Genomic DNA, 72,089 nt, shown 5'->3' with positions numbered 1-72,089 from the left:
ACCGAGCTGGTTGTTCTGTGTGACGTTTTGGGTCGCTGCCACGACCTCCGTCCCCACTCCAGTGGGCTGCTCAGGGACCTGGCTGGTTCCTGCAGCTGAGGCTTCGACCTCCTCCAAGTTGATCCATTCCTGGGCCCTGTTAAGGAATTCATTCACCGAGCTAACTCCCTTTCTTTGTATATCTTTCCAGAGTTCCCCTCCGACGAGGATTCCAGTCCTCATGGCCATGAGCTTGGAGCTGTCATCCGCGTCTCTGGCCCGAGCAGCGACGTTTGCGAACCTGCTCAGGTAAGCCTTCAGAGTTTCGCCGGGCTGCTGCCTCACATTAGCCAGCGAGTCGGCCTGAACGCGGGCAGCCTGGGAGGCTCGGAATACCCTTTTGAAGTCAGCCGAGAAATTTTTTCAGGAGCTGATTGACTGTCTTTTGCCTTGCTTGAACCACTGCCTGGCTGGTCCAGTCAGTGTGGAAGGAAAGATTAAACACCTCAGCTCGGGGCCAATGTTGTGGGCCATCATCAGGGTGTTGAACATCCCCAGATGATCAGACGGATCTCCGTCTCCATTGAACTTAGATAGGTGCGGCATACGAAAACCAGGTGGGTAAGCCATTGTTGCTATGCTGGGGGTGAAGAGCTCCATCTCATCCCCTGAATCATATTCATCTTTTTCTTTCTCCGACAGGAGCTTCCTCATCAGCTCCTCCATCTGGGCCAGGCGCTCGAGGGTTTGGTCCTGATGTCCTTGGTTATTCCGGGGCTGTTCAACAGCTCCGGATCCATTGTACATATTTGGTGGGTTATTGCCCCTCCTATCTTGAGATAGGTTATTTGGGGCATTCCCGCCGTTACGTACTTCGGGCAGGGCTCCCCCTGAGCGAGCATGACTATCACCTCCTACTTGCTCCCCTCTATGGGAGTTAAGGCGATCTCGCAGGTCGCCTCCTTGAGTGGCTTGAGGACTTTGTGCCGAGCTCAAACGCTGGCGCAAGTCTCCGCCAGAGAGATCACTCTGGCGACTCCCGGTCCAGTAGCTCCTGTTAGAGAGACTTGAAGTCCGCCTTTGGTGGTGAGGATCTGGGCTTTCCCTCAGCGCCCTGCTACGTCGGGAAGGTCTGGCTGATGGCGGGTTTCTCCTGCTACTTCCATAGGCTGGAATATCTCAGACGGGTCGAGGAGGAGATGGATATCTTATTGGAGACGGAGGATGCCTGACCGGAGAGGCGATCCTAGTTTCGTCAGGACGGATCAAATTAGGTGGGGGCCTTTCGGCCTTGCCAACCTGCAGGTCCCGCGCCTGGCGGTCTGGACGAGGCGCAGGACGGTTGTTGGGGACGGGCTGACGCTGCGAGCCCCCCCGGACCTCCTTCTGGAATTTCCTCGAGCTCTCCTGGGCACGCTCGAGGCTAGTTGGGAGCTAGGAGTTGAAGTTCTGACCGAACGGCTGTACTGCTGTTGTTCGGCTCTAGGCATTTCTCCGAAGTTTACCTCTCGACGGTGCGACGAAGGAGTGGAGTTGGCTGTCAGAAGTCTGTCCGAGCGGCTATGCCTGAACCAGTTACACCAGTGAGACTTAGGAGCCTCGCCTTGCCTCTCTCCGACGTTAACGTCGGTTGTGAGAGGGGGTAGTCGGGCCAGCACATCCTTGATCTGCTGATTAGCTATTGCTAGCTGGCTCCTCAGCTGAGCATTCTCCATTTCCACCACAGTGTAATAACATGGGTTTGGATTAGGTGGCCGGGGCCCCGAACTTCCAGTGTCACCTTCGCCCGCCGGCTGTTTTCCTGGTCGACGTTGGACTTCAGGAATTTGTTCGTCGGGGATGGTGACATGATGAGCCTCATGCCCATCATGTTGCTCCGTCTTGTTACCGTGCCTTGATCGAGTACTCACCATAGTTGGATGTTTGCGGCAGCACCAATCGAACTTGCTCTCAATGAAAGCACCAAACTGTTGACGCGATTCTTCACCAACAGGTAATTAAGAAAATAAGAGAAAGGGATTAATGCTTATGTTGAACCGAAATAGATGAATGATCTTGGAAAGGGAATGGTGACACAAAATACATTTTTTAAGTGGTTCAAAGGTTAAAATCCTTCTACTCCACTAGTCAGTATTATTGCTATATACTGGGTATTCTTTTACAGGGTATTTCTTACAATATAGAATCCAACCCTTTGTAACTCCCAGGGTCTCCATATTTATAGGAGAAGGCACCTGAGAGTTGGTAAGAAGGTCATCCCGTGACCTTGTTACCTATCATGTCAACTCTGTGACATTCATGATTAATTCCTAAACCTGACACATAAGTGTGGTCAAATCAATAGGTAAGGGGATAATGGGCCGCACGGCCCAAACCAGCCGTGGGTGTCTGAATACGCACATTCCTGCTGCGTGTCCGAGAAGTCAGGGGTATATCAAACACGTGATGTCTGATATATGCACGTTTACCTTGCGTGATTGACTTTATAAAAGGTCACAGCCTCCAACTCCAGCTCGTACAACGAGCTGGATGCTTCCCTCGACCTGTGGCCTTCAGAGTCCAGGCTCAGTCCTTAAGAAGTCTTGGCGAACCCTTAGGTTACCTCGAGCTAAGGCGGTAGGACCTTACGATGGCAGCTCCGGTCTTGGGGATGTTCACGTGGTAGTCGTGATTAGGCCGTGTCTCAGCTCGTTAATCAGCCGGTGGGAAAATCAGGGCGTACAGAGTGCATAATGTGAATATGTTTATATAGTGTTTTTAATCCTAACTCACTCACACATAAGACTCTTACTAATCCTCATAATAATACTACTCTTATTACTAATCTTAACTAACTAATTAACCAAAAAAGAATGAATGTGTGAAACTTATTCATTGAAACTACTCATAAGGTGAGCTGGACTCCTCAGTTTATTCTTGGAAAAGTAGTGGTCATTACTTGGCATCTCTTATAGATATTTCTCAAGTTTGGTATCAAAGAAAAATATGCACACATGATAGGTAGATTTCTTATGTGAGACTTTATCTACAATTTAGTAATAATGATGAGAATTTTTGTTAAGTTTAATTACTACTACCACTACAATATCTAAAACAACTATGCCTGCAGCTACTATATTATAGTAGATTTCTTATGTGAGACTTTATCTACAATTCAGTAATAATAATGTTTAGAGGATAGTAGTATGATTTGCTATTTTAGTTATGATTAAAGAACAACTATGCCTGCAGCTACTGTATTATAGTCTTTCTTTATAGACCCTCTGGAGCTTTGGACTTAAAATAAATCAACTCCTTCAGGAGTTGGAAAATGTATTTTATTTTGGTCTATAATGTAATGTAACTTCCAAGTAGATATCTGCAAAAGTCAAATGTTAGAACATTTGGGGAATCTCCCATTTGTTTATAGAGTAATTAGGCTTTGCACATGCTTGAGGTGGCTAAGTTTGAACTTCATTTTAATGAAGTCAATGGAAAGAGAACTTGTGCTTTTAAATACAATGTCATCTTGAAGGTGTGGGGGTGGTGGCTTTTCCAATCATAAAAATATGTTGTGTGTGTTTATCAAGCTTATTGAGGATTTTTAAGAAAAGAAAATCACCTTCCACTATGCAACTCATTAAAAAAATGCAGATACATTTTTATTTTAATCTAAATTAAACCTCTGCAACTTCAAGTTCCTTATGTTACTAATCATTGTTTCGTTGTCGTGTTTCAGATTCACTTCCAGTTCTAGGTTCAGGATGCAACCCCCGAAAGTACTTGTCTGGCAAATGTGGAATATTGAGTAAAGTGGGTGTTCTTATTGCAGGTAAAATTTGTAATTATTGCATTATTTTTCTCTAATTTTTCAATTGAATTGATTATTATATCAATGTATTGCTTGACAATCTTATTTTAATTTATGTTATTCTTTTGGTCATGAAAGGTTTATTAGTGTATAATTGGTATTGCTATGTGTTTGTCTCAACTTGAAGTTCATAAGTTCACCGTTACACTAAAATATAAACTACTTTGATCACATTTATTAATCCTATGTTACATAAAATTTTACTGTGATATATATTAGGGTATATATGCAACATTTCTACTTATTTATCAACATTGCCTATTAGCATAAATGAATAGTCAAGATTGCATTCTAGAGTAATCATATTTGACTGTAAAAAAGTTCTATGTGTATAAATTTGTAAGGATTTATATTTTTTTCATTACATAAAGATGCTTCTATTGAGAGTAGGGAATTGTCCAGTGCAATGGATTTTCTTGGAATAGATTTTGGAAAGAGAAGACATAACAATGTTGATTTTCTAGGTTGACATGCTAGATTGCTCTTCTATATGGCATTAGGCATTGGGCAATTTGCAATGGCCAAAGTTGAAGTGTTTTGTTTCACATTTTTATGCTATTAATAAGATTTTTATACTATTGCCTCATTAGAGACATTTCCCTTATCATAGGATTATGTAGGCAATGACAGGGCTGATCTCAAGGAGTGGGGTTATAAGCTAATAGGAAATAAATAGGATTTATTGATTATAATATTTGTGTTTAGTGTCTTATATTGGCTATGCTCTAAGATAATTTATGGTATGGAATATTGCTAGATTTTAAATATGGCCATTGAGATCATAGATGTTGATGATGCATGTTTATGGGGACCAACTGTAGAGAAGATTATCATCGATATCATGGTTGATGAAGTGAATAAAAGAAATATGGCAAGTGGTCAATTTGGCTAAAAAACATGGGCGAAAATTCTTGAGGAGTTGCAAATTAAAAGCAAGTGGAAATACTTAATTAAACAAACTAAGCAAAAGTTCAATAGGTTGCGCACTAAGTATCGCGAGTTTGCTGAGTTGTTGAAACAAACTGGATTTGGATGGGATCGTGAAACCAATACTATGGTTGCTTCTGAGGAAATATGGCAGAATTATCTAAGGGTAAGAACAAACTAAGTCTATTATTTATATAAAAAATTAGTCTTGAATCAAATTAAGTGATGAAACTAGTTTTCTTTTTTATTTTAGGCACACCCAAAGGCAACACAATATCCCAAGAAAGGATGTGATCATTTTGTATTGTTGGAACTAATTTTTAGTAAGTCAACTGCCACTGGTCAGTTCCATCGTTCTACTGCTTCAGGTCCGCCCAACACTGATGATGAAAGGGAAATGGAGAATGAATTTGATTGCATAGACGCCCATGATATTGATGAGAATGATTATACTAGTTGCTCTCGGCTTGTTGATGATGTTTTTAAACGTTCAACAAAAAATTCAACAACTACAAGTACAAAGCGAAGAGCTAAGAGACAAAGATCACAACAAATGAGTGATGCAATTATTGCATGGATTGAGGTAGCTAAAGTAAAAGCAGAGGCCACTTTAGCTAAAGCTGAAAAATACAAGAGTACAACCGAAGGAGGAGGAAGCCAAAATCATGAGTTTTCTCTCACAAATTGTATGCAAGTCCTCGAAGGAATGGAAGAAGTCAGTGATGATGCCTACATGAAAGCAGTTGAGAAATTTAAGGATCCAGATTGGAGAGAGATTTTTATTAATATGTCTACTATTAGAAAGAGAGCTTGGTTAGATAGGCTTTGACTATACAGTGTTACGTTTGACGGTGTAGGCTTTGAGTTTTACTTTATGTGTGCTTGACATTATTATAGTATGTTATGTTAAGATAATCTAGTGGAGACTTTGTTATTAGTTTCAAATACGTATTGTTTTTTTTCTAAGTTTATTATGCATGTCAAATAATTTGCAGGATTCAGAGTAATCAAATGGATGATTCTAGTTCATCTTCTGCAGATAGTGATTTTGATGATTTTTCAGATTTTTTGATGCTAAACTTTTTAAGTGATTACAATGAAAAGTTTATCGAGAAAATCCCTCAAAGAACATCTTCTTTATGTGGAGAAGATTTTGTGAGAGAGTTATTAGGTGGTCATGAGAGAACATGCTATGAGTTATTGCGAATGGATAAAAATGTATTCATCGAGCTTTGTACTTGTTTAAAACAAAAGGAATACATTAAGGACACACGAGAGATTAAAGTTGAAGAAGCAGTTTCCATTTTCCTTATAATTGTTGGTCAAAATGTGGGAATGAGACTTATAGCTGACCGATTTCAACATTCGCTTGAAACTATTGATAGGCACTTCCATTTAACATTAAAGGCAATATGTAAATTAGGACAGGATATCATTCGACCAACTCAATCTCTGTTACGTTCTCATATTGTCAACTCCTCAAAATACTACACATGGTTTCAGGTACTTAATATACATCTAATGTATTATAACTTTATATATAAATTATATTTTCACATAGTTTTAGTTTACATTTTTCTTTGATAAATGTTTATAATGGTTTTGGATTTTTGTACTATCAGAATTGCATTGGTGCCATTGATGGAACACATGTGAGTGCATGTGTCCCTACAGATAAGCAAATCAGTTACAGAGGCCGAAAAAATGTGGTAACACAAAATGTCTTGTGTGCTTGTAACTTTGAAATGTTCTTTACTTTTGTATCTGTTGGTTGGGAGGGCACCGCAAATGATTTCAGGGTGTTTATAGATGCAATTACGAAACCTAAATATAAGTTTTCATTGCTAAAGAAGGTATTGAAAGCCTAGGATTGAATTATTATTTTATAATTTATGTGATGGTGCATATAGAAAACTAATTTTTCTTTTTGACATGTTTTATTATGTAGGTGAATACTATGTTTTGGATTCTGGGTTTCCATGCACAAAAGGTTTTCTCCCACCATATCGTGGTGAAAGATATCATTTGCAAGAATACAATAGTGGACATAATCGACCATGTGGTATGAAAGAACTATTCAATTATAGGCATTCTTCTCTTAGCAATGTCATTGAACGGTGCTTTGGTGTACTAAAAGCACGTTTTCCTATATTGAAGATGATGCCACCTTACAAATTGAGTAGACAACCTTTGATAGTTATTGCTTGCTGCACTCTTCATAATTTTATTCGTCAACGCACACAGTATGATCATATGTTTAGAGAATGGGAAGAGAAAGAACTTGAGGGTGAAGACAACATAGAGGAAGCTAACACTAGTGTGTCAAGATGTGAAGTCAATTTATCTGATGAATCTACTGCAGCAATGGCAAGATGTCGAGATCGTATTGCTCAAGTTATGTGGACAACTTATAATAATATAAATTAGTCAATTATATTTTATTACTATAAAATAATTTTAGTATTCAAATTGTGTTTATGGGGACATATTGTAGATTAATGGTGATTTTCTATATACTTTATATTAAATATTTTATTTAAAATTTAAAATTTCTCTTATTTTTTAAGCATTATAATATTTTATTGCTATTTTACTTGTAAAAATTATTTAGATATTTTTTAGATTAAATATTTTTTCAAACAATATGATATATTGTTAATTTATATGAAAATTAGCAATATTATAACTAAGTTAGATTAAATATGTATGTGACATATTGCATTTTTATTAAAAAAAAATCATAATAATAAGTATTAAAACAATTATTGTAAAAAAAATATGTTTTCTAAAAACCGCTTGTTTTTTTATCATCCAACACATGTTTTTGGTTTTTTGTTTTTTGAAAACTGTTTTTAGAAAACAATAGCCAAACACCATGAGGGTGTTTGGCACCTTAACTAAAAAACTGTTTTTTGTTTTTAAAACCTAAAAACTGTTTTTTGAAAACAAGTTGGGGTGCTTGGTATTGTTTTCAGAAAACAATTTTTAAAAACAAAGTTACAAAAAACAGAAAATTTTGAGAACAACAAAACGTTGTTTTCTATTGTTCTCAAATTGTTTTTGTCTATCTTTTTTTTTCTCATATCACTTTTATAATTATTATTATCTAAAATTATTTATTGTCACATCATTTTCTCTCTCATTAGTTTCTATCTCTTCACTTTCTCTCTCATTATTTTCTCTCTCATCACTTTCTCTCTCGCTATTTTCTCTATTCTCACCTTCTATCTTTTCATTTTCTCTTTCATCATTTTCTATCTCCTTATTTTCTCTCATTTTATCTCTCATTATTTTCTCTCTCATCACTTTCTCTCTCGCTATTTTCTCTATTCTCACATTCTATCTTTTCATTTTCTCTTTCATCATTTTCTATCTCCTTATTTTCTCTTGCATCACTTATTATGTCATCATTTTCTCTTTCATCACTTACTATATCTTCACTTTCTCTCTCATCACTTAATATATCTTCATTTTCTCTCTCCCATCATTTCCTCTCTCATCACTTTCTCTCTATTCACTTCTCTCTCTTCACTTTCTTTATCATCACATTCTCTCTCATTTTTTCTTGGATCAATTTTTCTCTTCTCAATTTTTATTTCTTCAAATTTTCTTTCCTTACTTTCTCACTTCTTATTTTTCATCATTTTTTCTTTCAAATTATTTTATCTCATTATTTATTACAAACTTTTAAAATATTTTTCTTTTTGTAAATATATTTGTTAATTTTTTATTTAAGATTTAAAAAAAATTAAACAATTTTTAAAAATAAAAAAACATTAACCAAACACCTCTTGTTTTTTGAAAACTACAAAAACAATTTTTAGTTCTCATTTCTGAGAACACAATTTTAAAAACAAAAAACAGAAAACAATGCCAAACAGGCTCTCAATTACCCGTTTATCCTTTTGGACCAAAAGACCCTTTATTTTGAAAATGAGGAAGTTACATGAAATATGAGACTTTTTGTAGAACTTTGATAATTATGACTTTTTTTTTTCTTAAGCTTTGTATGGCATAATTTATTTATTTACATTTTTTTATGGGATTTTCCCCTATATTTTTGTAATTTTATTAAAATATACCATATACTTAATATAAAATTTCAATATTGATTTTTTTAATTACTTTTAGGGATATTTTTATTACTATATATTTTTTAATTATATTAGTGTTATCCCTCAAAAATCAAGAGATGATGTGGCAAGTGAGAAAGTGACATGTGGCATCACAAGTCAGGGAAAAACGAAAAAATATTGAAAAAAGACTAATGAACAAAAAAGATAGGTTCAGGACCTATAGAGAAGTCGACCAGGCCTAAACCCCCAAGGGGTGGTCAGCCTGACATGCTCAAGAGCCACATGGATGTTTGGTCCACCCTATTCTTCATAGGGTGGTCAGCCTAAACTCCCAAATACATTTTGCTGGATGAAGTTCACGCTCGTTCAAGTTGAAATCATCAGGCCTAGCACCCGGAAGGTCATCAGGCCTAGCACCCAGAAGGTCATCAGGCCTAGCATCCAGAGGGTCATCAAACCTAGCACTCGGGCCTAGCACCTAAGTCTCATAGACCAACCAACACTTAGTTGTTATCCCCAAAATTTGAAAATGATGATGTGGCAATAGAAATGACAAGTGGCAAGGAATGGTTGGGTGACCTGGCTTAGGAGTAACCCAGTAGATCGATGAAGAATTTTGACTGGCCAGAGAAGTGTCATTGCCGACCAGGTATGACCTTGTCCGACCAGTCACGTGTTTGTCTGCCCAGGCATGACCTTGTCTGCCCAGAAATGACCTTGTCTGCCCAGGAGTGACCTTGTCTGCCCAGGCATGACCTTGCCTGCCCAGGCATGACCTTGTCCGACCAAGCATGAACTTGCCCGATCGGTCATTACCATGTCCGACCAGTCAAGTGCATGTCTGCCCAGCTAAGTGCATGTCTGCCCAGTCAAGTGCATGACTGCCCAGTCAAGAGCGTGTCTGCCCAGTGAAGGTGTGGTCGACCAGCTTGAGTGAGATATGGATCGATTGGATAGAGCAGGACTACGTCAAGATTCCCAAGAACGGCTTCAACAAGAATCGGTCTTAGCATACACGGGAATCTCTCAACTTATCCCCCGAATATTGTGTATTGTTACATTTTGAATGTTAATGTAATTTAAATATAATGAGAATAATAAAATATCCCGAGTATGGGGATATCATCTGTACGATCCTAAGCCTGTAAATACAAGGCTTATGGCATCATAAGGAGGACTTTTGGAATTTTGAACTTTTGATCTGAATTTTCTAGAGAGAGAGAGAGAGTACTTGTATTTGAGAGAATTCTTGTATTCTTGGAATCTACACTGAGGAAACTCAGTTGACTCAGGTTCATCTGATCTTGAGTGTAGGTATATAATCACAACTTTAAGTGGATTAGGCTGTTACCATCACATTGGGGCTGAACCACTATAAAATCGTCTGTGTCGTTTATTTTCTCTTGAAGGTTTTATCGTTTTTGACGCTCTCACGTCGTTGGCCAAAAACGCGGTCAACATTAGTCTTTTCCCGAAGGCTTCAATCATGCATCGTCAACCACGATCCAGATAAACAACAAGAAGACCTACAATCTCATAATCATGGGGGGGTGGACACATATCTCCACTACCCAATAATCGTGTACCAAATCTTTTTTGGGGAACAATTTGGAGAGAGATATTTTATGGGGAGAAACTCTAGGCAAATTGGTGACGAGTGAATACTTCAGTTCATCCGTGTAATTGTCTATCGAGTGATTCAATACAAAAGACTTAAGTGGATTATGTTATTACTGTTTATCAAGGCTGAACCACTATAAAATTTATGCGTGTTTATTTAAGATATTTGTACTCTGTCGTAAATTATATTCATTTCGTTCAAAAGGCGTCGTATATTGTACATACGACCGTTGTCTAATTTCACATGTCAACAATTAGGTTAATATATATATACATATATATATATACAATTAATCCTATACATAAAACCATATAATTTCTTCAATTATATATACATATATTATTGTTGTTATTATTTTTATATGTATATACATATATATATAAATAGTACACAATTTTATATATATGGAGGTATTATTATTGTTAATATATTATTTTTATATATACAATTAATCCTATACATAAAACCATATAATTTATTCCATGATCCATATATTATTGTTATTATTATTTTTATATGTATATACATATATATATAAGATTATAAAATAGTACACAATTTTATATATATGGAGGTATTATTATTGTTAATATATTATTTTTATATAGGTGATGAAACTGACTTTCACTAATTGTGGTGGTGATGATGATGATGGTGATGTCTGGGTTATGTCATTATACATATGTATGTTTTGGATTATTGTTGGAGATGTATATATGTCATTTAATTTCATTTTAAACAATAACCGGTTACCACTATAAAAATAATTTTGGATTTTTTAGTAATGTGGCAGTAATCGGTTACCACTATCAATTTTAACTGCCATGGAAAGTACTCGACTGAATTGTAACTAGTTACTAACAGATTTGGAAGAAAAAAAACATATCAAAATATAACCAGTAAAGAAGAAGAAGAAGGTAATCGGTTACCACTATTATAATAATTGATTGATAATTAGTTACTAAGCCAAACCTAGAAAAAACAAACTCACAAAAATAAAATTAATCTGAGAAGTAGTAGTAGAAGAAGAAGAAGAAGAAGAAGAAGAAGAAGGTGGTAACTGGTTACCCCTATCAAAATAACAATTAATTGGTAATTGGTTACTTAGCCAAATCTTTAAAACAAAAAAAAACAAATACATTTGAAAAACAAAATCAGAGATGAAAATAACTAAGAAGAAGATCGAATAAGGTAACTGGTTACTTAGGTAGTTTTATAAAGAAACCCAGATCTGAAAAATAAAATTAGATTTAAAAATAAACATGAAGAATGAGATTAAAAAGGTAACTGGTTACAACTAGGTCCACAAAAAAACTCAGATCTGAAAACAAAACAAAATCGTGACAGTAACTGGTTAATTATGTAGTTTTATTAAGAAAATCAGATCTGAAAAACAAAATCAGATTTAAAACACAATCATGAAGAAAGAGATTAAATAATGTAACTAGTCACAACTAAGTCCACAAAAAACTCAGATCTGAAAACAAAACAGAATCGTGACAGTAACTGGTTACTTAGACAGTTTGGAAAAAAAACTAGATTTGAAAAATAAAACTAGATCTGAAAGAAAAAATAGATCTGAAACAACAAAGAAGACGCAGAAGAAGAAGATGATGATGATGAAGAAGAAGAAGAAGAAGAAGAAGACGAAGAAGAAGAACGTGAAAACGAAGAAGAAGAAGAAGAAGAAGAAGAAGAAGAACGCAAAGAAGAAGACAAATCCGAGATGGTGTTGGCGGTGACCGGAGGTACGTCGTCCATTTGCCGGTGTGAGAGAGCTCCCATTGTTGTGAGAAAAAATGGTTGACTGCCATTGTTGTGAGAGAAAATAGAGAGAGTGAGTGAAAGATACGTGAGAGATGAAGAGAAAGAGGAAAGTAAGAGAGAGAATGTGTGTGTATTTTTGTTTATGGTATTTTGTTCATAGTATTTTGTAGGATTCCCATATTTTAAACTTTTTTTTGCTAAAATTACCATATTTTGTGGCATAAGTTTTATGCCCATAAATATAGAAAGTAATTTATTTTTTCTCATATTTTTGTAAAGTTCTCTTTGAAAAGTACTTGTAAAATTGATTAAAATAATCGTTTGATTCCATTGTCAAAATAATTGTTTGTAATTTATATAAGGGAAATTTTAGTTTTTATGCTTACTGGGGTGGTGTAATTCAAAATAATGCTAGGCATTTTTATCATTTCAAAATGATGCCAAAAGTTTTGCCAGTACCCAAAATGCCCCTGTCACAATTCCCCCCAATCCATTTTGATTCTCCTTTCTAGGGCTGCACATGGGTTGGGTTGGCCGGGTTGAGGACATTTGAATGAGCCAACCCAATTACACTGGCTTAGAGAATCATAACCTATTCAAAATATTTTTATTGTATAACCCAACCCTACTATTTACATTGTGGGTTGGGTTGGGTTGGGTTAGGTTGGGTTATACATAATTTTTAAATATTAAAAGTTTAAAATTTTTATGAAGTTTAATTTTCAAAATCAATAATTCTTATTAGAATTTTGAAAAAAGATGATCAAATTTAAACATAAAAACAAGAAAAAAAAGTCTTGGTGGTTAAAATATAACCACCCAAAATATTACAATCATCCAAACATAAGTCTTAAAGTTATTACAATCATCCATAACATAAGTCCAAAAAAGTTCAAGCAAAATAAAAAAAAAATTGAATCCATCAATCAACAATAACAGTCTTGGTCTTCTCCTTTGATGTTGCCTTGGTCTTGGGTTTGTTTTCTTCTACATTAAAAAAACATAAGTTAAATAATTTATTGAAAAATAAATAAGCATAAAACAAAGAACACTATTATCAAATCAATATATTTAGTTTATTTACCTTCTTCAAGAAACACATAAGATTGTATTTCATCCAAATACTCCATTGATTGAATCCCTTCATGACTCCCCTTCAACCAACTTTGAGTGCATACTAGTGCCTCCACCATTTCTGGACTCAAAGAACTCCTAAATTAGTCCAAAATACGTCCACTAGTACTAACGCAGATTCAGAAGCCACAATAGACATAGGGATAGCAAGAACATCTTTAGCAATCATAGATAAAATCTTATACCTATTAGAATTATCCTTCTACCAAAGTAGGATATCAAATGAGGAAGTCATTGGATTGACTGGTTCTTCAGTCAAGTATCTGTCAACATCATTCATTTTCTCAGTCACAAACATTTGTTGATGTTGCAAATAATTTTCCAATAATCTCCTCCTATGAGTTTCTTTGCCATCACTCTTTGGTGGTGAGTCACTTTTGCTAACCTGAAAAAGAAATACAAACAACAACTCAACAAACAATAACATATTAAAACCAATGAAAATAAAAAAAAAAAAAATCAGCAACTAACCTTATCACCATCACTCTCACCCTCAACATTATAACAACTGTACAATCGCTGAAGAATTTGTTCCACCTTGACAACAATCTTAGCAACGGTTTCAGAATCATAAACAGTCTCAAAACAATACTTCAAATACTTCAACTTATACCTTGGATCAAGCACAATAGCCAAAAACAACAAAGGATTGATGTTCTCTGAATTTCCCCAATATTTGTCATATTTCTTTTTCATACTAGCTGCCATGGTCGATAACAAAGGATCACTACTAGCAGCCAAAATCACTCAATTGAGTGTGAATCTCACAAATCTCATAGTAGAAGTTGTTGGAAGTTACATGCAAGGTGCCACTAAATTTTAGAGTAACTTCTTAAAAAGTGGAAAGAAATTTAACAAAAATCATAGCACTCTCCCAATCACTAGAACTAGGTGGTCCAATCCTTTTCTTCCCATTTTCATTTTCCATGAAGAAACTTAAAAATTTATCATCTTCATCCTCATACCTTGCAAAAGCTTTTTCAAATTTAAGAGCCACATTTAATATCATAAAAGTGGACTTCCACCTTGTAGGGACATCTAAAACCAACCACCCCTTATAATCAATTTTTTCCCTTTCCACACAAGCTTTAAATTTTGCAATCTTGCAGGAGATGACCGAATATATCTCACACAATTGCGAATGGCAGCAATTGAATCATGCATGTCTTTCAACCCCTCATTCACAATTAGATTTATTATGTGAGCACCACACCTCAAATGCATAAACTCACCATCAAGAACAGACCCATTCCATGCATTAACCCTCCTCTTTACATAACCAACAACTACAGCATTAACTGATGCATTATCAACAGTCATAGCAAAGATCTTTTCTACTCCCCAACCAAGAAAACAAGCTTCTATCACCTTACCAATAGTTTCACCCTTGTGATTAGAAATTTGACAAAAATTTATAATTTTTTTTGCAAATGCCAATCACTATCAACTTAGTGTGCAGTGAGACACATATAAGCCATTTGGGTGGAAGATGTCCAACAATCAGTTGTTAAACATAATCTTTGCCCAACCTTGGTTAACTCCTTCTTCAACTTAACTCTCTCATCACAAAACAACTGGTATATATCCCTAGCAACAGTCATTCTACTAGGGACAAGAAACTTGGGTTGCAACTCCTGAACAAACTCCCTAAAACTTTTACCTTCTACAACATTAAAGGCTTGCTCATCCTTCACCACAAATCGAGCTAAGGATTTTTGACATCTCTCCTTATTAAATGTCACAGCCAACAACTTTTCCTCTCCATCATTAGCACTTTGAAATGAAAGCAATTTTTGTTTTTTATCAGCTACCCTATATGGATATTTCTTGCATTGGTTGTTTAAATGGACCCACAAACTACTTGTCACAACTCTCCTACTATCACAAGCCTAATCTTTCCCACAATAATTACAAGTGCATCTAGGGTCTTTAGGTTTCCCGTCCTTCACTTTTGTAAAGTGATCCCAAACAGTAGAGTTCCTAGTTGGCTTTTTCCTAGATTTGGTTGGTTCATCATTGCCTTCTTTTTTTGGGTGACTTAAGCTCAATAGGAGTTGTGTTTGGGGTAGTGTTTGTGGTGGTGTTTGGGGTAGTGTTTGTGGTATCAAGCACTTCACCTAATTGGGTGGAAGTTGGGGCAAGAAACTTATCCATCATTCCTATACATGTAAAAAATGCGAGCAATTATCAATTATAATTTACCACATACAACATATAAAAACAACTCACTAAGCAATATCATAATGAAACCAATCATAATTAAAAAGAAAATAACAGCTAAGCAAAACCTTTATGATACCAGTCAACAACCTTGTTGTGCGTGACTTTGTTATACCTGAAAGGGCAGAAAACTTTCTGATAGACCAAATCAACTATTTGTTGCAAGTCTAGAGCATACTTGTATAGATCTGCCTCTTACATCTGGTTTCCAGCCCATACACTTAAGGTTCTGGATTTAAAATATAATAGTCTAATACCCATTCTAAATTTCTAATAAATAAAAAAACTAAGCAAGCATAATTAAAGCAATTCTAATAAAACAAAAACAACATATATATAAATGTATGTATATTATGCTCAAGAGGGAAGGAAACTTACAATGAGTTCTTTGAGGCTGAGGAGCTCTTTGATTGGATTGTCTACAAATAAAAAAACAAACATTACTCAATTTATTTTTTAAAAAATACAAATAGTTATTAAAATACTAAATCAGTAAACAAACAAGATACTAAATTTTATTATTTAGTTATATATTTATTATATGATATATATTAGCAGATATATATATATATATAATATAAGCATATGCAAAGTGATAAAAAGTATTAATTTATGTTAGGCAAACTAGCAGCAAACGGTACAGAGTAGTGGTCAAAGTTAGGCAAACTAGCAGCAATATATGATTTTCTTTCTTTCTGTATGATATATATTAGCAGTAGCATATATATATATATATATTATACGATAAATATGTATATATACGCTAATATATATCATACAGAAACAAAGAAGTCATTGATCATATGTGTATATATATCATATGTGATCATATATATACATATTGATTATATAATATATATATACCTGAGAGTGGAGAAGCTGGTTCCGTCGCTGCTGTGAGCTGGTGGGTAGTGACTGGTGCCGTCACTGATGCTGCCGTGAGTGAGCTGTTGTGAGCTGGGGTGCGGCGGAGGAAGAAGGTGAGTGACATATTTAGCAGTAGCAGATATATACACATATTATCAATATATGACTTTCTTTCTTTATGATATATATTAGCAGATATATATATATACATATTGATCATATAATATATATATACCTGAGAGTGGAGAGGTTGGTTCCGTCGCTGCTGTGACCTGGTGGGCAGTGGTTGGTGCCGTTGCTGGCACTGCCGTGAGTGAGCTGCCGTGAGTGACTGAGAGAGAATGAGGGGGCAGATGCTTGCTGGTGCTGGTGGTATATTTTAGAGTGACTCTCTCTGAGATAGAGTGAAGTGAAGGGGTGCGGCGGAGGAAGAAGATGAGACCGTGACTCCGTGAGAGAGAGATTTAGATATTTAGGTTTTATATGCACTTTGTAGGGTTTTAATTTTTAGTGTATAATAATAATAAAAAAATATATATAATATATATATATGTATATATAACAGCTGCCTTATATATATACGAGTACATTGGGTTGGGTTGGGCTATCAGTGTATGGGCATGTGGCCGAGCTGAATTTATTCGGCTTTGTATATATGCCATCGAATGGACTTCCGCCTAATAGGGGTCGGCCCAAATCAGCCCATTTTCGGTGTGGGTTGGGTTGGGTTGTCGGCCCACAGTGATTTATGGGCTTTCTCTCACACTCTCTCGGTTCATCTTCCCCCCGACCGGCTAACCAAAACCCAAGGAGCATCGAAACCCCATCGAAGCCATCGTGTTGCCACCATCTAAGCTGTCGTGTTGCCACCGTCAAAGCCCCCTATCCCTTATCTCTCAATCTCGCTCAAAGATTCTCCATCTCGCCTCTCGTCGTCCATCCATCTCGGTTCTTCCCATCCGTCTCGGTTCTTCCCCCTCATGAGCTCATCCAAAACCCAGGGCCTTTGGGTTCGAGTTTCTCCCTCTCCACGAGCTCATCCCGTCCCTCTCGTTTGACATTACAAATGTAAGCTCTTATTTTTTATTACATTCAATTTGTGTTTGTAGTGTTATATTTTAGGATTGTTTGTGTCTGGTTTTGGGTTTGAATCTGGTTTGTTTTGGGTATGGATTAGTGTGGGTATGTTGAGAGTGAAGTCTGGGATTTTTGTGGGTCTGGTAAGGTTGCTCGATGGTGGTTTGACGGGGTTTCGATGGTGGTTCGATGCATGCTCGATAGGGGTTCCAAGTTTAGGCTCGATAAGGTTCGATGCATGCTCGATTGGGTTCGATAGGTTAGGTCATTTGGGGTTCCAGGTTTATGCTTCAGTGGGTTTCATGCATGTTCAATGGAGGTTCGATGCATGCTCGATGGGGGTTCAATGCATGCTTGATGGGTTGGGTATTTGTTGGGTTCGATGGTGATCGATGTTGGTTCGATAGGGTAGGCCTTAAGGGTTCGATAGGGTGACCGATTATGGGTTCCAGGTTTAAACCTAAGAAATTAGATGCATGCTCGATGGGGGTTCGATGCATGCTCGATGGATTGGGTTCGATGCATGCTCGATGGATTGGGTTTTATGTTGGGTTCGATGGTGGTTCGATGCATGCACTAGGGTTTTTCGATGGGTACTCGATAGTGGTTCGATGGTTCATGTATGTTTATTGATGGGTTTTTCACGCGACTTTGTTTAACTGTATTATTTTTATTTTTTGCAGATGCTGAAGTTTCTTTTTCCCTTGATAGATCACTTTCCTAGTCGAGTCACATATAGGGGTAATGGTTACTTTAAAACAATCAATGACAAGTTTGAGGAGCTCGGGTTGATAGAAAGGGTGAAGGAATCCCCTTTCAAACAATTTTTTGTTGCTGAGAAGCTAGACTTCTCTGCATCTCTCATATATCAATTAATGTTGCGCAAGATCCAGTGCATCAAAGAGGATGAGTTGCATTTTCATTTGGGATCTAGACCCTATAGATTTGGTAGAGGCGAGTTTGCTTTGGTTACGGGGTTGAACTTTTGTTCCGGGCCATCTGAGACTGATTTGAAGAAACACTTGACTAGTGACCGCTTAATCAAGGAGTACTTTAATGATGAAGAAACAGTGAAGATAATGTATTTGGAGGCTGCTTTAAAAAACTGCAATGTAGTTTAAGATGCCTACAAGTTAGGCCTATGTTTCTTTGCTAAAGGGGTTTTACTTGCACGACAGGGCAAGTTAAATGTCTAGATAGATTCGCTGAAGATGGTGGAGGACACTGAGTACTTCTTTACTTACCCATGGGGGAAGGTGTCTTTTAACAAGTTTATGGATGCATGTAAAAAAGACATGCATCATCAGAAGAGGAACTATGAGAAGAAGAAGGAAGTTAAGGGGAAACAGAAAGAAGCAAAATACAGTTTGTATGGTTATGTCCCTGCATTGCAGTATTGGGCATACAAAGACATCCAACAGTTTGCACGTGAGTATGGTATTAACCATGGAAACCAGTTTCCGAGGATGCTCAGTTGGTCGAGCAATAAAGAGTGTCCTATTTCGAAGACCGACCTTGCACCGATGTTCAAGAAGACGAGTGTAAGTTCTTCTATATTATGTCAAAATACAGTATTCTCTGGTGGTTTCAAACTAACTTAATGCTTTGTATTTGATGCAGTTGATTGTGTTGTCCATGTTGAAGCCCCGGCCTTCGGAGATAGATTATTATAGTGTTCTGACTGAGGGTGATGCTCCCTTGTATCCTGGGTTGGGCCAAGAAGAAGAGGTAGAAACTCCCACTGATTTTGAGAAGGTGGCGGAGATAGCTGCTGAGGTTGCGAAGGCAGCCAATATTTTTGTTGATGGCTTTGATGATGAGGATACCCCAGTCCCCATCAGCCCCACACCCTCGGCCCCGGCCCCATCGGTACTCCCCAGTCCTAATCAACCTGATTTACGGGAGGTGTTGGAGAGGTTGGAGCGAGTCGAGAGTCATCAGGATACCATCCTAAAGAACCAAGCAGTCATCATGGATGTTGTCAATAAGATCTTGAGTATTGTACAAGATCTTCCAGATGACTCTGATTCCGACTCACTTGACCTCCCATATGATTTTGTCGTACATGACATAGGCACTTCTCCCCCGATAGTACTCATAGCAAATCTTGAGACCCCAGGTGTTGCAATTATAGAACCTGGGGATGTTGCTGGTGTAGAGTTTGAATTGGCCAAGAGGAAAAGACGCAAACCTAAGAAATTTGAAGACTACACCGACCCAACCAGGAAGAAAGCTCGTGTGGATGCGATTGATGACGTGCCATTAGTCCTCGACCCTCTGAAGAAGCCACTTGCTACACAGTACAGGACGGTCGGCAAGTGGTTGCTTGGAGATATTCCAAACAAGACGAAGATGGATGTCCAAACTGGTGTGTATGGTCCGAGTTGGTTTCTGACGATGAAGACACCACAGTTTTGGATCGATGATGAGGAAAGTAATTTTTTTAATATTTGTTATCTGGTATAAACATTGGGTTCAATATTGGTTTGATAGGGGTTTGATGTTGGTTCGATAGGGGTTCGATGGGTAGAGGCAGATGATTTGGTTCTAGTAGCTTTAAATTGGATTTGATGGGGTTCGATAGGGGTTCGATGGGTAGAGGCAAATGGTTTGGTTCTAGTAGCTTTAAATTGAGGTCGATGGGATTCGATGGGGTTCGATAGGGGTTTGATGGGGTTTCGATGGGTAGAGGCAGATGGTTTGGTTCTAGTAGCATTAAATTTGGTTCAATAGGGGTTCGATGGGTAAAGGCAGATGGTTTGGGTTCTAGTAGTTTTAAATGGGGTTCGATAGGTGTTCGATGTTGGTTCGATGGATAGAGGTAGATGGTTTGGTTCTAGTAACTTTAAATTGGATTCGATGGGGTTTGATAGGGTTTCGATGGGTAGAGGCAGATGGTTTGGTTCTAGTACCATTAAATTTGGTTCGATAGGGGTTCGATGGGTAGAGGCAGATGGTTTGGGTTCTAGTAGCTTTAAATTGAGGTCGATGGGATTCGATGGGGTTTCGATGGGTAGAGGCAGATGGTTTGGTTCTAGTAGCATTAAATTTAGTTCGATAGGGGTTCGATGGGTAGAGGCAGATGGTTTGGGTTCTAGTAGCTTTAAATGGGGTTTCGATGGATAGAGGCAGATAGTTTAACAATTGCTTTCCTATCATTTTTGCAGCATATTGATGCGGCCAAGCATATGCTACGTAGGCGTCGACAGTTCTATCCTAGTGCGTATCGGCAAGATGCTGTTATGATGAATATTATGTTCTCACAAGTGGTACCGCCCTATTATGATGCATATCAAAATGCCAAGGAAGCGAATAAGAAAAGGTTTTTGTGGGATTCAGATGTGATGTCAATGATTACGAGAATTGACAATCAATTTCTGGCGTCGTGGAAGGGAGTAGACACTGTATATTGGTGCCATAACTACCTTCAAGCGCATTGGTTTGCAGTTGAAGCCTCCATTTCTACTTGGACTCTGAATGTTTATGATTCAGACGTGACAGTGATAAGTGATAAATAACTACAATCATTTATGAAGTCATGGTCTACTTTATTCCCATCGTTGTTATTGCAGTCACAACTTTTCAAGGACGACCCACGGTTGACGATTCCACCTGGAGCTCAAAGATGCAAAGAGTTCAACGTGCACTGCATGCTAGTTGATTCAGTACCCCAAACCAAAGTTAGGTAATCAAAATTCTAGTTTTTATTCAAGTTTTTTAAATTAAATTCTATGTTGATGTTGTTACTAATGCAGTTTATGTTTCGTTCACAGTGGAGATTGTGGTGTGTACGCCATAAAGCACATCAAGCACTTATTGGGTAGGCTACCACTTCACACGATCTGCGATGACAACATGGAGTTGTTCAGAAACAAATGGACAGTTGACTTATGGTATCATAATGTTAGACATTGAACATTCTCTTCTTGTTATATTTCTTTGCTTAAAATTTAAGTTATTAAGAAAAAAATTTGTATCGAGCATGCAAATCATTAACGAAAATTAGCAGTAAAAATCTAAGCGACTAAAAATCATTAACGACAATAAAAAACCAAAAACAAAAAAACCTTCAACTTCAAGTTTAAATAAAATACAACAAAAAATAAACTCAAAGTCGAGCTTTGCATGAGGACTTGTTGTGGCCATGACCACCACAACTACTGCACTTACGCATTTTCACATATTTTTCCCCACCGGATGGCCAACAGTTTGTCCTTGGTCTTCCTAGCTTTGGCTTCTTTGGACGACCAACTTGTTGTTTCTCTATGGGTACACCAACTACCATATTCTTAATGTCATCTGGAAGTATCTAGTCATCCTCGTTCCCAGTTTGGTAAATGGTTTCTTTGTACAAATTCCTCCATGACTCAATGGTGTAAAACGGTGAACACAAAGAGTAAAGGTTCACCCCACGCTCTATAGCTGCTACAGCTACATGGGGACAAGGTGTGCCTATGAGCTGGAATACCCCACATGAGCATGATTTTGTCATCAAATTCACCTCAACATCGCTGTCTGCACCAGTTACATGAAACTCGAATTGGCCAAGGGCATAGACATTCATGAACCTTCCTTTGTCAGCATTGTTCGATACATCTGCCTCCATCAGGGTGGATAATTTGGTGGTAGTCTTCTCTATCACACTACGTCGTTCAGAAAACCAAGACTGTAGTGTGAACCGAATGAATTCCAAAAAAAATTGTAACTGGAAAGGTTCTTGCATCCTTGGTCTTGTTGTTGAAGCTTTCAGCGTAGTTGCTTGTCATTATATTGTATCGTTTTCCAGGAAAGAAAGGACGAGACCACTTATCGAAACCAATTCCCTCCAAATAGGCAGCTATGGGAGGATCCATTCGCTTAATATTTTCAAAATGCTTTAGAAATTCGGTCTTCTTCCATGCATAGGCTGCTGCCCACATCTCACTGTGACAGTGATCAGTCTTGAACTTAGCTTTCACATTCATACTGATGTGATGGTAGCATGCGTCGTGGTAAACATCAGGAAAGATAGCCTCTAAAGCATGAATAATACTAGCATGCCTATCTGACACGAAAGCCAAGTCATCAATGTCCCCAATGGCTTCCTTCAACTTCGTCATGAAATATTTCCACGAGTTGTGGTTCTCACTATCCACCAACCCAAACGCAATTGGATATAAATGACTATTCGCATCCAAAGCAACGACACATAGCATATGGCCACCGTACTTATTCTTCGAGAACGTGCCATCCACACATATCACAGGACGACAAAATCTGAATCCCCTCCTACAAACTCCAAGGGAAAAGAAGCAATATAGGAAACGACCATCTTCAGTGACAAAATCAGTAATTGTACCTGGATTCTTTTGCTACAACATGTGCAAGTAGGATGGCAACTTGCAATACGAATCTTCATATGTCCCCCTAACATACGTAAATGCCTTCTCTCTACATCGCCATGCCTTTTCATAACTCATATCAATACCAAAATTTTTCTTCATATCCTCATTTATGTTGTTTGCCATGTAACTGGTCCCATCAACTGCGTATTTGTTCTTTATGAGGTGTCCAACGACCCACGGTGCAGCTTGACGATGACCTTTTTGTCGCACTTCTAGTGAGCATGTGTGTACGCTCTTGTATACCGTGATCTCAAACATGGGGGACATTGGTAGTTTTTCCCTCTCAGTCTCCAACAACAGTCAGGATCTTTGCATGTGATATACCACATGTCAGTACCAGACTTTTTCACCATATACTCAAAGTTATTCTTCATTGCAAATAGAGCAGCTTTGGTTTTTAAATTAATCTTGTCCTCAAAAGTCTTCCCATCATATATTTCTCCCATTGGTGCACCAGATGATGAGGAATGAGTTTTAGCAAATGCTCAATATCTTCTTTTGTAAACATTGGGGCACTCCATCTGGTGTGATCTTCTCTTGATACAATTGTCTCCCTCCACCTAGTGTTATCTTCTGTCTTAGCAGGTTGATTACTGCTTCTAGCAAGTGCTCGGCGTCCTTGAGTTGGGAGGTGTGCCTGTGCAAGAGGCAGTTCTGACTCTTCTTCTACTTGTTGGGCTTGCGAAATGTCTATCTCCTCATTTAAAACATATGCACTATAATACGAGTCATCCTCAGAACCATCATCATTATCTTCAAAGCAATTACCAACTGGATCATCACAAATAGGGATCGTACTCATATGCCTCAAGCACACCTGTGGGACATCCTTGTGGTATATCAAGCTGAATAGTAGCCATCGGATCAGTAACTGGAACAAAAGTGCCCACCTCGCTAAGATGCTTGTAATTGCTACCTGCAGGAGATGGATCGACACTGGTCGTGTCTTTTTTGTTCACACTAGGAGAAGGATCTGATATGACATTCTTCTTAACTAGAGTCACACATAAGACTATCTGTTCTTTCAAGCTTATTCCTAAGAATACACGAACTTGACGATCATTCCTCAATTGAACCGGTGCAAATGGTTGGTCGTCGCATATGTATGGCACCTCAAGTTTCAATTCATACACCTCTCTATCCACCTGAAATGTCTCGTGCAGTATGTCAAGTAGTTGCAAGTAAGTGACATCATTCTCTACTGGTATCACTTCACCTTCAGCATCCTTAACATACCATTTCCTACCATCTGTTTCCCAAACACCGTTGTAAGAAACAAATACGTAAACAGTAGAACCTGAAATAAAAATAAAACACAAATACAATTAGTTGAAAACGGATGGTAGGAAATGGTATTTTAAGGATGCTGAAAAACATGACCATCGAGCCTACATCGAGCAGGCATCGAGCCTCCATCGAGCAGGAATTGAGCATGCACGAAATAGTGAGAATGCACATTACCATCGAGCTTGCATCGAGTAGGTATCGAGTAACCATCAAGCACAACATGCAACGTAAAAAATGATGTGTCATCGAGCCTGCATCGAGCATCCATCAAGCATGCATGAAATAGTGAGAATGCACATTACCATCGAGCACCCATCGAGTCGGTATCGAGTAACCATCGAGCACAACATGCAACCGTAAAAATTGATGTGCCATCGAGCCTGCATCGAGCAGGCATCGAGCAACCATCGAGCATGCATGAAATAGTGAGAATGCACATCACCATCGAGCACCCATCGAGTAACCATCGAGCACAACATGCAACCGTAAAAATTGATGTGCCATCGAGCCTGCATCGAGCAGGCATCGAGCACAACTCAAACCCAAAAAATTTCCAGAAAATGCAGATCGACAAAAAACCAGAAAAAACAAAAAATATGTGCAAATATTGCTCAGATCTATTCGAAATGCCCAATAATTTTAAAGGAAACATCACTAATCCAAGTATTTAAGAAAAAAATGCTTACCCATAAGATTTTTCTCCAAGATTTCTCAACCCTTACTGATCTCTACAAATGGTTTCGTAGGGGGTTCCTTCGTAGGGGGTTGCTCGACTTCCTTCTATCGTGGTGCTCTTAGTAGCGGTGTGAGGTGAGGTGAGTGAAAGAGAGTAAGGAAGAAACAAGAAGGAAGAGAAGAGGGAAGGGAGGAAGGAAGAAAGGAGATAGTTGTGATAGGGGCATTTTGGGTATGCTAAAATGAATCGGCATTATTTTGTAATGATAAAAAAGCCTAGCATTATTTTGAATTACACCACCCCATGAAGCATAAAAACTCAAAATTCCCTTTATTAAATTAAACAAAAATAAAAGCATATTCAAATCTTAAATAAAATATAAATAAATATCACATTTACTAAAAATATATTTTAATTCATCAAAAAGACAATGATTTTAGCAAATAAAAATGATATAAAAGATAAAAATAAAATCATAATCAATTAATATTTTATTTGAGTTAAAAAAAATACTAACTTCCTATATAAACCGTAAAAGCAAAATTAAAAAACAAAAAGCAAACCCTAAATCTATCATCCTCTTTTTTTTTTCTTTTTCTTTTTCTTCATTTGTTAAAGCTCAAACAATTGTGACCAAGGTGAGGTTGGGTTACGACGAGGGTCAGGCTTGCAAAGGCTCGAACGAGGTCATATGGGCAAGGGCTTAGTTATTTATAAGAAAATAAATTACTAACTTCCTATATTCAATTTTCACTTAAGATCTTTAATTCTCGAGTTATTTATGATTTGTTCTCTACAACTTATTATACCCATTTTTTCGGCATGTTGATGTGTCAAAGAATATCAATGACTTGGACTTTTAACCTAGTCGATATTTTGTAAATCCTATAATTGGCATTTTTATAGAAATATCTTTTTTCTTAAAAGAGAAATTGGTTGATTTAATTGTTTCCTTTTATTATAATTTTCGGAAATATTTGTTTTCCTTTTATTATAATTTTCGGAAATACTTGTTTTCCTTTTATTATAATTTTTGAAAAATAGATGTTTTCCTTTATTATATTGTTCGGATTTGTTTGGAAATATTTGGTTTCCTTTATTCCAATTTTCGGAAACCCTCTTTCCTTTTGTGTGATTTTTAGTCAATAATATGCTTCCTTATTTATCATATATTGTCTCATTTTGATTATAAAGGAAACAAAGTTTATTGCAAATATTCGGTACTTACCCAAAGTTATTTTTGGTTTATTTGCTGATATTTTTTCGTGCAGCTCAAGGATTGAAATCAGGAAACTGGTTCTTAATGTCATTAATTATTGTTTCCTTTTTGAGCTTGTTTTCATCCGACACAGGTCTGAGCTGTCCCCACCAATATCGCATCTGTCAGATCATCATTTTCTAAAAAAGGCAACTCTTCATCAATCAAGATTAACTACTGTGATTCTTGCCTTTATTAGAAGAATTCTTTCTCTGCCTTTGTGAGCACGAAAAAGACTCTATAAATAGGACTCTAAAGGCAGTAAGAAAAGTGAACTCTTTGGTGCATCATTCGTGAGCCTTATTGTAATATTTGAGAGAGTTCTTCTTTGTATTCAAGATCATAAGTATTCACGTGATCTTGTAAAATTATGTGTGTTTAGTTTTTAGTGGTGAGCTTATACCATGTTCATGAGTGAATACACATTGTAATTTGAACACAGCGTTTGTAGTCTTCGGGAGAAGATTTTTCTAAGCCTTGCGTCGGGAGGATGCAAGCACTCGCTGGCCATTGAAGGGAGTTCAAGTGGTTGAGCGTTTCAATCAAGATCAGATTAGTGAAGAGAAGTACAACAAGTTGCGGCAAATCTCAAGAGGGAGTCTTGTTTTGTTTAAGTCAATGTTTTTGTACTTGTGATTCTTTATTAATTGATTTTATTCTCTGGGCGTGGCCCCAAGGAGTAGGTTATCCGAAAGGGTTTCTGAACCTTGTAAAAATTCGCTGTGTTCTTTATTGTTTTGCACTGTCTTTTTATTGTGTTCAGTTTCTGTCGTGACAAGTTTGGTTTCTGTCCCGACATAACTGTATTCTGTGTAAATAGTTAATTACCATTCCGCACTTTAATTAATTCACTTGGCTTAATTAATTTGGTAATTATTAAAAACGGAATTTCAATTGGTATCAGAGCGGGTCACTCATTTCTGAGTGTGATCTTGGTTTATTCCGTTTGTTGCTCTTGTTCTTGCAATGTCTTTTTTCACAGAAGGAGGTTCCATAACTCGCCCTCCTTTACTCAACGATTCAAACTATCCATATTGGAAAGTTCGAATGAGAGCCTTTGTCAAATCTCAAGATGAAAAGGCTTGGAGAGCTGTTTTAAGTGGTTGGACTCCTCCAGCAGAAAGCGATGATATAACTAAGGTAAAATCTGAATTTGAATGGACTGATGCTAAAGATAAACTGTCCAGTTACAACAATAAAGCATTACATGCTATTTTTAATGGTGTTGGTGAAGGTTACATTAAATTGATTTCTTCATGTGTTTCGGCCAAAGATGCTTGGCAAATTCTTCAAACTCAATTTGAAGGAACTGCTGATGTCAAGCGTTCTAGGCTTGTTATGATCACAACAAAATTTGAAAATTTGAAAATGAATGAAAATGAAACCCTCACTGAATTTTATGAGAAATTGTCAGATATTGCTAACGAATATTTTGCTCTTGGTGAAAAACTTGAAGAGAATGTTTTGGTTCGAAAAATTGTTAGAGTTCTCCCTGACAGGTTTCAAACAAAGCTAACTGCAATTGAAGAAGCAAAAGATCTGGACAAAATAAAAGTAGAGGAACTGATGGGTTCACTTCGAACTTTTGAACTAAACCAACAAATTAGACAAAAAGGTAAGACAGAGGAAATCAAGGAAAAATCTATTGCCTTGAAATCCTCTAAAGAAAAGAAGGAAAGTTCGGAAGATGAGGATGATGAGATGGCTCTGTTGACAAAATTTTTTCAAAAATATATAAAGAAATTGGGAAACAAAAAGGCCATATCCAAAAACCCATTAGGTAATTTTTCTAAACCCTTTGAGACTAATAAAAAGGGTATTCAGTGCAGGGAATGTGAAGGATTTGGACACATTCAATCTGAGTGTGCAAATACCTTAAAGAAAAAGAAAGTCACGACAGCCACATGGAGTGATCAAGACTCTGAACAGAGTGATGAGGAGGAAAATAGTGTTGCCTTAACCTCTGTTCACAAAGGTATTGTTTTTTCTTCGGTCGATTACAAGGATGTATTATGCCTTAATAATTCTGTTCAGAACAATGAGAATTCAGACAGTGATTCTGATGATTCTGATTTAGATGAGGAGTCATTGAAAGAGTCTTATAAAATAATGTATGATCAATGGTTGAAAGTGTGTTCTGAGAATCGTCTAATGGCTGGCAATAATAAAAATTTTGTTGAAAAAATTGAAAAACTTGAGATGATTATTGCTTCCAAAAATGATGAAATTGTTTCTTTGAATAAAGAAATTGAGTTTTTGCAAAAAGGTGTCAAAATGCTTAATCCTAGATCTGGAATTTTGGATGATATTCTTTCTGTAGGAAAAAAGGTTGGTGACTACAGTGGATTAGGATCTAATGGATCTGAGTCCTCAAGAAAAACGGTTTTTGTAAAATCTATGAATTATCCGTCTGTTGTGTCAACTAACCGTGTTGCAGGAACAAGTCACACTGCTGAGAGGACAGCGTTGCCATCTGTTGCAACAGATCTACAACTAAAGAAAATTTCTCCAAAAAGAAACTTTGAACATTTTGTACCAGTTTGTCATTTTTGTGGGATGAAAGGTCACATAAGACCTAAGTGTTTTTCTCTGTTAAACTTGTTCAAAAAGAATTATGATAAACACTTTGGTGGTATGAATCAATTCTTGACCAAAAGAAATTCAAAATAAAAAACTGTATGGGTCAAGAAAGTTAACTCTGTTTGCTTGGCTACTTTTACCTGTCACAAAATGCATGCATCTAGTTCATGATACTTTGATAGCGGTTGTTCGAGACATATGACAGGTAATGCCAACATACTTACCAACTTCAAATCCTTGTAGTGTGGAGTAGTAACTTTTGGGGATGGAATGACAGGAAATATTCTGGGTAAAGGTACTCTAAACATTAAAGGGTTACCGAAATTGAAAAATGTGCTTCTTGTTGATGGGCTGAAAGCCAACTTAATTAGCATAAGTCAAATTTGTGACCAAGGTTTTTATGTTAATTTTTCACATGATGAGTGTAATGTTTTAAATCAAAATGGTGATATTATTCTCAAAGGCTCTCGTTCTTTGGATAATTGTTACACTCTCACACAAAAATTCACATGTCATACATCTTCATCAAGTTTTAATATTACTGACTTGTGGCATGAAAAACTTGGTCATATAAATTTCAAAAACTTGAAAAAAATTGCTAATGCAGGTCTCATCCGTGGTATACCCAAGTTGGGTAAAGAATCGCTTGGTAAGTGTGAATCATGCCAATTGGGAAAACAGTTGAAAATTTCCCATAAAGCATTGTCTGATGTTAATACTTCAAATGTGTTAGAATTATTGCATATGGATCTCATGGGTCCTATACAAGTTGAAAGTATTAATGGCAAGAGATACATTTTTGTTTGTGTGGATGATTTCTCTAGATTTACTTGGGTAGATTTTTTAAGAGAGAAATCAGATACTTTTGAAGCTTTTCAAACTCTATGTACAAGATTGAGAGTTGAAAAAAATTGTAACATTGGAAAGATTGTACGAATAAGGAGTGATCATGGTAAGGAGTTTGAAAATTCTGTTTATGATGAATATTGTAAATCGTTTGGAATTGTGCATGAATTTTCTGCTCCCAAAACCCCTGAACAAAATGGGGTAGTGGAACGAAAAAATCGTACCTTGCAGGAAATGGCCAGAGTTATGCTTAACAGCAAAAAACTCACAAAGAAATTGTGGGCAGAAGCTATTAATACAGCTTGTTACACAATTAATCATGTTTTTCTGCGTCCAGGTACAAACAAAAGTCCTTATGAAATCTGGAAAGGTAGAAAACCCAATGTTAACTACTTTCATGTTTTTGGGTGTCTATGCTATATTCTTAGAGATCGTGAGAATCTAGGAAAATTTGATGCTAAGAGTGATATGGGAGTTTTTCTTGGTTATTCCACTAATAGTAGGGCTTATCGTGTCTATAATATGAGAACCCAAACTATTATGGAATCAGCTAATGTGGTTGTAGATGATTTAAAAGATTTCTCTGAGTACTCCCATGAGGAGGAAATTGACAGGCTCATAGATGTTCAACATCATAAAGAAATGACGGATCCGACAGCATAACCTTCGGAGGGGACAACAGCCACTGCTGACGTATCACATGCCAATTCTGTCGAAACAACAACTGGGCAAACAGAGAAGGAAAATCCAGTTACTTCCTCTGACTCCGTTCAAAAAGAACCATCAACCAGAGTAAAAAAGAATCACCCTTCTGACCTTATTCTGGGAAATCTTGAAGAGAGTATGGTCACTCGAAAGAGGTATGTAAATTTGGTTCAATTTGTTTGTTTTACTTCCACTTTGGAACCTAAAAATGTGAAGGAGGCCTTAAATGATGAATCATGGATCAATGCTATGCAAGAAGAGTTAGATCAATTCACAAGGAATGAGGTATGGATTCTTGTCCCTAGACCGAGTCATACCAATGTTATAGGTACAAAGTGGATATTTAAAAACAAAACTGATGAATTTGGGACCATAATAAGGAATAAAGCTAGACTAGTTGCACAGGGGTACACTCAAGTTGAAGGAATTGATTTTGATGAGACATTTGCCCCTGTTGCAAGACTTGAATCCATAAGATTATTACTAGCTATTTCCTGTGTTCTTGGTTTTAAATTGTTCCAAATGGATGTAAAATCCACATTTTTAAATGGATTTTTGAATGAGGAAGCTTATGTGGAACAACCCAAAGGGTTTGAGGATCCTTACAATCCTAATCATGTTTTTAAATTGCAAAAAGCTTTGTATGGGCTGAAACAAGCCCCAAGGGTTTGGTATGAGAGACTAACTCAATTTTTGGTCTCAAAGGGGTACAAGAGAGGGGGAGTAGACAAAACACTGTTTATCAAAAATGTTGATGAAAATATTATGATTGCACAAATCTATGTTGATGATATAGTGTTCGGTTCTACTAATGATTCTCTAGTGCAGGAATTTGTGAAACAAATGCAGGAAGAGTTTGAGATGAGCATGGTAGGAGAACTCAATTTCTTCCTAGGACTTCAAGTAAAGCAGTCTGATGAAGGAATTTTCATTTCACAAAGCAAGTATGCAAGAAGTCTTGTGAAAATATTTGGACTCGATGCATCTAAACCTGCTAAAACTCCCATGGGTACCACGGTCAAATTGTCTAAAGATGAAAATGGGAAGAAAGTTGATCCAACTCTTTACAGGAGTATGATTGGAAGTCTCCTTTATTTAACTGCAAGTCGCCCTGACATAAGTTACAGTGTTGGAGTGTGTGCTCGTTTCCAAGGGAACCCCATGGAGTCTCATGTGACTGCTGTAAAAAGAATTATTCGTTACATCAATAATACTCTTGATTTAGGCATTTGGTACTCCAAAGAAACAAATTCTAACCTTGTGTATTATAGTGATGCAGATTGGGCAGGAAACATTGATGATCGAAAAAGCACAAGTGGTGGTTGTTTTTACTTAGGAAACAATTTGGTCTCCTGGCATAGTAAAAAACAAAACTCCATCTCCTTGTCAACAGCCGAAGCTGAGTACATTGCTGCTGGAAGCTGTTGTACTCAACTTTTGTGGATGAAAAAAATGTTGGTAGACTATGGGTTTGATGTTAAAACTTTAACCATTTTTTGTGATAATACAAGTGCTATTAATATCTCCAAAAATCCTGTTCAGCACTCTCGCACCAAACATATTGACATTCGTCATCATTTTATTAGGGAACTTGTTGAAAACAAAACATTGATTTTAGAATATGTTGAGACTAACAAACAAATTGCAGATATCTTTACTAAAGCCTTAGACACGGTCAGATTTGATTCCCTCAGGAAGTCCTTGGGGGTTTGTTTTATTTGAAATTGCCAATAAATTGATTATCTTGCCTTGCATATGTGTTTTTGTAAATCTCTTGTCCTGATTGGAAGAAATTTGATGAGCATATTTTTTGTATTTTAGTGAATGTTCGTTATAAGTCCTATACTTTGTTGGAATAAATAACCATATTTGAAAAATTATAGACCATCCAATTTATATTTGATCAAATAATTATCATTGTATGAGCATTCCTAATCCAGTTTCTTTTTCAGGCTCCATTTTGGAAAAGAGCTACCTATACTGATGTGTGAAAGCCGACACTGAGTAAGTTGGTACCAGGTAATTAGCAATTATATTGGAGGATACTCTACCAGTGTAAAGGGCTACCATCAGTATAAGAGTTATAGCCTCCATTATGGTTACAATTGGAAAAAGGCTAAAAATCGCCAAATATGGGCAATGACCCTAGCTTTAAAAGGCCAAAAAGAAACGCCAAATTGCTTACACATGCACACACATATGCCTGTTCTAGACTGTGTAAGATGGTTGTAAGACTCATACATATAATGAATTGACTCAAATATGTTTTGTGATTGGTATGTTTTTCGAATTATGGTCTCTTAGTATTTGAATTATAACTCATTTCTCTAATTTGTGAAAAATATGGTTATCTTGTTTCTTCTGTACAGGACTTGGGATTTACATGGACACATATGGTATGGCAATCTACACTCTATTTTCGGCAATTTTGTAATAAAAAATAATAAAAATTGAAAAATAAAATCTGTTATCTACCGTGTACTCAAAAAAGGTTTGAAAAAATTAATTGATGCAATTTATTTGTTTTATCTCAATATATTCTAAAAATATTCAAAAGTTTCCAATTTTGAGGTGTGACAGAATTTGTTTTAAAAAGGGAGATATTTTGGCATTTATCACTAAAAATCCGGTTACCCATTTTTGGTTACCCTTTCTTGAACTTGCCTCATTTGTGTTCCGAATACTTTATATATTCGGAGTCCCTTTGGTTGTTTTATAATCAGTGTTTTCTTGTTAAATCTTTCACATATAACCGAAGTGTTTAGGGTTTCTTTCTTTGTGTGTTTCACTTGTCTCTCTCTTAGCAGCCATGAAGACTCGAGGCCGTGGTTCATCTTCCAAGTCTGTGAAATCTCAGCAGGAGACACTTCCTGAATCTGTTCCCACTGCCACTCCTTCGGTCCCAGCATCAATCCCTGCTGTCTCTCCTACTCCAGGCCGTCGTTCTAAAACCATAGCAAGAAAGAAGGTTCTTGCTCTTTCGGGTCATATAAGTTCGTCTGTTCTTGGTGCTTCTAGCAAAGGAGTTACGTTCTCGAATTTGGATGCTGAGCCAATTCCAGCCTCGGCGTTTTCACTCGCCTCTCCCGAAGGTCAAATAAAAGCCAAACTGGCCTTGGGAACTAGTCAGTCCAAATCAATTTCCAATGAAGATGTGTCTGTTCCATCTGATCATGACTCTGAATCCTCACTATCACCTGATGTGTTGACACCCAAGGCAAAGGGCAAACGTAAGTCCAAAGCTGTTGGGTCGAAGAAAGGGAAAAAGGCCAAAGTGGCTAAATCTAAAGGTACCAGCTCCATCTCTAATTCATCTCCTTTATCTCATTTTAAATTAAAGGCCAAAATCAATCCTCCCCCATGCACCTCATCGGAGGATGTCTCTCCCGAGACGGAAGACTCTCAGCCTGAGTTGGACCCTTCTTTGACCGAGCCCAATCCTGAAGTTCCTCTTGATAATTTGGCTGAGGAGACTGACTCTGAAGAAGACCCATCTAAAGCCTCTCCAGTTGCATCGGACCCAAAAGGCACCAATCCTTTGGCATTTCCTGAATTTTCGTCCAAACTTGCAAAGCAAAAAGGTGCTCCTGCCCGTAACTCAGGTTCTTTCAAAGCCCACTCTCTTACATTCTGTTTTAATGATAATGAGAAGAACATGCAATTCTATGACCATCGCCATTTTATTAGTGAGCGAAATTTTCTTTTTGCTCCTCATCGTGTTTTTGGGGTATTGCTTACTTTAGAGGAAAGAGGTTGGTTGCGATCCTTGTCTGGGTTTGTGCCTCGGGTTGTTAAAGAATTTTATGCAAATTTGAATGATGAGTTATTAGACCAATCTTCTTTCATGTTCCATAAAGTTTATGTTAGGGGTCATTGGTATAATTTTAGCCCGTCCGAAATTGCTAAGGCTCTCAATCTCGTCCCTGTGGAGATTGATGATTCTATTGAATTTGCAAAGGATCAAGTTTTGTCTGAACTGGTTGGTCAGGCTATGGTGTGGGAACCAAGCACCTCTCTTCGAGTCACCGATCTCACTCATTTCTATGGTGCTCTTTTCAAATTTGCTATGTTTAATTGGATGCCTACCACACATTCCTCCACCATCACACAAGATATGGCCTTCCTACTGTTAAAAATTGGTACTGGAGTCGCCATTGATCTTGGAGCTGTTATTTTTGACCAAATCATGTCTCTAAGTGGTGCCAAACATAAGGGGCAACACTTGATGTTTCCTCAGGTCATTTACAAGCTTTTGGACTCTCAACATCCTTTGAAGACGTCTCATGAGACCTTGACTTCTCCTTTGGTTGGTCCCACCTATACTGTCAAAGATGATCATGCTCCGTCCACCGCTCGAAAAGTCAAAGGAATTAATCTGGCTAGTCCTGCTTCTGGCAATGTTGTGACTGACACTCCTGCTGTCCCGACTGATCTTGGTGCTGTCCAGACAGGACTTACCAGTCTTTCTGTCCGGTTCTCTCTCATGGAGGAAACTCAGCGCCAAATTCTTGCTTCATTAGCCACTCTCAATGCATCCAGCTCTCCTGCCCCATGATGATCTCAGTACCTTTGATCTATTTTTCTTTTATTATTTGTAAAAGAACACTTAATGTGTCTTTCTTTTGTTTCATTTACTTGTTCTTTGGCATTTTTTTCAGACAATGAGGGGGAGAGAGTGACTCTATTTTTGGTACTTTGATTATGTTAACCTGCTGGTTATTATTGGTTTCTTTTGTTAACTGTGCTTTGGTTATCTTTCGCAGGGGGAGTCATTTTTTGATTATTTTGTGACTCTTATGATTTTAAGCACTTACTTGTGTTTTGCAGGGATCTTTTAAAAATAGATATTCCTTGTCTATAAAATTTTCAAAGGGGGAGATTGTAAATCCTATAATTGGCATTTTTATAGAAATATCTTTTTTCTTAAAAGAGAAATTGGTTGATTTAATTGTTTCCTTTTATTATAATTTTCGGAAATATTTGTTTTCCTTTTATTATAATTTTCGGAAATACTTGTTTTCTTTTTATTATAATTTTCGAAAAATAGATGTTTTCCTTTATTATATTGTTCGGATTTGTTTGGAAATATTTGGTTTCCTTTATTCCAATTTTCGGAAACCCTCTTTCCTTTTGTGTGATTTTTAGTCAATAATATGCTTCCTTATTTAGCATATATTGTCTCATTTTGATTATAAAGGAAACAAAGTTTATTGCAAATATTCGGTACTTACCCAAAGTTATTTTTGGTTTATTTGCTTATATTTTTTCGTGCAGCTCAAGGATTGAAATCAGGAAACTGGTTCTTAATGTCATTAATTATTGTTTCCTTTTTGAACTTGTTTTCATCCGACACAGGTCTGAGCTGTCCCCACCAATATCGCATCTGTCGCATCAGCATTTTCTAAAAAAGGCAACTCTTCATCAATCAAGATTAACTACTGTGATTCTTGCCTTTATTAGAAGAATTCTTTCTCTGCCTTTGTGAGTACGAAAAAAACTCTATAAATAGGACTCTAAAGGCAGTGAGAAAAGTGAACTCTTTGGTGCATCATTCGTGAGCCTTATTGTAATATTTGAGAGAGTTCTTCTTTGTATTCAAGTGTTAGGAGTGTGTCCTAAAAGCATGTAAAGACATTTGTTTTTTCTGTGAATAAATAAATACAATGGTTTAATTCTTATTGTTATATTTAGATTGTTAAATTATTGTTTCAATAATTTTGTAAATATCAGAAAAATTTCATATTCATTATTGAGGATGTGATCTTGTATTAGTACGAGAGAATTAAGATCACATGAATGAATAAAAATAGACAACAACAACAACAAATTAAAGTTATGGAATTCTTTAATTGGAGTTGTAAGTACGGTTTATTGAGTATCATAATGATACAAATAATCTAGATTCGGATTATTGATGTGGTAAGACATCTCGGTAAATGTGCTTTATATAATATGATTATATATGACATGGACCGATATGAATTAAAGTCTTTATCCAAAAACCATTTAACAATAAAGACTTGTAATTCATATCATAACTGATGATCATTTATAGATCAACCTAAATCCTGAGTGTTCATGAACTCCTGTTCATGTTTATTAAATCTTTCGATTCACTCGTTAAGGTCTCTTCAAAGAATGAGGCTAATGACTTTTGTTTTGGAGATTTAATATCATGGATGGCTGGGAACATGTATCAACAATACATAATCTAATCTTTCCTAACGGATCGTATATTAGTTCCCTTAAGGGTTAATTCTGGAACTGAATGATTTTGAGCTCAAATCTATAATTAGATTATAGATTAATTATTCACTAGTGAATTAATGGTACTTAAGGAATAAGAAGTAAATTAGAAAGGTTAAATGGTAATTCTCCCATTCTAATTTATGAACTAATTAATTAGAGGGTTGAACTATTGTAAGATGGTTATATCAATGGACGACTTAAGAAAAAGATTTATGTAAAAGTATATCTATAACATAAAGAGTGCAGTTCTGAATTTATAGTGGAGTAATATCAGAATTAATAAATTAACTATTATAATTAAAGAGTTTAATAATTTAGTTTCAATTTATTGGAGCTTAATGTTATAGGTCCATGGTCCCCAGAATGGCTCAAACAATCACTATCAAAGGCAAATACAAAAATGGGCAAAAAAGACTTATGTGATAAGTAAAATATTTTTCTATGTATCAAACATAATTATTGATTAATTATGTGTAATTAATTAATTATTTGATTTATCAGAAATATAATTAATTTTGAATTAATTTATTTTTGGGATTTTTGGTATTTAAATAATAATAAAATTGGGAAAAATCACATGCCTGCACATGCATGCGGTACACGTGTGGCACAGTGCACAGGCACTGTGCTACACGCATAAGAGATAGACTTGGTCTCTTGATTCCACAATTTTAGTTATTTAAATATTAAATAAATAATGAGATATTTTGATTTGATTTAAATATTATTATTTAAACAAAAATCTGATAACTGATCAGTTATTTTGAATTTGTTTAAAATAACAAATATTTTAATATATTGGATATTATTAAATATTGGATATCAGTTTTCACAGAACGTACGTTTTCAGGGATAGAAAAATATCTAGGATTCTCTCAGAGAAGAAGATCAATGACAAAAACAAAGGTCATTGTTCTTCACAAAACCTAGGTCCAAACTTTATCAGATCTCATGTGTTGAGAATATCTGATAAATAGTTATTGCCTATTATTTGTATAGCGAGCCCACACTCGTTCTTTGGGTGACTGAGAACATTTTGGAAGATCTTGGTGTGAGATCTCAAGGATTCAGCCATACGAAAAGATAGCAGCAAGGAAGGACCTGAGGTAATGTTTCTATTCTTGTCCTTTATTCAATATATATATGAGTGTGAAGAAGTAGATCTAGAAATCTTATGGGATTAATCTGACAATTTGATTGTTGTTCCGCTGCACATAATCTCTGATTTGATCAATAAAAACCAACATCAAGATCATAAGTATTCACGTGATCTTGTAGAATTATGTGTGTTTAGTTTTTAATGGTGAGCTTATACCATGTTCATGAGTGAATACACATTGTAATTTGAACACAGCGTTTATAGTCTTCGGGAGAAGATTTTTTCTAAGCCTTGCGTCGGGAGGATGCAAGCACTCGCTGGCCATTGAAGGGAGTTCAAGTGGTTGAGCGTTTCAATCAAGATCAGATTAGTGAAGAGAAGTACAACAAGTTGCGGCAAATCTCAAGAGGGAGTCTTGTTTTGTTTAAGTCAATGTTTTTGTACTTGTGATTCTTTATTAATTGGTTTTATTCTCTGGGCGTGGCCCCAAGGAGTAGGTTATCCGAAAGGGTTTCTGAACCTTGTAAAAATTCGTTGTGTTCTTTATTGTTTTGCACTGTCTTTTTATTGTGTTCAGTTTCTGTCGTGACAAGTTTGGTTTCTGTCCCGACAGAACTGTATTCTGTGTAAATAGTTTATTACCATTCCGCACTTTAATTAATTCACTTGGCTTAATTAATTTGGTAATTATTAAAAACGGAATTTCATATTTCTTTCAAAGAAAGGATGAATAGAACTTATATAAATCATGTTCTCAAAAAGTAAGTTGTCAAACGCCAACAAAAGGATTTGGTCACCTAGGAACACTCTCATACTCTTGTTTATTTATTAGTGCCTGTAGTATGCTAACCGATATGTTTGATTGCAGACCCTTGTTGGTCTATTCTTGGTCATTTTTGACAAGCTACCAAATGCTAGTTGGATTGGAAGCGGAAGAATGAGTTGTTATTGTTGGGGTTTTATGCTCTAATTAAAACCCAAAATTTTTGTAATCTCATTTTATTATCAATAAATGAATAGAAATCATTTTTTGACTTGGTTAATCACTTCGCTCACATGTTTTATTTTCATGATTATTTGTTTAATATAAACTTCTATTAAATCCCGAGCATATAGCTAATCTTATTTATAGTGAAGTAATCACAGTGGAATATAAATATGATTATATGTTCAAAATAAGTTAGTCCTAAGATTAGTCAGTGCACAGGATTTACACTGACTTGCCAATCTACGATATGATCTACTTACACATTACAGTGTTATGTTCTTTCTAGAACATTAGCAAAGTAGATAAGATTGGATGTATTTGTTACATCGGACAGGACCGATATTGACAGTTGATAAAATAAGTAAACATACCGTTATCATCTATTCTAGTCATATCATATAGTTGACCATAGGTTAATTCAATCTCAATTCTGAGTGGTTAGTATTCTAACTGATTGTATTATTTGAGTTCCTTGACTTGTTCGTTACCAGCTTACCCTACGGACTAGCCCATACTTACATCTTGGTAACTCGGTAGTATAATTGAGTGGGAGTGTTATTCATAGATATGAACATCTATAGCTTCTTATGAAGAAGTGAAATGATGGTTTCCTTTTAGTTTGGTTCAAGGTGTTAAATGATAGAGATCTCATTTCAATAATTAAATTAGTTTACTGAAAGATCATTTACAAGGAACTAAATGTTTTAAGGATAAAATACAATGAGGGGTAAAACGATATTTTAGTCCTATCTCATTGTAGACCGTCTATAGAGGATTGGTTGACAATTATGGTTGTAACAATGGATAATTAATAGCGTATCTATATTTGTTATAGAGCGTTCTATGAATTCAAGAGTGCAATTCCAAGTCTATAGTGGAGTCACGAGGAATTAATAAGTTAGTAAATTTATTTGTTAGATTTATGATAACTTATTGGAGCTTGATTTCATAGGCCCATGGTCCCCATTGTACTTTGGATAAAATCATCTAGATAGTCTCAATTAATTGATTTAATTATCAAAGTTGACCAGGTCAATTTTGGATAGTTTCACAGAGTTGTGTAATTTTGAAAAGAAAAGAGAAATTATGGCAGATTTATTAATTAATATAAATTGGTATCTAAATTAATAAATAATTTTAAATCAAGGTTCAAATTATAAATAATTAATTTGATAAAGGATTTAAATAATGATTTAATTAATTAAATCAATAGAAAATAATACAGGCATTGATTTTAAGTCCAATGGGCTTATAATCAAATGAGCAATTTCACGGGCCTAAAGTCCATGATAACTTCGACATAAGGCTTCAAAATGGCTATTATTTTATTGATTTTTTAATTAAATTAAATGGCCTAATTGTGTCTATAAAAGAAGTGCTTAGAGAGAAGTCAAAACATAAGTTTAATCACTGGTTTTCTGATAGTTTTAGATTCTCTCTAAACACAAGTTCTTTTCTAAGCCTCTTTGTTCTTTTCTCTTCTTCTCTCTATATCTATCTCATATGTTGAGAATTTCCCACACTAGTCTAGGTGGTTCTAAGGATACATTGGAAGATTGTGAAGAAAATAGAAGATCAGTTTAGTTTCTTGATAATACTCTGCGACAGAGAGGATACAAGAGTTAGAGAAACTGAAGGAATGACTATTTCATTCCGCTGCGTATACTGTAAGTATTCTATTCTTTGTTTCTCTTTGAATTCAATTTTAGAAACATGTTTTACGCTATCTCGTATTAATTTGTTTAATATTAGATATATATGAAAATAAATAAAGATCTTGTATAAGTTTTCTCAATAACTGGCCTTAGAGCCTTTGGTAATCTTTATTTTCATGCATGAACATGTTTAAAATTGGATTATTTGATATGTTTGAATAATTGGATGGATTTTCATGTTTTTATGAAGCATATTGATTTTTAGCAATTTTTTAGGTTATTTTGTTGTGTTTTCTATGCTATTAATTTTATATATGATTTATTTTGTGTAAAATATGTTAAAAATTAATTAGAAAATAGTTTTGGTTTGAAAAATTGCACAAAAAAATTTCGAATTTTTTTTGCACTGGCTGCCATGCGTGCGCGCCACCCACCTGCCCGCTCGGCCAAGCCCAGCCAATGAACAGTACCTCGTACGGGTACTGTTCATCATAATTTTTTTAAAAAAATTAAAGAAAATTAAGAATTGTGAAAAATTATTATTTATAATCAAAGCCAAAAATATCAGATTTGTTTTGTATTAATTTTTTTTTTAAATAAGATATTTTTGTTAGTTGAGATTTAAATAATTAGATATTTTCTACAAAGATTCAAATTCAAATTTAAAAATAAACTAACAACTTAATTTTAAATCTTTTAATATATTAAAATATTATAATTAAGATATCAGATATTTAAGATATTTTCATTTAAATTCTTGATTTTTTTATTAAATCTTTATTTGAAAATATAAATATCTTTTTATTCTATAGTTTTTAATATTTAAATTATTTGAAATTTGAATATTGTTAGTTAGATATTTTTATGGATATTTAAATTTGTTTAACTATTTTGAGATATTTTAAGGTTGTTATAACTATTTATATTTTATTTTTTTAAATGGTTAAAATATTAGCTAATAGTTATAACAACACAAGATATTTTTGGAAAATAGTTTAGATATTGATTTTAAAATTTAAAATTGGTTAAAATTTGAAAAATATCATTTTTTTTCAGCCAATTAATAAAATATATTTTTTAATAAATGGGATTTAAATTAACTTTTGTTAATTGTTGATAAATCCTATTTAAATTAAATTAATATTTTTTTTTCAAATTAACCTAAAACCAAGTTAATTGTTGATAAATTTCATTTAAATTGACTTATTTTTTTGTAAAAAATTAATTAATTTGAATTTTTTGATAAATTCTAGATAATTAATTGTGGTATTTTTGCAAATAAAATAAATTGTGGTATTTTGCATAAATTCATAAAATTGCTCATATAGTAACATGATTAGGCCCATCCAATTATAACATGTATGTTTGCACTATATGTGACATTTTTGCAATTGGGCTTAGATGCATATAGTGGTTCATATGTTTGTTAGATATGTGGGATTTTGCCAAATAAAATATTTATAAATGATAGGTTTTATTTGGGCCCATTAGAAAATGTAAAGTTTAAATTCCTCTCTTGTGGGTGATTCCACTTGTGAAGACCCATTTGCTTTGCATGACTATAGTGAGCCTAATCAATTAATAACAATTAATAAAACGAATGTTTAAATTCCTGTCTTTTGGACTTTGTATGGAAGATAGGGGGCCTTTGTAGTGGGAACGCCATACTGGACCCAACCCTCCTCCATACAAGCCCAATTGTTAAGGCCTATTTACCTGAGTTTGACTTAATTGTATAGGTTCATTATATTAGTTAAACCTAAATATTGATTAGTAACAAATTAATTCTAAATTAATTGAATTTGTTTCAATGTGACACTTTAGAATTAATAGAAAATTATAGGAATTTGGTTTTAAAAATTTTAATCTGTTTAATTTTTTTTTGGAAAACCATAGTCATTAATTTTCTAAAAATAAATAATAAAAATACTAATTTTAATTTTATAATGAGCTTATTTTAAGGATTTATTTGATCTCCACCGTTGGTTTAACACAGTCAATAGCTTAATGGGGCCTCGAGGCGCTTTGATTCGTCCCCCTACAGAAGGTGTTTATTAGTTATTTTGACAAGGTTAGATTTCGAAAGATAGATAATTATAGGTCAAATTCTACTAGACTCACCCCTACGGTGACTACTAGGACTAAATCTATGATTATTGAAACCGTGGGTCTAGCTCATAAAATAAGAGATTTTGTTTTCTTATTTTGATCGAATAGTGGGTTGTTAATAGTAATGTCCATTATTAAATGAGTTTGCAACTCTATTTAACTAGTGGTATTTTTTACTCTCGCCAACCGGGCCAATAATATCATAGATTAGTTAAAAACCTAAAGAAATAGAGATATGATTGTTTTTGGTATTTTTTCTCATATCTTACATATTTTTGGTATATGTTGTGCTATTTCTTGAAATTTGTGTGAATAGAAGTTTTATTGAGCAAATGTGATTGATTTCTAATTTATTGGTAATTTATAGTTTTGAGTTATGGCTGTGTCTACTTCCATCCTTTCTCAACTTTCGATGGAGAAACTCACTAGAGAAAACTTCCTTAACTGGAAGTAAAACATCAACATTGTGTTGATAGGTTACAACTCCAAGTTCGTCATGACTGAGGAATCCCCGGAAGTTCCAGCTGAAGGAGCTACCAAGTCTGTGAGGGACAAGTATGAGCGTTGGCAGGCGACTAACAATAAGGCGTGGTACTACATGTTGACTAGTATAGTCGATACTCTCAAGACAAAGATGGAGAATGTCGAGACAGCCTACGAAATCATGGATCAGCTCCAAGACATGTTTGGTGCCAAGTCAGCACAGACTCGTTTTGAGGCCACCAAGAAATATGCCAATGCTCGAATGGCACCTTCTCAACATGTTCGTGATCACCTAATCAAGATGACAAACTACTTTCAGGAAGCTGAACTGCACGGAGCCATAATAGATGAGGAAACTCAAGTTGGCTTAATCCTCAACAATCTTTCTCCAGCTTTCCTTCCATTCACCACCAACTATGTGTTGAATAAACTCAACTATGGTCTGACGCAGCTCATGATTGAGCTTCAGACTTTTGAGCTATCATGGGTGGACCTAGTAAGGGAGGAGAAAAGAAGACAACTACTACTACTGCTGTTGATCCAGCTAAGGCTGAAGCTAACCAAGCTTCATCTTCAAAAGCTGGAAACAAGAGGAAAGGTGGGCAAAACAACAATCCCAAGGCTGCAAAGGCGAGTGCACAACCAAGTGCACAGACGCCTAAGGGGAAAAACAAGAAAGGTAAAGGTAAATGTTTTCACTGCAAAGAGAAGGGGCATTGGAAACAAGATTGCCCCAAGTTTCTAGCAGATAAAAACAAAGGTAATGATTATAGTTCATTTATCTTGGAAACATGTGTTTTAGAGAATGATAACTCTGTTTGGATTATTGATTCTGGATCTACTAACCATGTTTGTAACTCTTTACAGCTTCTTGAATCGTGGGAGGAAGTGAACGAAGGCGGCTTAAAGCTTAGAGTTGGGAACGAAGCGTTCGTTGCGGTCCAAGCTAGAGGAAGAGCTCGTCTGAAGTTCGGAAATAAATTTTTAATTTTAAAAGATGTATTTTTTATTCCGGATTTTAGTAGAAATTTAATTTAAGTTTCCATGTTTCAATTAGAACGATTTGTTATGACTTTCACAAGTTTTAATATATCTATTTCTTTCAATGGATCACAATTGTGTATTGCATGTTTGGAAAACGGGCTTTATATTCTGCGACCTAACGAACCCCTCGCTCTTAATAATGATTTATTCAAAGTAGCTAAACCTAGGACCAATAAACATCAAAAGACCGATAACAATAATATGACGTATTTATGGCACTTAAGACTAGGTCACATTAGCTATGATAGGATTCAAAGACTTACAAAGGACAGACCTTTGAGGGAACTCACTTTAGGTGAATTACCTGTCTGTGAATCTTGTCTATAAGGCAAACTGACCAAGCATCCATTCTCTGCAAAGGGTGATAAGGCCAAAGAACCACTTGGTATTGTGCATTCAGATGTTTGTGGACATTTGAATGTACAAGCCAGGGGTGGTTTTGAGTATTTCGTCACTTTCATTGACGATTACTCTAGATACTCATGTCTTTACCTAATGCATAGGAAATCATAAACATTTTCAAAGTTTTAGGAATTCCTAGCAATAGCTCAGAACCTATTAGGTAAAACATTAAAGATCTTGCGATTTGATAGGGGTGGATAATATTTGGATATGCAATTCAAAGATCATTTAACTGAACTTGTGATTTTATCACAACTTATTGCCCCAGGTACTCCGCAACAAAATGGTGTAGCGGAACGCCGAAACAGAACTTTATTGGAAATGGTTAGATGCATGCTTAGTTACTCAACTCTACCAACTTCGTTCTGGGGACATGCAATTGAAACCGCGAATGACATTCTCAATGTCATGCCATCAAAATCAATCCCAAAAACACCTTTAGAACGCTGGAATGGTCGTGAACCTAGTTTATGCCATTATATAATTTGGGGATGTCCCGCTCACGTCCTGAGGAAAAAGGAGGGAAAGCTAGAACCGCGAACTAAAGTTTGCATGTTTGTTGGCTATCCTAAAGGTACTCGGGGTGGACTTTTCTATAGTCATTCAGAAAAGAAAGTGTTTACTTCTACAAATGCTACTTTTTTGGAAAATGACTATGTCCAGAACTTTAAACCTCCCAGCAAACTAGTTTTAGAGGAGATGGTTAAAGAATTGACTCCAACCAATGTTCCATCATCATCAACGCGAGTTGATGATGAAATTCCCACTCTTCACGTCCAACCGACGCAAGTCGATTTAAATGAAGAAAGTACCACTGTTCCTGAGCAAACAATCACGGAGCCTCGTCGTAGTGGGAGGGTTTCTAGGAACCCAGTTTGCTATGGTTTGGATGGTGAAACCAATATGGTTGTTGGTGACACTAGTGATGATGATCTGTTGTCTTTCAAACAGGCAATGGCTAGCCCTGAAAAGGAACTATGACTCGAAGCCATGAAACATGAAATGGAGTCCATGTACTCAAATTCCGTCTGGGATCTTGTGGAAGCACCTAGTGACTTTAGGGCCATTAGGTGCGAGTGGATCTACAAGAAGAAACGAGGTGTTGATGGAAATATCGAGACTTATAAAGCTCGATTAGTGGCAAAGGGTTATACCCAAAGAGAAGGCGTGGACTATGAGGAAACTTTTAGTCCGATAGCCATGCTCAAATCCATTCGCATCATCCCATCCATAGCAGCCGCTCTCCACTATGAGATCTGGCAAATGGACGTCAAGACAACTTTTCTTAATGGAAAACTTGACGAAGTCATTTATATGGATCAGCCAGAAGGATTTAAAGTATCTGGACAAGAAGGAAAAGTTTGCAAGTTGAATAGGTTCATCTATGGACTTAAGCAAGCTTCTCGTTCCTGGAATCTTAGGTTTGATGAAATAATCAAAACCTATGGCTTTGAACAAAATGATGAGCCATGTGTTTACCAACTGAAGGCAAATCAAATAGTGGCATTCCTGGTTCTTTATGTAGATGATATCTTCCTCATTGGAAACAATGCTAAGAAATTATCAGATGTGAAGAATTGGCTGAGCACTCAATTCCAGATGAAGGATTTGGGTGAAGCAAGTTATGTTCTAGGTATGCAGATCATCAGGGATAGAAAGAACAGACTCTTAGCTCTATCTCAAGCAGCTTACATAGATAAAGTGCTTGAACGTTTCTCAATGACAAATTCCAAGAAAGGGCGTCTACCATCCCGCCATGGAATTCATCTTTCAAATAAGCAGTCACCCCAAACTCCTGAAGAGGAATATGCAATGAGAAAAGTTCCTTACGCATCTGCAGTTGGAAGTCTGATGTATGCCATGTTGTGTACTAGACCAAATATCTGCTATGCAGTGGGAGTAGTGTGACGCCCCACATCACTATGGCTGCTTTCTGGAATGACGACTAGCTCTACAAACCAAGACAAGTCTTTCCAGCGTGCTTTGTCCTCACTCGCACACTTCCTGGGAAAACTTCCTAGGAGGTCACCCATCCCTAGATTACTCCAGGCCAAGCACGCTTAACCATGGAGTTCTCAAGTGATGGGCTACCGAAAAGAAGATGCACCTTCCTGATATAGGTAGTACCCATCAATCAATTTAAGCCCTCTTCAACTGTGTAGTCCCATACCTACACAGTCTTAGAATCATTACACTTGACCTTCCCCAGGCGGTGTGGGATTGCACAGCTTACCCGGTCTTTCCCCTTACGGATCACGGGATTCTGACTGTCACAAGTAGTGAGAAGGTATCAGTCAAACCTAGGACCAGAACATTGGATAGAAGTTAAGCATATCTTGAAGTATTTGAGACGGACTAGGGATTATATGTTAGTCTACAAGGGTGGTGTTCTGAACCCTGTAGGCTACACCGATTTAGATTTTCAGATTGATGTCAATGACAGGAAGTCTACTTCTAGAATGGTGTTTACTCTTGGGGGTGGAGCTGTGATTTGGAGAAGCGTAAAGCAGTCTGCAATCTCAGATTCCACCATGGAGGCTGAGTACATAGTCGCATCAGAAGCAGCTAAGGAAATAGTCTGGCTAAAGAAGTTCTATTAAGATCTTGGTGTTATTCCATAAATGGATAAACCGCTTGTATTGTTTTGTAACAATACAGGGGCGATAGCCAACTCGAAAGAACCTCGAAGTCACAAGAGGAGTAAGTATATAGAAAGGAAGTATCACATTATTCGAGAATATGTGGCTAGGGGAGATGTGAAGGTTATGAAGATTACAACTGAAGACAATCTTGCGGATCCGTTTACAAAGACACTACCAGAAGCTACATTTGATAAGCATATCAAGGAAATGAGATTAGTAGAATTAAGGCATTAGTTTCAATTAGTGCAAGTGGGAGTTTGTTGGGGTTTTATGCCCTAATTAAAACCCAAATTCTTTGTAATCTCATTTTATTATCAATAAAAGAATATAAATAATTTTCTAACTTGGTTAATCACTTTGCTCACATGTTTTATTTTCATGATTATTTGTTTAATATAAAATTCTATTAAATCCCGAGCATATAACTAATCTTATTTATAGTGACGTAATCACAATGGAATATAAATATGATTATATGTTCAAAATAAGTTAGTCCTAAGATTAGTCAGTGCACAGGATTTACACTGACTTGCCAATCTACGATATGATTTACTTACACATTACAATGTTATGTTCTTTCCAGAACATTAGTAAAGTAGATAAGATTGGATGTATTTGTTACATTGGACATGACCAATATTGACAGTTGATAAGATAAGTAAACATACCGTTATTATCTATTCTAGTCATATCATATAGTTGACCATAGGTCAATTCAAATATCAATTCTGAGTGGTTAGTATTCTAACTGATTGTATTATTTGAGTTCTTTCACTTGTTCGTTACCAGCTTACCCTACGGACTAGCCCATACTTACATCTTGGGAACTTGGTAGTATAATTGAGTGGGAGTGTTAATCATAGATATGAACATCTATAGCTTCTTATGAAGAAGTAAAACAATAGTTTCCTTTTAGTTTGGTTCAAGGTGTTAAATGATAGAGATCTCATTTCAGTAATTAAATTAGTTTACTGAAATATCATTTACAAGGAATTAAGTGTTTTAAGGATAAAATACAATGAAGGGTAAAACGGTATTTTAGTCCTATCTCATTGTAGACCGTCTATAGATGATTGATTGACAATTATGGTTGTAACACTGGATAATTAATACCGTATCTATATTTGTTATAGAGCGTTCCATGAATTCAAGAGTGCAATTCCAAGTCTATAGTGGAGTCACGAGGAATTAATAAGTTAGTAAATTTATTTGTTAGATTTATGATAACTTATTGGAGCTTGATTTCATAGGCCCATGGTCCCCATTGTACCTTGGATAAAATCATCTAGATAGTCTCAATTAATTGATTTAATTATCAATTAGAATTATCAAAGTTGACCAGATTAATTTTGGATAGTTTCACAGAGTTGTGTAATTTTGAGAAGAAAAGATAAATTATGGCAGATTTATTAATTAAGATAAATTGGTATCTAAATTAAAAAATAATTTTAAATCAAGGTTCAAATTATAAATAATTAATTTGATAAAGGATTTAAATAATTATTTAATTAATTAAATCAATAGAAAATAATACAGGCATTGATTTTAAGTCCAATGGGCTTATAATCAAATGAGCAATTTCACGGGCCTAAAGTCCATGATAATTTCGACATAAGGCTTCAAAATGGCTATTATTTTATTGATTTTTTAATTAAATTAAATGGCCTAATTGTGTCTATAAAAGAAGTGCTTAGAGAGAAGTCAAAACATAAGTTTAATCACTGGTTTTCTGATAGTTTTAGATTCTCTCTAAACACAAGTTCTTTTCTAAGCCTCTTTGTTCTTTTCTCTTCTTCTCTCTATATCTATCTCATATGTTGAGAATTTCCCACACTAGTCTAGGTGGTTCTAAGGATACATTGGAAGATTGTGAAGAAAATAGAAGATCGGTTTAGTTTCTTGATAATACTCCGCGACAGAGAGAATACAAGAGTTAGAGAAACTGAAGGAAGGATTGTTTCATTCTGCTGCGTATACTGTAAGTATTCTATTCTTTGTTTATCTTTGAATTCAATTTTAGAAACATGTTTTAGGCTATCTCGTATTAATTTGTTTAATATTAGATATATATAAAAATAAATAAAGATCATGTATAAGTTTTCCCAACAGTTATTTACTCTAGATACAACCGAATCAACTCGGTTATAAATTTGTATGTACTATTTTCAAGCCAAGTCCAAATCTTAGGCCCACAACTCAAATGTAACCATAAACTCCTCACTATAAATAAGAGGATAATGGATTCGAATAGAGGGGGCAACTCATAGTGCCAATACACTGAGAAACTCCATTCTATATACAAAAACAATCCTTATGTAATCAATACAAAGGAGGATTGTAACATTCTAAATTTGCTAATCAGGCTTAGTGTCTTGATTAGTGTGTCGGGAAGGCATAAATGGATATTATGTGCATTTCTATGATTATATGTATGATTATGTGAATTATATGAGTTATATTATGATATGACTAGTGTAGCCTTAAACATGTATGTGGGCCCGTTTCTTATTAGAACAGTATTTTTATAATTTTGACTCGTTGATGGTGTATTTGTAAATATATGTGTTTTGTGATTTAGACCACATTATTATGTAGATATATTTGGCACGAGATGAACCTAGTTAGAAAATTAGTGGTTTAGTCACAATGTGATTAATACCCGGCTCGGGGTGAGCCTAGGGGTAGTATTTTGGTAATTTAGTACATTACTGGGATTTATCGGGTAATGGAAATTATTTGGTGATCATTTGGGGATATTGGAATTAATTGGGAAATATGGTGTTAATTGAGGATTAGTGAGAAATGGTGGCAAATGACCATTTTGTCCTTGAGGGTATTAAAGAGCTAATGTATATGCAAGGGGCATCTTGGTCATTTCATGCCCATGAATTGACTTAGTCAATTAGAAGCCTGCAGAAACCAAATTACATAATACTCAAACATCGGTATTTTCTCTCTCTCGTTTCCCTTATTCTCCCTTTCTTTGCGATGAAGTTTCTTTGGATTTGGAGGCGATTCCTTGAAATTGGAGGCTTAGAGCTGGAAACTAGATTAAGGTGCTAGTTAGGGTCGTAGTTTCTCAGTTGAGGTAAGTAGTTATACTCAGTTTTGGTGAATTTTTTTGGTTTGGTTTTAATGTTCTTGAGTTTTCAACTCAAGGTTGGAATTTTGAGTTGTAATGAGGTTTTGGTTTGGTTTTTGGGGTTTATATGCTGCCTGTGATGTGTTGTTATGAGGTTAGAACTCAATTATGGATTTGGTTGAGGTTTGGGGACTAATTTTAGGGGTTTTGGTTCGAAGAAAATGGCTGGAAAATGCTGGAATTCTAGGTTCGCTGGGTTGCGTCGCGGCGTTGTTCTTGGAGTGTCGCAGCTTGCATGAACTTAGAGGCGCTGAGGTTTTTCTGAACTGCAGCCTACCAGGCACCGCGGCGCGCTCCCTATGCCTTTGTGGTTCGGGGCTCTCTGCCTAGAGGCATGCATCGACCCTTCAGGGGCAGGCAACAACTCTAGTAGGGGAAAGTGGCCAAATGAGGTTTTGAGTTGCGGGGACTCAAACCTAAGGGCTCGGGAATGATGCTACTACTCGGTTTAGTAGAATTCGAGGTCCAGGAGGCTAGGACTCGGTCTGGAAGCCTTTATTTACTCGATGTTGATGGATATTATCTATTATGGTTGTGACTAGGGTACCGATAGGGCTCAAAAGGGGATCGTGCTCAAGGTCATGGTGCGTGTCTCGTTAAGGACCTAAGGTAAGAAAACTGCACCTAGTATGTGGTTATGGCTTGAGTCCGGTTATTGAACATGGTTATAACTATGATTGAGATGTTTTATTAAACATGCTGATTGTGTTTGAGCATATATGTGATAAATGATTATGATTGTTTGTATTATCTGATTGAAAGGCTTGACTTATAAGTCAAGGGCGACAATAGCGCATTGAGGGCTGGCCGATATGGTTAGGCCTATCCAGGAGCATGGTATACGCTTGATCGAACCTATGGTCACTTGGAAAATAAAGCATCAGGTATGCTCGGCCAGCCCCTAGGCTGGTTATATAGAGAACAGGGCAACGGGCCCGAGGGCGACTCTACAACTACTTATCTAGGGCAACAGGCCCCGGGGTGACTCTACAATCACTTATCTGGATTGAATGCATGCACGAGTGGGGTTATTACTACTAGGCATGCTAATTATGATTATGTAAATTGTTATTAACTGCTTATGAGCATGTCTAAGTTTTCTTGCTGAGTCTTGGCTCACGGGTGTTATGTGGTGTAGGGAAGGGAAAATGGAAGTTGGACCAACCATGAGTTGGAGAGCTTCGGTGGCTGTGTGTACATATGCAGCTTGCTCGACCACCACGGCCGAGGATTCACAGAGGAACTAGGGTCGAACCCTAAATTTGTCGTTGAGGTCGGCCAGCTGTATTCTTTTGAATTGTAAATGACCTTTTAACATTTATTCTGGGATCCTGTAGGTAATTTTAAACTTTTTAATGAAATGATTACTTCTTTTGACCAACATTTTTAACCCTAACCTATTGATTACCTTTAGTTACACGTTTATGACCAAATGACTCAATTAGTGAGTCTAGCACTTTTAAAGTACACAGAGTAACGGTCTTGGCTATCCAGGGCGTTACAAGGACTGTAGAACAATTGTTGCTGAAATCTATGGTTCTTCAAGCTTATACATCAATAACAATGACTAAGTAGATGTAGGTCACCTCTTTTGGGCCGAACCACTATAAACATTGTGTTATATTTTCACATATATCTATTCTTGAATCCATGCTCTAATCTTTCGACGTTGACGAAAAATAGTGTCAACAGTTTTGTGCTTTCATTGAGAAAGCAGATTCAAGAAGAAAGATTTAGTCTACCAAGATCCATCATTTCGACAGTCTTGGCTACAAAATCCGCAAACAAGACTCTGCTGAAATTCTCCAAGGACTGGACGAACATGCCTGTTCACTAGTACTTAAGCCATCTGCAATCCAGTCACTAATGGTGAGTGAACACCAGTCTTCCAAGACAAATCACGGAGTTGTACGAGGAACAATTTCACTCAACCGTGTTCAATCTAGGGCACAATGTTCAAGTTAAAAAGCCTACAATTTAACTTTGAAAGGTGGAGCGATTGCGGTTGTTCATAGGGGATAATAAAGGAAGACTTACTATTTATAGAGATGAATTAGTGACAAATCAACGATTTGGGGTTCTAATAGCGTGTATTCATATATAGAATGAATAGTTATCAAAACGAAGACAATACAAAAAGGTTTGTTCGCTTATGTGTACACACCAGATGCGAACAGAATCAAAACAAAGGTTATGGTTACACATTTATAACCTGGTCGCCCATGTATGCATTATAAGAATGACTAGGAATCAAAGAGGAGACTAAATGGAAAAAATGGAGTATGTTCGCCTATGAACACAAACAAAGGGCAAATAGAATCGAGACAAAGACGATTGAACCAACAATAATGGAACTATGTTCGTGCATGTCCCTTGAATGCAACCTGTTCGCTCATGCACTCATACATGGGACGAACATAATCAAAATGAAGGTGAGGTTACTAATGTGCAATTTGTTCACCCATGTATGCATACAAGGGAGGAACATGAACCAAAGTGAAGACAATTTAGAAGATTCACCTCTCTTAAATGTTGATTCAAGCTTTCACCCCAAGGAGATGCATGTTCGCTCATCTGTATCTATATAGTGCAAACAAGAATCATATTCACTCATATTAATAGGCAGAAAACGAACAACACGAAGGAAATCATGCAATTTTGAGCTGACTTATATGCACCATTGAGTTGTATCTAGTATTCATCTCCGAATTGTTTATTTATCCGAACTGGCATCACATATCAAGTGATTGCCTTGGAATAATACAAAGTCAGAGTACTGCATTATGCTACTAATATTCTTTCCATTCGAGTTGAATTATACTACTCGAAAGAACGAGTTTTTCCTCACAATTCGCTTTTTCCATATGCACCTATGTTTGGATTATGGCTTATGAACTCAACAAGAATATTGTAAGTTAAGAGAATTAATCACAATATACCAATATACACAATGGAAGAACAACACAAATATGATCAAGATTTTATGTGATCAAACAATGGAGATGACAAGAAGGAATGACACAATTAGAATTGTTGTCCAAAAAACTCTATTCCTAGCCTCCCAAAAGAGATTTCTTGAAACTACTACAATGGTGGAATGAGTTGAAAATTTAATTATATTTTCTTATTTTTCTTAGGCTTAGAAATTGTTAGCTTTTAGTTATTTTAATGATTTTGATTTTGTTTTTGGTATTTTGTGATTTTTGAGCTAAAAAGATTTTTAAGAGTTAAAATATACTTTTATTACCATTAAAATAAATTGGGTATAAATTAATATTTCTATAGATTAATTTTATTGATATATTTTTAGTTTGGAAATATTTATTTTGATTTGGTTTATTTTATTTGGAAAATAAATGTGTTATTTTTGTAGAAGAAAATGAAAAAATTGGTGAAAGCTAAAGAAAAGAGGCCCAAAGCTTTTGAAGAAAGCCCAGCCCGATTCCTTGGAGCTGCTGAAGCTGAGCCGAGCCGAGTCGAGTGCCGCCTTTTCCCTGCGTCTGCCACGTGTCGCCAAAGGGCACATTGTCCTTGTGGTCCCCATGACTTCCTATCTTCCAGGTTCAATTGAAGCGCACAGCCCAATGAATGGGCAAGTGGCTTACACGCTCGGCTAAGGGAAATGTCATCAGCAGCATATGGTCAAAGGTGTGTGGGTCCCATGCAATTTCTGCTCTCTCGCTCTCTTTGTGAGTGTGTGAGTGTCATGGTCCAATACGATGGAGAATGTTCATTACACGCGAGTTGGGAAGAGTTTTCTTCGGCTATTGTGATGCACGAAATTCATGTTTTTCAACACCAAAATTGAAACAAAGTGAGATTTCTACACTACAAAAATGGAGACATCATTCAAAAATCAAAAATGCAAAATTAAAATTATTAGTTTTTAATTTTTATAAAAAATTCTAATTTAGATTTTTTCTTTTTAGTAATTTCAAAAATTGTAGAACCATTGTAAATAGGTGTGTTAACTCTCTATTTTGGAAGACACTTTTTATCGAAGAAATTACTTGGCATTATTTTTGAGTGAATTTTAGAGAAAATTAGAGAGTTGTTCTTCAATTATATTCTTCTTTATCTCTTTTGTTTTTTCTCTATGAATTCTTGTGCTTATTATTTATTCATGGCTAACTAAGTTTTTCTTAGGTTAAAAGCGATTTCAATGCACTAAATATGATTTCTTGCTCTTACTAATTTTCATTGTTATTTTATTCTCAATTGACATATTGATTATGATTATTATTTAGATCTTATTTAGTAGAGCTTTTAAATAAGGTTTTTATTTAATCTATTATCATCTTAGAAAATCTATTCACCTAATATTTTTAAATTCTAGGTTTTGAGTGATAAATTGTAATTGCGATTAATGTCAAAGTTGGTGTAACATCCCAAATTACCTAATAAGACTTATGACATTGATTAGGGGGCTAAGATGACAATTTATGGAAATTACATGTTAATGTGATATATACCGCGTAAGTATGTGATTACGTGAGTTATATGATAATATGACTAGATATGCATGTTTAGGTGTATTAAATATGCATGTGGGCCCGTTTCTTATTAGAAGGACAATTTTTGTAATTTGGCTCGTTATGAGTATATTTGGAACATATGTGATATATGTGTAAGACCACATTATTATGTGGATATATTAAAATTACTCGGCACGAGATGATCCTAGGGAGTAAGTTAGCAGGAAAGTCACACAGGACCTAATAACCGACTCGGGGTGAGTCAAGGGGTATTTCGTGTGTCTAGTACATTACCGAGTTATCAGGTAACGAGAATGAATATTTGAGGATATATTTGGTATTAGTGAGATTATGAGGGAGTTCCGAGAGTTTTGACCATTTTGGCCTCGGCGATGTTTTTGGTACCTCGAGATTTGCTTAAGGTTACTTAGAGTCTAAGTAAACCACACAAAATACCAAAAAACAGAGGAAAACGTTCAACATTCTCTCTCTCTCTCTCTCTCTCTCGTTCAAAGACTTCCTTAAAATTCCTTGGGAAAGACTAGCTTAGGCTCGAGATAGCTTGGGGAAAGACTCATCATCGATTGGGGCAACATAGGTAATGATTTCTAGCCCTAAATCTCTGTGTTTTTTGGTTTTTAGTCAAGTTTTTGGAGTTCTAGAAACTCAGTTCTGAGTTAGGAATTTAATGGGGTTTTGGCCAAGCTTTTGCTTGGGTTTTGATGGTTTTGGGCTATTGAATTGATTGGGGACTTTACTTTTGAGTTTTAGCTATGTTGCGATAGGTTTTTGGAGGGATTTGACTTAGGGGTGGCAATTTGGGTCACGACACGATGACACGACACGACACGACACGATTAAAGTAAACACGAACACGACACGTTTAATAATCGTGTCGTGTTCGTGTTTGGGTTTTTGACACGTTTAATAATCGTGTCGTGTTCGTGTTTACCTTAATCGTGTCGTGTCATAATCGTGTTGACCCATTTAATAATCGTGTCGTGTCATAATCGTGTCAGACACGATAACATGAATACTTTACATAGGTTTTATGATTTTTTTCGTATAATTATGATTAATCGTGTCATAATCGTGTTATCGTGTTCGTGTCGTGTTGACCCGTTTAATAATCGTGTCGTGTTCGTATTTTTGACACGTTTAATAATCGTGTCGTGTTCGTGTTTACCTTAATCATGTCGACACGAATCTGACATGTTTACACGAATTGCCACCCCTAATTTGACTTGAGGAAAACAGAGAAAAAAAATAAGGTTTTCATGTCGAGCCGCGACCCTGTTCTTGGGGCGCCGCGACTCTCTTGAATGCTGGGAGAAGTAGGTGCCTTTGGGCCATTTAAGCCGCGGCTCCTGCTAGGGTGTGTCGTGGCGCGTGTCGAAGCAGAGGATAGCTTGGGATCTCTGTAACACCTACTTCCTTAGAGCCGTTACTATGTGGGTTAAAAATGTGCTGTTAGCTCGCTAATCGAGGTTTTAGTTTAAAAGTGTGACTAAACTGAAATAACATTCGTTTAAAGACATTAAGTATAACAATGTGGTCATTCATTGAAATCATAAGGAGTTATACATTTGGGATCCTAAAATACTGTTTAGAAAATTCATTACAACTCAAAGTTACAATTAAGGTCGACCTAGGCGACAAAACAACCATCACAATGCTTTCTCCCAAAATAACCCTAGTCGTGGCAGCCAGGTAGGCCGAACATGTACCCGTCACTCCACGCCCTTCATACTCATGGTTGGTCGACCTTTCCTTTGCCCTTACTTGCACCATAGAGCACCTGTGAGCCGAAGCCCAACAAGAAAACTAAACACAAAATATATAACATATGCATAACAATCCACAATATCAGCAAAGCAGCCAACGGGCTAAACACATAATGACCAACGCCGTCCTAGGCGCTTTACCAGCCCTGGGTTCGCGGTCTTCACCGAGAGGGTGGCTCCAGCACCCTAGGAGGATCTCGCCCTAACGGCTTGCACTTCGCATGCTCAACACCAATCCTGGCCCTTTTCCGTTTCCTGGCATTCGGCGTTCCCGGTCTTCGCCGTTCACTCACAAACATGCATCACATAGCATAATATTCACAGATATTTAAACGCATATTAAGCATAAGCATTAGGGTCGTGCCCTGCAATACAAATAATAGAGTCATGCCCTACTCTACGGGTACTGTTGACCCTCGATTTGGCCAACGACACGGAGTCAAATGTACCACAAAGTATAAAGCAAGAATGAGAAAAGTGATCTAACGGAAAGGAGGAAAACACCAAGGAATTATAGTGATTCGGCCCCAAAGAATGGTAATGACCTACGTCCATTTAGTGATACTGTTATTATTGAATCTCAAAATTGTGATCAAAGAACTAGGGTTCTTGAGTTTCACAATCCTTGAATGTATTACAATAAGACGATGTACAATTCACTATAGCTCTTTTTTCTCTCAATATTTAGCAAAAAGATTCAGGAATGAAAAGTTCCAAAAGTCCCTTCCTTGAGCTATTTCATGCATATTTATAGGCTCAAGAGGGGTTACACATGCCAACGTGCCCTATCTTTCCTTAATAATCGCGTATCAAGATAATAATGAAGAAATATTCAACGCAATTATTATAAGATTACAGCTTAAGAAGGAAATAAATTAGGTTATACGACTAGCCTGGTCGTATAAAAAATTAACCCTAACGATGCTGTGTGCTTCTGGTCGATAGTCGAGCAGTACTTTCGCCACGTGTCAACCACGTGTGAGAAATTCTCGCCACATCATCAGCAACCGTTTTTTGGGTAAACATTTGCCCCCAAGTTTATTTATTGCGACTAGCAATAAGTAAACTTAGGAAACCAACTCTTCATATACCCCATGAAATCTGTCAGAACCGCCCATGCTTTCTCGAAAAAGGTGACCAATCATGTCTAATCAAGTCTTTTAGGTTTCCCAAGAATGTGTCCGACAACCATTTCACTTCCCCATGCTTAGAAAAAGTAACTCATGATTACCTCTTTTAACGTGTCACAGTTGCCATATATAATACCCCAAATCCATTTTATTTTACTTTTTACTTTTCATTTGTAATTTTCCCGTTAAGAACTCCTAAGAACCTTGACTTTCAGAGCCCAGAAAACTTGAAGAGCTTCCATCGCTATTCTAAGGATCCTCCGCTCGGACGCTCAAAGCTATTTCGTTTCAGACCCCTATTTTCATCCAAGTAAGTTTTACAAACCCCTTGGATGTTTGAGATTCCATGCAAAACTGTTTTTTGTGTATTCAAATCTGTGTTCCTAACTGTTCTTGGCCGAAACTGTTTTGGGGTAGTGGGCATATTGATCGATGCTTGATAGGACAACGAAATTATGTTTCGTAGGAGTTAGGATCCAGTTGGGTAGTCGAGATTGTAGATTTAGGGCGTAAAATCGAAGCAAAAATTCGATTTTTAAGCTAGTTGAAAAAATGGGTTTTTCCCGCCCCTTCAGAGTCGAAAAATCTTTTTCCTGAAAAACTTTTTACTTTCGCTTTTCAATCTGTTTTTCAAACTGCTCATATAGAACTTAGTATTTTTGTTAGAATGCTGCTGGCCGTATAAAATCTTAATTTTTATACGCGAGCAACATTATTCCAACTCTCAACACAAGCTTTTAAGCTTTATGTCTTACCTCCCCCTTTCTCTGCTCGCAGCTTTTCATGCAAGATCCGTGGGGAGGTGAAAGACCCATTGACGACGACTTACTAGCTCAACTGCTTGAGGACGAGGAGTAACCGTCGTTGCTAATACCTGAAATTCCTTTTCTCGCGCCACTTCAAACACTCCATCGACCCTCATCCAAAATATGGGTCGAGCGAAAACTACAGCCCAGAAAAAGAAAACTCCCATTCCTTCAAATCAGCCTACTCCTCGGGCTGAAATTCCCTCGACCAGTGGTCGAGAAGAAAATATTCCTGACCCAAACATCCAAACTCATGCTCAACCCCGAAATGCTATTCAACCAGATGTTGAATGGTATGTTGTACCTGAAAGCTGGGTAACGATCAAGATGATCGCAAACTATATTAGAAAATATGGACCACCGGGGGTGACACTAGTTCGACCCACTCAAGACCAACGGGCGAACTTGCTTGGAGGCACTTTCAGCGCCTGGTCGAGGAACCATATTGAGGCAGGGGCTACCTTGCCTCTTCATCCTTTTTTCCAAGGGGTGGCCAACTACTTCGGGGTTGCCCCTTTCCAAATAACTCCCAATGGATATAGAATGCTTGTAGCACTTTATATCCTTTATAGCCACAAAAAATGGTCCGTGCCATCACCACATGAGGTTAATTATCTGTTCGACCTCAAGTCTAACCCCAACCAAGAAAGCACGGGGTTTTTTCACTTTTGTCATCAAGAAACAGGGCGCACTTTCCTGTTCGACACCACTCACATATCGAACGTGGGGAGGTACTATCAGGAGTATTTCCTTACGACTGACATGGTCGAGAACAACCTGAACTTCACTCAAGGGGGTAACGTCTTTGTACCACTGGTCGTTAATCTCTCTTAAATTTTTTCTCTACACATTCTTAGATTTTTAGTGCCTTTCAGGCCCATGGTTGCGACCAGACCCCACTCCAGACATGGAGTTAAGATTAGCCCTCTTGGCCAGTATGATTGACATGGAGAAAAGCGTCAAGCATCTGGTCATAGAGGCTAACCTTAGGCTGGTCAGCCTTTTGGCCCCTCATCAGGATATGAAGGAGTCTATAGTGGGGAGTGCTACTGGCGGAGAGGTTCCCGAGCAGCACCCAGACGTGGAACAACCCCTTCCGAGGAGAGCCACTGGAGTAACAATCAGGGAACCTTCCAGCACTCCGCGGGCTGCTGCTCCCCCCGCCCCAAAGGGAAAAGGCAAAAAGAAGGCCACTGAACCCCCCGCTGCCATCGACGAATCTTCAGATGAGAACGGTACTGATCTTTCTCTCTTAGATAGTTTGCCAATGCCCTGTCACTTATTTGACGGGGACGACAACTTTAAGTATACTCCAAACTTAAGTTCAAATTTCTTCCAGGCAGTAAGTAGTTCAGTAAGTAATGTAGCGACCAGTAGTTGTAGCGCGAGTACTTTACTTATAATCTCCTTACTTTCATTTTTAGCTCCGTCTATGTATCTTGTCTCACTGTTTGTGTTGTTTCTTTTTATGAAGATATGTCATTTGAAGACGTGTTCGAGCATTACAAGGCTGCTGCTGCATCTTCAGGCAAGAAGAAAGACAACAAGAGGACTCGAGGGGAGAGCAGTAAAACCGCCTCAAAGAAGGCCCGAACTGAGGACCCTCCAGCCACTGTCCCTTCGAAGGAGAACACACCACCTCCATCGCCACTCGAGCAGCCAGACTCAACTCCTTCGGTCGACAAGCATTCCACTCCTCCAACACCCGTCGACTAGCACCCTATTTCTCAGGTCCCTACCAGCCAAACACAGCGCACTCAGCCCGAAGGCTCCCTGTCCAGCATCGTGGTCAGCTCGGCCAGGGAGAGGATATACAAGCTCTACAAGCACAAACGCAGTAAAGAGGCCATTAATGAAACCATTTCCATGGAGACTGACCAAATACTCAACCGAGGGCTGAACGAGATAGTTAGCGTAAGTTACCTCCTGATGCTGAATAATTTATTTTTGATTTTCTGCCATCGCCTTACACTTTTTCATCTGATTGCAGGGATTACTGACCATGACCGCTGGCTGGAGCCGTGCAGGGGCGATGGTGTCCCGGGCCAAAATTTTTGACACCAGGCCTGCTGAGGCTAAGAAAACGCTTGAAGGGACTTTCAATGAAAGCACTAGAATGTTGACCCTCGATTTGGCCAATGACACTGGTGCCACAGCCCGTGGAACCTGCAACCTAATGCCCTAAGGAGGGGCATGTTACCTTAACTGTCGAAGCTCTTCTTTTGTTCGGTGAAGTCTAGCTTCCATCTCGGCGAATAACTGTTGCCAATTCGGTGGGGCAGATGGAGGGTCCTGATCCTGGTTGTCATCCTCGGCCGTATTGCCGCGGAGTCTGATTGATTGCCGCGACATCACAACAATATGCATGCAATCAATGACACCGCTCATCAAGCATGATGACAACATCCAAAACCACCTCCCATTTCACATCAACCAATCACAACCACCAAATCCACATAACACAGATATCATACAACAATCAAGGGGGCCATGCCCTAGCATCATACATATGTCAACTCATTCATCATGCTCTATTAAAATACTTAGGAAAACATGGCATTTTAACAAACAATCAAGCATATAATTCAATAATTACCCACCAACCCTGAGTCGAGCTTGTCACTGGCAGCGAGCGTACATGCTCGGTCGATCTCCAGGAACCATAAACATTGGTTCACTTTGATACCAAGTTGTAACGCCCTACTTCCTTAGATCCGTTACTAAGTGAGTTTAAATCGTGCCATTGACTCGCTAATCGAGGTTTTAGGTTAAAAGTTTAGCAAATTTTTTGATGAAAATTGTTTAAAGGCATTTAATATAAAAATGTGGTCATTCATTGGAAACATAAAGAGTTAAACATTTGGGATCCCAAAATACTATTTAGAAAATACTTTACATCTTAAAATACATTTAAGGTCGACTTAGGTGACAAATCAACTATTACAGTACATTTTCCCAAAAATAACCCTAGCCATGGTGGCTGGGCAGGCCGAACATGTACCCGTCGCTCCACGCTCTCCATACTCATGGTTGGTCGACTTTACCCTTGTCCTTACCTACACCATAAAGCACACGCGAGCCGAAGCCCAACAAGAAAACTTAACACAATAACAAATAACATATGCATATCTATCAACAGCATATAATAAAGCAGCCAATAGACTAAACACATAGCAGCCATGTTGTCCCAGGCCTTGGGTTTGTGGTCTTCACCGAGAGGATGTCTCCAACATCTTAGGAGGGTCTCGCCTTAACGACCTACTCTCTGCGTGCTCAATACCGATCTCAGTCCCTTGCCGTACACGACTCCCTGCTGTTCTTGGCCTTTGCCATTCCCGGACTTTGCCGTTCCCTCACAAATATGCATCACATAATGTAATAACAAATAGTTTAACATACACTAAACTTAAACACTAGGGCTACACCATGAAATTCAATCAATAGGGCCACACTCTGCTCTACAGGTACAGCAGTTTTCTCACCCGTGTCCCAAGCTATCTGAGCACAGCAATCCCGAGCACAGTTCTCTAACACGAGCCTCGTTGAAAACCTAGTCACAACATATTCATAATATCCATCCATCAAGTTCTAAGCCAATAAATAACTTCGAGATATAATTCTAACCTCTGGGACCTCAATTTCTACTAAACTAGGTAGTAGAAGTTTTCTCGAGCACCTAGGTTCGAGCCCCCGAGCCTTACCAAACCTAGAAACAAACCTAAGGCTAAAATCCCCAGGCGGGTCGCGACTTGCCCCCAAGTCATAGAGCAAGGACCCAAGCCAAAAGGGAGGCAGGTCGCGACTTGCCCCCTAGGGTCGCGGTGCTCCCCCAAACTTGAGAGCACACCCAGGGCCTACAGGGCACACGCGTTGTGATGCCCCAAAACTGGGTCGCGGCGCACCCCCTTCGAACCCAGAAATTATGGGTTTCTCCTCCTCTTTTCAGCCAAAAACCACAAAGCTTCAAACCAAGTTCTAGCCAAAATTCAAACCAAGCCCAAAGTTTTTATTCCCACAGTCTAAACATCACAACTAAACTTCTAAGAAATTTCTACTTTCACAAGACACAAAAATTCAAACTAAATATAGCTAACAAAACCAGACCTTATGCAAGCTTAAGTTCCAACAGCAAAACCAACAGAATTCAACTTGATGATCAGGTTTAAGAGCTTACCTTTGAACTTAACTAAGCCTCTAAACTAATTCCCTGAGTTCCAAGCTTCTAGCCTCCAAAGTTCCAGCCTTGAACCCTTGAATTACTGGCCTAAAATTCTTCAAAAATTCTTCAAACACCTAGCACCATAGAGAGAGAAGGTGAGCTGAAAGAGAGAGAGAGAGAGAGAGCTGTGAGTTTTTTTTCCTTCTGTTTTCCTCTAAGTCATTTTAGTGTTTCAGCTCCCTAAACCGTGTATATCCTCTTGCCAAAAAGTCTAAATTTCCCCCTAAGTCTATCTTAGTCCTCAAGTATCATCAAATGCAATTTCGTCAATTTCCAAGTCTCGCTAATTCCTCGAGTGTTCCTATAAATCCCCGTTTAATCTCGCCAGCTGCGCAGCAAAAGAGGAGACGACAAAAAGAATTCCATTTATTAGATTCTGAGGCCCCCTTGGCCAGTGAGATCATATGGAAACTGGTTGAGAAGCTTCACCCTGCTGATTACGAGGTTGTGTGGTTCAAAGGGGCTGCCTTTGACATGACTGAAGAGAAGTTAAAGAACTTAAGGAAGACCTTTGACCTCTCTGGCGTGTCTATTACTATCATTGGTCCAAATGACAGAGTTGAGGACCCCCCTTTGGGTATGTGCGCTTGGACATGTTCTGCCATCAAGTCTAGTGCCTTATTTCCTCTTCATTCATACTTCCATAGAGTTGCATATTATTTTGGTATTAGTTCTTCTCAACTGGCTCCCAATGCGATCTTGGTGTTATCTGCGTTGTACATTATCTATCACCACAGAAAATGGGCTGCTCCAGTGCCTCACGATATCCACTACTTATTTGACCTGAAGACGAACCCTTCTCAGCACAACTCGGGGTATTTCCATTTCCACCATTATATGAGCGAGGGTACCAAAATCTTCTTGGAAGAGATCTCTAGAAATAGCAAGGCGCTTAGATATGCCGACAACTATTTCTTCACTAAGGACGTAGAGGCCAACTACTCCAAGTTTAAGCACGTTCGACCTTTTTATAAACCGCTCCCGACCCAAGTAATGACAGTTAGGGCCAAGGCATTGATTGCCATGACCCCTGAGGAGAAGAATGTCAAGACCCTCGTTACTTCAGAGAACCTTAGGAAGGTCGGGCTGTTTCCTCCGACTATAGCCAATGTTCCGGATGACGATGGTCCCGTGCCTGTGAATGCCATAGACTTCCCGATATCTATTCATGTCGATGAGGTACCCTCTTTGCCTGTGCTAGCTGGACAGGAGGGTGATGAGGTGGGTGCATCTGTCATGTACTCATCGCTTGCTTCAGATGACTTTGATGAGACTACGTTTGAGCCCAAATCTCATTAAGAAGGTTCGACACTTTATCACCTTTATTTTATGATTCATCTATGCTTAATATCATTCTAACATTTGATCTTCTTTTGCAGGTTCAGACATGTTCGATTTTGTTCATACCCAGCAAAGGTCGACTCCCACCGAGGCCAGTCCTTCTATTCGAGCGGCTAAAATGGCCAGGGTTGAGGCTGAGTCGATAATGGAGGTTCCTTCCGAGGTGCCTCCTCTGACTCCTTTGGCATCTAGTCCTGCTGCAGAGGTAGAGGCATCTTTTCCTACACCGGTTCCTCCCATCTTAACTGATGTGGGTGCCTCCTGTTCTGCGCCTGCTCCCTTATCTGAGCCACACAAGTCTGCTATACGGAACCTAGGTGCCATCATGGACCGAGCATCTCATCTGGAGTAGACGACAATGACTTTTAATGGGATTAAGAATGAGGACTTGAGCACCATCCTGACGAAGTCACTCCTTGACATTCAAAGTGTGAGTCCTTTACAGTTCTCTTCTTGTCTCATTAGCTTGTGTGCTGACATTTATCTAACAGTTGTATGTTTTTTGCAGGCACTGATGCTGGTCTCTCATGTCCGTGATAGGTCTGTGGAGTATACCTCTACTGTAACGCCCTAAACTCCAGGGACAGTTATGGTGTGCAATTTGAACAATGCTAAACTTGCTAACCGAGTCATTTGGCCATAATCGTGTAACTAAGTATGATTAGCGGTTTAGGGTTACAATTTTTGGTTAAGATATAACGTTTCACTAAAACATTTACTGTATACATTGGGATCCAAAAAAAAGTATAATTTAAAGGTTCATTACAAGAAAACATTTACAACCAGCCGATCTAAGTGGCAAAACAGGGTTTAACCCTAGTTCCTCTTTCAACCCTCGGCCGTGGTAGACGAGCAGCCGCATATGTACACATCGTCACCTAAGCTCTCCAACTCAAGGATGGTCCAGCTTTCTTTTGCCTTTACCTGCACCACATAGCACCCGTGAGTCGAAGCCCAGCAAGAAAACTAAATATGCTCATGAACAGTCATATCATGTCATCAAATCATATCTGGCATGCCTAGCAAATATAGCTCTATTCAAGCATGCAAATAAATTCAGATAATGCTGGGGAATCTAGGATAAGAAATCTTGCCCTCCTGATTGGATGACTGTCAAGTCAATCCTAATCATATGAGTGATTTAACACTGGTGGTTTCGTTAACCATAATGAGTGACTGACAAGCAAGTCACCACGGGGCTCATCACCCACAACCATGCAAACGATGATCATTATGATCATACAGAGCTTATAGCCCTGAACAGATGAGTGAATATCACTTTGATGTTATGTTAAACCATAATGAGTGACTTGCAAGCAAGTCACCACGGGGCTTGGCACCCATAGCCATGTGACAAAGCAGTCACCTGGGCTTTCTGGAAATAGCTTTAATTTGATGAGTGACTGACGAACAAGTCACTATGGGGCTCGGCACCCACAGTCAGGTGATGAAATAGTCACCTGGGCTCAGCACCCATAGCCATGTGACTAAACAGTCACTTGGACCTTCTGGCCCTGGCTCCAATCAAATGAGTGACTACTAGGTAAGTCACTCGGGCTCAACACCCATATCCATGTGACTAAACAGTCACTGGGCCTCTCTGGCCCTGGCTCTAAGTAACTAGCCTTTGGCTAGATAAGCGCTTATAATTTTCATCGAACTTGAGGTCGGTCTGGCATTAATGCTCATTTGAGTCATTCAATGCAGATGTCGATTAGATCTAAGATTTATCGGCTTGCGTTTAACATGCTAAGACCGTTCTTAACTTTTTAGTCAATTCCATGTGACCAGTGCTCAGTATTACTGCCGAACTTGACAAGTAGGTCACAACTTCATAGTTAATACTGGCATCATTGCCAATTCTGACTAGTTAGTTAGTGCCACACACAAGTAAGCAATGCTTCCAGGCATATATCATATGTCAAATATCAAAATGTAGGGTGTTATCCCCATTTCCTGTCAGGGTTTTGGGCCTTCGCCCCGGCCCACGGTCAGGGGACCAACTCGGTATTTGGGCCTTGCCCGAGGACTCCGGACTAGGCCTGCATATATGGGTCCAGGACGTTCCTCCGGGTTCGTCTCCAGCTTGAACGGTCCCGGCAATGTCCGGAGTGCCCGGACTGTCGCGGCCATCGCATCCCCGTCCCGGCCCTGGAATGGTCCGGGCTCGGAGTAAACGTAGCGGGCCAAGGGTAAACGAACCTGGACCGCTTCTTCCCCAGGCGTCCAGGACACTGAAACCGCCTCATTTCGCGTGAGCCTTGTCCCCCCACTTTTCACCTGCAGAAAGGGTCACCTTGGGATTATCTGCTGGCGTGTCAGGACTGCGCAGCCAAGTGCTCTGACTGGTCTTGTCTCCCAAATCGGCCTCGTGACTCGAAGTGGTCAGAGCCAAAGCACCGTTTTGTCGGGGGAATGCTTGCGTCTCAGGGCAACTAATTGTGCCTGAGCTGGTTTGGAGTTGGTGTGCTGTATATCTTTTTAGCTGGGGCCTCCACTAGGGAGGTCCCTTGTGCACATTCCTCGGATGGGTCCGGGTCGGATCCGGCCCAAACCAGATGTCCCCCTCGTCCTATAAATACAAGTTGTAATACAACGTAAAAATGAGGAGAGAGAAGGCAGAACCCCTGTTCAAATATAATTAGAAAACTCCATTGTAAAAGCTTATCCTAGTTCTAATACAGATTTATACATGGACTCGTGGACTAAGGCTAGTTAACGCCCCAACCACATAAAACCCTTGCGTCGATCTTCCATTTTCATTATTATTATCAGTAAATACCATTCATTAAGATAGTTGCCGAAAATCTCGATAAACATAGGGCATTTAGCATGCTTACTTAACAGTTGCTAGCATAATTATGATCATGCACAAACAAGAGACTCAAGCTCTGATCAATCTCATATTCAATATTCATGGCATGCCTTAATCACATGTTTCTTGTGCATCACATGCATCACATACTGGGTGCAGTTTTCTTACCTTTGGTTCGAGCGAGAAATAATTACTCAACGACCTTTGAGAACGATCAATCCTTTAATCCCTTAGTGGTCACCTAGTCATAACCAAATATGGGATTCCATCAATAAAATCAATAATAAAGGTTCCCGGACCAAGACCTAGCCTCCAGGACATCAAATCCCACTAAACTGGGTATTAGGAACGATCCCGAGGCCTAAGGTTTGAGTCCCAAAGCCAAAAACCCAAATTTGGCCAAAAATGCTCTTAAGGGCCGCGACCCTACATCCACCATACCGCGACCCGCCTCCCAAATAGAGGCGCTAGCCTCAAGCTCCTTCACCCTATGCCGTGGCATTGCCTCCCAAGCGCTGCGACATTGCCTGGCCATCAGCCAAAAACCCCTGTTTTCTCCCATCAAAACCTCATTTTTTTCCCTCTTTTAATCCTTCCCAAAACTTACTCAAACATCTCCAAATCCTAACCAAGAATTCCCACAACATAATCAACATTCCCACAACAAAACCCAAGCTTTGAACCACCAAAAACCACACCAATTACTCAATTCTACAATCAAAAGTTCTAACTCAAAACTAACTTCAAAACAGAGTAAAAACCATAAATTTCATGGCTGAATCTTACCTCAAGCTCAAAATTAAACCTTCTTCAATGGCTGAACACAAGCCTTGATTCCCACACTTGAATCCTCAAACTTAGCTTCAAAATTCAAGAAGAAGAAAATGATGAACGGATGAAGAGGAAGAAGGTGAAGGAGATGCTCTATTTTTGCTTAACTTTCCACAGCCTTCTCAAGTTATATCTATCCTTAGGGTGAAAAGACCTAAATGCCCCTAGGCTTATATTCTTTCCTTAACAGCCCCCAAGGGCAAAATTGTCCTTTCCCATCTAATCCCGCTAGTCATAATTAACGTCCTCCAGTTCCCATTATTCTCAAATGCTAATAAATCACATCCCATTACCCTTTAATTCCCGGCAATGTTCTAATCACCAAATTACCCCGCGACTCACCCGAGCCCTGAAACCAACCCCGTTATGGCCAGACCGATAACTTGCATTCCATGATCGTCTCATGCCGAATGGATCGAAAAAATCCACATATAATGTGGTATTATTAATAATTCACCCACATGCATGAAAATACACAATTACGCCCTCAACGGGCCAAATTACCAAAATGCCCTTATAATTAAAAATGAACCCATATTCATGCATTTATCATCATATTATAATATAATTCACATAAACATGCATATAATCATTTAATGGCATAATAAATCAATCATGGCCCTCTCGGCCTCCTAATCAAGGTCCTAAACCTTATTAGGGATTTTGGGGCATTACATCTACGCTCTCCAACCTTCGTTCTAAGCTTGAAGCTGTTCGCCAAGAGGTGCTGGACCTTAGACACGTTCTTGGCTCTAGGGATGCTGACAGTGCTTCGAAGGATGAAGATATCAACATCCTCCGCAGTACCGTGGAGCTCAAACAGCAGGAAGTGACTGAGTTAACTCTTAGGATAACCCAGATGGAGGGGAAACTTGCCGATTAGCTCCAACAGTCTGAAGTTGAGAAAGAGAAGCTGATTGCAGACATGGACCAATTACAGAAGGATGCTCTTGTTGAGAAGGAGCAAGAGGACAAAGCTGTCCGGGACAATGCTCAAGAGGAGTATTCAGAGACAACTTTCTCTTGCTTCTACTTGATCTGGAAGTCCAACAAAGATTTGAACTTGGATTTCTTTCCCGAGAAGACGCAAACGAAGGAGCTTAGGAAGTGTCTGGCTCGTGAGGCTGCCGGGGCTCATGGTGGTCTTTCAGATGACACTCATCGTCCTAGTTAGTCTTCTCTTGGCCTTTTATTCTGCTTTCCTTTCATGCCATTGGTGGGGCACCTTGTACTTGACAGTTTTTACATATGATATTTTATGCCTTTATGCTTTTTTGTTATGAGTACTCAGTGTATTGATTGAATTTTTTTATTTCCAATGCTTACTAAGTATATCAATTCACATATAGCTTCCACATAGGAGTATCTCCTTCCTTCTCGGTATCTCCATTCTCTGATTGGTATGAAGGGTCTTCAAGGTTGTTGCCTTCGACTAAGAAGTCGGCCAATGCTTGTCATTTTATCATCGTCCTCGAATGATAAGTGATATCAAACTGTCCTAGTTCCACTGCCCACTTGAGTAGTCATCCCGAGGCCTCTAGTTTCTGAAGAACTTGTCTGTAACGCCCTGCTAATTAGGGTCCGTCACCAAGTGTGTTTAAAACCAGTGCTGAACTTGCTAAAAAGTCATTTGGATTAAACGTGCGATTAAGCCACTAAAGGTTTAGGCATTATAATTTTCGGTCAACTCATAAGTATTTTCATTAAGTTAAAAGCGTGTTCTTTAAACAGGATCCCCAAAATCATTAGTTTAAAAGTTAGTTACAACACTCAAGTTACACAATAAGCCGACCTAGGCGGCAAAAGATGGGTTTACCCCTAGTTTCCTTGAGCATCTCGGCCATGGTGGTCGAGCGGATTGCATATGTACATATCACTGCTATTGCCCTCCGAGTCATGGTCGGTTGAGCTTCTCTTTACCTTTACCTACATCACAAAGCACTTGTGAGCCAGAAGACTCAGCAAGAAAACATATTTAACAGTTCACAGAATAAAATGCCTATCAAGCAGTAATAACTGAAGCTGGTGTGTTCATTGAGCAAGCTGGTAACCATGGAGTCACATAAGTGCGTATCCCACTTTCTTTCAAGTTGTTGGCATCTGATCTAGTCAAGCGCATGTCGCACTCCTAAGGTGGCCCAGCCATGGTGGCCTGCACTCCACGTGCACTATGCCAATCTTAGCTTATAAACTAAGTCCTTTAAGCCCTTGACTTATAAGTCAAGCCACCACGTGCCTCCAACTTATAAGTTGAAGCCTTGGGACTCTCGACTTATAAGGCGAGTCTCCCGGAGTCCAATAAACTCTCAACTAATAAGTTGATCCTCACTTAACATCCTAATAACTCTCTGGTTTATAAACCAAGCTTCACGGTCACAGCAGACAATCACATATTTCACATAGCATACATATCAACAATTACAATGCATTATAATACATTCAAACGACAATCATAGGCATAATCATAATTATGCACATTACAGTGTACCTAATCAGATATTCGCAAACATAATTATAATCATGTTCATTAACAAAGTCAAAGCCTTATTCATCTCTACATTCACCACATTGATTAAGCCCTAATCACGCATTCACATAACAGGTGTAGTTTTCTTACCTTCGGTCTATATGCAAGTTACTAGCGACGCCCCTTTGAGTACGATCCCCGATTCAAGCCCTTAGCGTAAACCTAGTCACAATCGCAATAAGGAAGTTCCATCAACAATAGGTAAATAAGAGCTTCCAGACCAAATCTTAGCCTCCGGGACATCGAATTCCACTTAACAAGGAAGTAGAATCGATCTCGAGCCCAAATGGTTAAGTCCCCCAACTTAAAAATCCCATTAAGGCCAAAATTCCCCTTAAGGGCCGCGGACCCAAAAACCTGAGTTGCGACCCGCCTCTAATTCCAGAGACTCGGCCTCCTTGGAAACCTACGTGCCACGCGCCGCGCCCTTGCCTCCGAGCCCTGCTAGCTAGTATTTTCCTTCGCAGGCTGCAGCTCACCATAAAAGAGCCGCAGCTCAGCCCCACGAACCCAGAATTTTCTGGGTTTTTCTTCAACCGAACCCAACTAAAACTCATCCAATTTCATCCCAATCCTCCAATTCAATTCCCACAATCTATATAATCATTCTCACCAATCAAACCCAGCTAATTATCATAGTAAAACTCATCAAAATTCCCAAACCCAACCTCCCAACTATCAAGCATGCATGAACACCATAACTCTAGATAATTTAGCAGAACTAACCATGAAAAATTCATATTAAAACCCTTACCTCAATTGAGTTGATCCACTTGAGCTAAACCTCTAGTTTCCCCAAGCCTAACACCTTGATTCCTAGGCTTTGATCTTCAATTTCCCAAAAAAAGTCCTCAAGCTTCCATGGTGCATAAAGAAAACGTGGGAGAGAGAAAGAGAGAGTTGCTACTGTGTTTTTCTTCCTTTAATTTCCTTAGCCTTCTCAAACATTCCCAGCCCATCATACATTATACTTAGACCAAAAATGACTATTTTGCCCCTTGCCTTTAGCTTATTCATCAAGTGTTCACAAGGGAAATTTTTTCCTTTGCCTCAAATCCCGCTATCCACAATTTACATCCTATAATTCCCGCTACTTCCAATATTCTCACACGGTTACCAATAAATTTCCCATTACCCACTAATTCTCGGTAATGTACTAAATCACTAAAATACCCCTAAGCTTACCCCGAGCCGGGTCCGTTGTGACTTTTTCGCTAACTTGCTCATTGGGATCGCCTCTCGTCGAGTAACCCAAATATATCCACATAATAATGTGGTCTCAATCACACAAACACATATTTGCATTTATTCCCCGAACGGGTCAAATTACTAAAATACCCTTCTTATAAGAAACTGGCCCACATACACATATTTAATATCTCTAACATGCAAACATAATTATATTATAATATAATTCACATAATAACTCAATTATTGCCTCCCGGCCCCCTAATCCAGGCACTAAGCCACATTAGGAAATTTGGGATGTTACATTGTCTCAGCGATTGATCGGTCAGGACTCTGATCGAGTGAGCTTAGAAATATGGACGCAACTTTCGAGAGGCAATTACTAAACAGTAGGCTAGCTTTTAAAGAGGGGGATACCTAGACTCTGCACTTACTAGCCTTTTATTGATATAGTACACAGGGTGTTGTACCCTGTTCTTTTCTTTTACCAAAGCAGTGCTGATTGCATGCTTGGTGATTGCCAAATAGATTAATAGTACTTCACCATATATTGGCTTCGCTAGGACGGGAGGTTGAGTGAGATGCTCCTTCAAGTCTTGGAAAGCTTTCTCGCACTCCTTGGTCCATCGGATCTTCTTGCTGCCCCTCAGTAGGTTAAAGAAGGGGACACACTTGTCCATTGGCTTCGATATGAACCTACTTAGTGCAGCTACTCTCCCTGTTAAGCTTTGTACTTCTTTGATTGTGGTAGGTGACTTCATGTTGATCAATTCTTTGATCTTCTTAGGGTTAGCCTTGATTCCACGTGAATTTACTATGTATTCGAGAAACTTACCAGAACCAACTCTAAATGAGCATTTGAGAGGGTTTAACTTCATGCTATACTTTCTAAGTATTGCAAAGCAT

General features: G+C 37.7%; 2 protein-coding genes across 2 annotated transcripts; both read left to right on the top strand.

The window, feature by feature from the left end:
• Positions 1-5,309: 5,309 nt before the first annotated feature.
• Positions 5,310-7,183, top strand: LOC133792421 (uncharacterized). The gene is made up of 5 exons (XM_062230326.1): positions 5,310-5,569; positions 5,752-6,259; positions 6,379-6,609; positions 6,705-6,818; positions 6,914-7,183. The coding sequence occupies exons 1-5, from the start codon at positions 5,310-5,312 to the stop codon at positions 7,181-7,183; spliced, it is 1,383 nt and encodes a 460-aa protein (XP_062086310.1).
• A 25,880-nt stretch (positions 7,184-33,063) lies between these two features.
• On the top strand, positions 33,064-34,809 carry LOC133792420 (uncharacterized). The gene is made up of 2 exons (XM_062230325.1): positions 33,064-33,856; positions 34,085-34,809. Exons 1-2 carry the CDS (start codon positions 33,064-33,066, stop codon positions 34,807-34,809), a joined length of 1,518 nt encoding a protein of 505 aa, XP_062086309.1.
• The last annotated feature ends 37,280 nt before the right edge of the window (positions 34,810-72,089 follow it).

Source organism: Humulus lupulus, chromosome 7, assembly GCF_963169125.1.
Source record: "Humulus lupulus chromosome 7, drHumLupu1.1, whole genome shotgun sequence".
Taxonomy (NCBI): Eukaryota; Viridiplantae; Streptophyta; class Magnoliopsida; order Rosales; family Cannabaceae; genus Humulus; species Humulus lupulus.
Note: the sequence above shows the minus strand (reverse complement) of the source record. Positions and strands in the feature narration are given on the sequence as shown.

Excerpts from the sequence above, each read along its gene's own strand:
- LOC133792420 (XM_062230325.1), top strand. The coding sequence starts at position 33,064 with ATGAAGACTCGAGGCCGTGGTTCATCTTCCAAGTCTGTGAAATCTCAG. Across the intron at positions 33,857-34,084 it reads TGCTCCTGCCCGTAACTCAG|ACCAATCTTCTTTCATGTTC; the intron begins GTTCTTTCAAAG and ends ATGAGTTATTAG.
- LOC133792421 (XM_062230326.1), top strand. The coding sequence starts at position 5,310 with ATGAGTGATGCAATTATTGCATGGATTGAGGTAGCTAAAGTAAAAGCA. Across the intron at positions 6,260-6,378 it reads AATACTACACATGGTTTCAG|AATTGCATTGGTGCCATTGA; the intron begins GTACTTAATATA and ends TTGTACTATCAG. Across the intron at positions 6,819-6,913 it reads TGGACATAATCGACCATGTG|ATGATGCCACCTTACAAATT; the intron begins GTATGAAAGAAC and ends CCTATATTGAAG.